Source organism: Neoarius graeffei, chromosome 13 (assembly GCF_027579695.1).
Source record: "Neoarius graeffei isolate fNeoGra1 chromosome 13, fNeoGra1.pri, whole genome shotgun sequence".
NCBI classification, from domain to species: domain Eukaryota; kingdom Metazoa; phylum Chordata; class Actinopteri; order Siluriformes; family Ariidae; genus Neoarius; species Neoarius graeffei.
Window position 1 is genome coordinate 77635146 of NC_083581.1, and position 72089 is coordinate 77707234.

At 43.5% G+C, this 72089-nt stretch overlaps 1 pseudogene; it reads right to left on the reverse strand.

The window, feature by feature from the left end:
* Positions 1 to 1740: 1740 nt before the first annotated feature.
* On the reverse strand, positions 1741 to 46982 carry LOC132895968 (uncharacterized; annotated as a pseudogene).
* Between the last annotated feature and the right edge of the window lie 25107 nt (positions 46983 to 72089).

Consider the following 72089-nt stretch of genomic DNA (forward strand, 5'->3'; position numbering starts at 1 on the left):
TCTGAGGACAAAGTACATTGCACCAATTTTGTGTACACCACCTTTGGAACCAAGTGGATTAGCAGTCTCAAAGTCATCGTAATAAAGTTGAATTTGCAAAGAAGTCTGTTGTTTTGAAAACAATGGATGAGACTTAAAAGTAACTTCCATCATAGAAGTCTTCATATCTGTCTTCTTTTGATACACATGGTTTAGCAAGCAGCTCGCAAATTTCAGAATTGCGACATATAAATTTGATTGTTTCCAAAATTGGAATGTACACAAAAGTGTCTTTCACTGGTACCTGGTCATAAGTGCCCATATTTTTATTTAACCTTGTATCATAACGAATTCCTAAAGTCTTTTCCACTGGCTCCACAATTCCCCATTTTTCACTGAAATAGGTCTTTTAGCTTCAGTTTCAAAGCTCTCAACTGGGTTGTCAAAAGTCTCAAGACATTTTTCCAATGTAGATCTAACAATATTATCTATTGGCACAACGAACAGAACTTTATGCTTAAACTGACAGTGCAGTCCATCAGCAAAATCTTCCAAATCATAAACAAGCAATGACACAAAAATCTCATCTCATCTCATCTCATTATCTCTAGCCGCTTTATCCTTCTACAGGGTCGCAGGCAAGCTGGAGCCTATCCCAGCTGACTACGGGCGAAAGGCGGGGTACACCCTGGACAAGTCGCCAGGTCATCACAGGGCTGACACATAGACACAGACAACCATTCACACTCACATTCACACCTACGCTCAATTTAGAGTCACCAGTTAACCTAACCTGCATGTCTTTGGACTGTGGGGGAAACCGGAGCACCCGGAGGAAACCCACGCGGACACGGGGAGAACATGCAAACTCCACACAGAAAGGCCCTCGCCGGACCCGGGGTTCGAACCCAGGACCTTCTTGCTGTGGGGCGACAGCGCTAACCACTACACCACCGTGCCGCCCTTGACACAAAAATATTTGTCAAATCACTACCATTGAGGCGGCACGGTGGTGTAGTGGTTAGCGCTGTCGCCTCACAGCAAGAAGGTCCTGGGTTCGAGCCCCGGGGCCGGCGAGGGCCTTTCTGTGCGGAGTTTGCATGTTCTCCCCGTGTCCGCGTGGGTTTCCTCCGGGTGCTCCGGTTTCCCCCACAGTCCAAAGACATGCAGGTTAGGTTAACTGGTGACTCTAAATTGACCGTAGGTGTGAATGTGAGTGTGAATGGTTGTCTGTGTCTATGTGTCAGCCTTGTGATGACCTGGCGACTTGTCCAGGGTGTACCCCGCCTTTCGCCCGTAGTCAGCTGGGATAGGCTCCAGCTTGCCTGCGACCCTGTAGAAGGATGGAGCGGCTACAGATAATGAGATGAGATGAGACTACCATTGAGTTTACCAACAATTGTAGTACAAATGGCTTTAGTTTTTTCTTCCATTCTTTGACCTGATCCATTGTTTTCAGAACACCCAGCCTCAAGGCTCTGTATGACACTTGTTTCCGCAACTTCAAAATCTGTATCTTGTAAACTGTCAAAATCATCCTGAAATGACTCTGAGGTTTCTGCATCACCACTTTGACAACGATCTTCATCATGAACACTATTTAAATGTTTTTTTAAACCAGAATATGTAGTGAACTGACGTCCACAACTATCTTGTGAACAAGCCAACTTAAATTTGGTGCTTGGATAAAAACTGTGGCCTAGTCACAAATGACTTATCAAAGCCTGACTGGTGCTATGCAGAGTTTGACAGATAAAACATTTAAACATTGTTCTCATTCAAAATTTTGGCACGCAACTCACGAACACGTGGTGACTCGTCTGTTGATTTAGCATCAATGTTGAATATGGTAGTCTGCACAAAACTGTAGAGATGAACCAGTGACTCGTCGTAAGATAAGTTGAACACGTAGTGGGATTTGAAAAGTTCGTCAAAAGCACCCAGTGAGCTGGTGGCTTGGCAGGGGATGAGCTGTTTGTCCACTGCGATGTAGAAGGTGTCAATCCTGCTCTGGGTTCGGCCAACAGCTAGGATATATGGTTGTTTACCATCTCTTTCTTGCAGGTGTTCATCGATGCTGCAGCATGACTAAAAACAAATGAGATAAAAAAAAACCCAAACACATACACTTTTCAGTAATGCTGAGCATAAACCACCCCTTTAGGTTGAGATCATGTGCCTTACTACTAACTAACTACTACGTACTAAATCTTGTCAAAAACATACTTCACATGGAGAGGAAAAACTAGAAAGTGCAGAGCTGAAAGTGTCTTGTAGGATTTTAAAAAGTGAGGCAACATATTTACCTTGTGAAAGTGCACCATTTTGTCTGCTGCATCACTTGGACTTATTTTGGTCCTCCTCTTCCATCCAGCTGTGGGTGGCAAAAGATGAAGCAGCAGCAGCAGAGAAGCCATGTCACTGTCCCAGTCTGTTTGGGGTGGAATTTATAAAACAATTTATAAAATGAAAATGTAAAAATAAATATTAGTAATATCAAACAAGCATGCTGTGAAGCGTACCATTTTCATCATCCTCTGAGAGTTTCTCAGCAGCTTTTAGCAGATGACACAGGTCAGTTGACTGAATCAGGTGTTTGGCCTGTTTGATAACCTTTGGGTTGAATGAGGTGTCCCACTTCTCAAGCAACTTGGTGGCTGTTTCAGCACCAAACAGCAGCAGGAAGTCTTGATTGACCTGTTGATCATACACAAGCATATATATATATATATATATATATATATATATATATATATATATAAAACCAGGGCTCAGCACTGTTAATGTTACATTTCGTGATTTTGAACAATATGGGATATACCAGGAGACCGGGATGACCAATGATCACATCTTTTACTGCTACAATCCAAGTGAGCAAAACAGTGATAAAGACTAGAGTTGAAAATGTCAAATGTATGACTTACTAGTCCTTTGACATCCAAAAAGTGTGGAAATGTTTTGAAGACATCTGCAGTTCTTTGTGGGTCATGCACCAGGTCCTGGTGATGCTGGAATGTCATTTTCATCTTCTGAAATACACTTGCTTCATCAGGAGACTGAACAAGAAATGAAATGGACTCCTTGCAGGCATCTCCGTCAAGTTGCTGAGGCAGTGTGGTTGTTGATCTTTGGCGCTTTGGCCCTTGTTCTTGAGGCACTGAGACTTCCTTCACTGGCTGTTTGGTTGTAGACCTGGACATGGTCTTGAGGCGCTACGCTAAATATCCAGTGCCTTTCACCCCATCATAGAAATGCTCCTGTTACATTTAAACAAAGAAAATGAACATCAAATATGATCTTACAGCACGTGCAGATGCAGCAAAAGGAAACAGAAGAACTATTATTATATAACAGGTTTTCTATTTTCAAGTTAATGTGCACTATACCCTGAGTCACTTCCAATCAGGGCCCTATCATTGATTGTGATTTCACATCTTAAACAACATGGACTTAAAATACTCCACAATTTCAAATGCAGTTATATGACAATATATTAGTAGTCACTCATCTCATCTCATTATCTCTAGCCGCTTTATCCTTCTACAGGGTCGCAGGCAAGCTGGAGCCTATCCCAGCTGACTACGGGTGAAAGGCGGGGTACACCCTGGACAAGTCGCCAGGTCATCACAGGGCTGACACATAGACACAACCATTCACACTCACATTCACACCTACGCTCAATTTAGAGTCACCAGTTAACCTAACCTGCATGTCTTTGGACTGTGGGGGAAACCGGAGCACCTGGAGGAAACCCACGCGGACACGGGGAGAACATGCAAACTCCACACAGAAAGGCCCTCGCCGGCCCCGGGGTTCGAACCCAGGACCTTCTTGCTGTGAGGCGACAGCGCTAACCACTACACCACCGTGCCGCCCATTAGTAGTCACTATCAAAGAGAAATTAAGACCAACCACAGAATTTCACAAAAGAATCATTTCACTTTTTTAGCTACTGTAGTTATTCCAGGATGAAAACTTAAACTAAATCTGTGCTGCTTTACCATCACTGCATGACTTGCATAGCGCTTTGGAGAAAAGGGATCCTTCAGTGAAGGAAAGAGTGTACTAATTCCAAGGGCATACTTCTCCCTTTGCTGACAGGAGGGAATCCTGAATCCTTCTATAGAGAAAAGACAAGGTTGAGTCAGTTTTACTTATTGAAGTTACAGTATACATTACAAGAATACAGTATATGGCCCTTCATTACATTTCTATTAATATTACTCTTACCGTCTCTCGGTCATATCACTTGCCAATATGTTAACAAGCTGTCTCCAGGTGCGGAGGCTCAGTGAATTTTCTGCCCTGTATTCTTCCAGAATATCCTCTCCGCCAGGCTTCCTATTCAAGGTGTTTTCAACCATCTGCTCATATAAAAGGGAAAAAAACAAAAACAAATTGGTGTTCAATTCTCTCTATTATGTAAAATCAGAGAGAAAACACATACCACATCATGTTTGTAGGTAAAGGTTAAAGTTTAGAGGAATGTCAAAAAAACAAGTGAAAGACAAACATCTGGCAAGAAGCAAATCAATAACATTTACTTTCATAACGGGCAAGTTGGGAACCACATGTTTTGAATTTCAATTCAGTATGGCAATTTATAAATGGTGTCAACTCAAAAATACATAAGACTTTTTCTACTCTCAGTTACCTCTTTTGCAGCGTCTGACACAGAAACCTTTACTGCAGAACTGCCCGTGTCTTCTTTGCTGGATCTACTGCGGCCTGCGGGAATGCCCTGTTCCCTTAGGTCACTGTCACTTGAAAGTGACATGGTATCCGTGAGGGAAGATACTGTATCCGAGGAAGATGGTGTAGAATGAGAAAAATCTTTCCAAGAGATCATTTGGTTAACTTTCATTATTCTTTCACAGTTCCATTAATAATTACGCAATTGCCATGTTCATGTTCAGACAGCATTCTACACAAATATGACCTAACCCTGTCCATCGCCATGTACATTGCATAAAGAAAGGTCAATATCATCTGCATCAAGGAGCAAAAACTCGGCTGTACATTGACTGGGCTATACACTGACAACGTACGTTTTTATGATAACATCTACCTTCATCTGAAATCCTTTGACGTACTGTCAGGCGTAGGTCTGGATGGGCCTCCAATAACTCAAGAAAAATGTCTTCATCAACTGCTGTGTCAGTTTCATCGAAAATGTCAAGATGAGCAGCATCCGGAAGTCCAAACTTGGTTTTGGCTGTAGAAAGAGAGAATGTAACCATAAAGTCACCTGAAACAGACTGAATCAACATGCTTTTATCTTTTTTAATTTTAGGCTAGTATTTATTAAGAGCAGTATTATGGTATGGTGGTGTAGTGGTTAACGCTGTCACCTCACAACAAGAAGGTCCGGGTTCGAGCCCCGGGGCCGGCGAGGGCCTTCCTGTGCGGAGTTTGCATGTTCTCCCCGTGTCCGCGTGGGTTTCCTCTGGGTGCTCCGGTTTCCCCCACAGTCCAAAGACATGCAGGTTAGGTTAACTGGTGACTCTAAATTGACCGTAGGTGTGAATGTGAGTGTGAATGGTTGTCTGTGTCTATGTGTCAGTGTGGCGAGACGCACTGAGTTAAGTGCTTCTTGGCAATTGGGGCAGCCTTAACCAATGGCGTGCGTCGCCAGCCTATTTATGGTAGAGTGATTTTGAACTCTGGAGGCGTGACGACCCCCCTCGCTGTTTCCTGTCACACCCTTTCCCGTTTACCTGTGGCCGTGTATCCACTGTTTGGCTTTCCTCCGGTCTTGTCCAGCTGTGCATTTTGTGTGCAGTGATTTCCGAACGTTCTCTTGGCGTCTGTATTAAGTGCAGATGACCCATGGAATTCTGTGAGCCTCGCTGAGACTAGGCGAGAAGTTTTGGATCGTGTGGTATGTGCCCCTTCCCTTGAATTCCTACTACTCTGAGTTTATTAAGCGTGGTGTTAATTGAGTAGTTTGTGTGTTCTTTAGGTGTTGCCGGTTTTGGTCCGGGTTTGCTGCTGTTCTTGCCAGCGCGTTTCTACCGAGTGCTGCTTTCTCTGATTGGTGCGCGTTTCTATCGAGTGCTGCTTTCTCTGATTGGTGCAGCTGCCTGCATGAGGAGGGCTGCGAAACCACCAACCACTACAGCATTTTAATCTCATCTCATCTCATTATCTCTAGCCGCTTTATCCTTCTACAGGGTCGCAGGCAAGCTGGATCCTATCCCAGCTGACTACGGGTGAAAGGCGGGGTACACCCTGGACAAGTCGCCAGGTCATCACAGGGCTGACACATAGACACAGACAACCATTCACACTCACATTCACACCTACGCTCAATTTAGAGTCACCAGTTAACCTAACCTGCATGTCTTTGGACTGTGGGGGAAACCGGAGCACCCGGAGGAAACCCACATGGGCACGGGGAGAACATGCAAACTCTGCACAGAAAGGCCCTCGCCGGCCACGGGGCTCGAACCCAGGACCTTCTTGCTGTGAGGCGACAGCGCTAACCACTACACCACCGTGACGCCTAGCATTTTAATATTAGTTTTAATTTTTGGTGTATGTGTGTGTGTTTTCTTGCTTGTGTGTCTGATTATCATTCATCTATAATCAGTGTGCGTGTATGTGTGCTTGGAGTGTGGTATGAGGGATATTTTCTTTTTCTGTTAAGTTGGGTATTTTTGTTTATTTGCTTTAGTCCTGCTCAGGTTTCACCTGCTGGCAGGAGGCGCTTTTTCTATAGCTGCGGATAGCCAGTGGGCTATCTTATTGGGCCTGATTTATGTTAATGTCTTTTTAAATTTTTTTTATTTGTTTATTTGGTTTAATGCTCGTGAGAGCTTATTTTATGTGAATTTGTGTGTGGCTAGCAACCACGTCTGCCAACCTTTTCTGCCGTGGCAAGCAGCCTTTGGTTGCCAGCTGTATGCCAGTACTGGTGGGAGGCCATTGCAAGCTGTGGATCATCAGTGGTCCACGTAGTTCCCCTCCCTTAGTTTACATTGTGTGTGGTTGTCCATTTTAATTGGTTAGTTTGTTGTGATTAAGTTGTGTTATTTCTTTGTTTGATTTTCTCTCTTCATACCTCCTTTCTATTTATTTACTTTTCAGGTACTGTGTGCCCAAGGCGGGGTGGCAGCTGATCCCTTAGGTGGTGGTGTTTTCCTATTGTCCGTGTGTGTGTGTTCACGTGTGCCTGTGTGGAATTCTCCTTTTGCCGTGTTTTTGATTTATTTGATTTATTTTGATTTGGTTTGTAGTGAGCGTGACACGTGGGCTTGCATGGTGTAGCCTGGGCCCACCCATCCTAAGCGTGACGTAACACGAGGGCCTGTTGCGAGCTTAGTCTGGCCAGGCAAGCTATCTACAGCTCTTCCAAGCTCCCGAAAAATCGGGAACCAATCAGCTTTGAGCATCTCCAACGGCCCTGGGTAGAGGCGTGTTCAAGGCACTGACGTAGTAGAACTGCGACCGGAAGCCATAGATTGTTTACAGAATCTATGCTGGAAGCGTTTCGTTCACTAGAAACATTACGAACATGGAGCAAGTTCTCATTGAAAACGGAGCAAAGAGCAGCCCTGGAGGTATTTATTGAAAGGAAGGACGTTTTCGCCTTGCTCCCGACCGGCTTCGGTAAGAGTTTAATCTACCAGTTAGCCCCGTCGCGTCACATACGTCAGAGGAAAGAGTGATGTGATTGGTTTAAGCTTCGTCACAGCCTTTTCTGGCTTTGACCAGTAGCAAACTAAGGCATTTCAGGGAGGCAGGTCAACCACAGGCTCTGGGAAACGGTTGGGCTTAATATCTTGGCCAGACCAAATGCTCGTAGAGCTTTGCAGTCGCGTTAGCCAGACTATGCATGGTGTGCCTCCTTGGATCCCTTCTCCGTCTTCTGGTATCTTGCCCCTGCTGGTAGGCCTCAGCCCTGTTAATATTGATTTTTCCCTTGCCCCACATACATGTCAGTCAAATCTTTGAATTGTGAGTGCGAATGAAAGTGATTATTTGTGAAGTAAAGGAAAGAATTTATTTTTGTAAACATCATAACAAAATAAAATAACCTTTTTGTATCTTCATAACTTTGGTCTCTGGTGTCTTTAGTCAAACGAACCTTGCGTGTCAACATAGTGAAGTGTTTTCTGGTTAATATTCCTGGGGTGAAAGTCCCCTGGTGGCATAGTCAGTAATCGCTCTTCTGCTTAAGGTCCGATTTAGTCAACGCTCGCTTTTCTGCCCAAGGCCACATCAGCCCTGTGATGACCTGGCGACTTGTCCAGGGTGTACCCCGCCTTTCGCCCGTAGTCAGCTGGGATAGGCTCCAGCTTGCCTGCGACCCTGTAGAACAGGATAAAGCGGCTACAGATAATGAGATGAGTATTATGGTACTGCATCTTGGGTCAGTAACTCTGCACTTCCCTGTCTTTAAAATGGTCGACTAAATTAAACAAGTCTGCAGCAACAATTATACTGCCCTGTACTAACCAAGGTTGACGTTTCCAATATGAACTGTCATTAATAAAAGTTTTTTAATACGTGACACATTACAATAAACTGTGTTAACAGTTAAATAGTTTTTAAATAGAGTCGGCAAGAAACCCGGAAGCTTGTAGTTTTTCGTGTTAGCATTTAACGCCCCCAGGTTCCCAAGGTGACAATCCCTATGGGAAAATGAATGGTCCTTTTGCATAACTGGCGCAAATAAGGTGTGAGCGAAAGCACGTGAGTCGATGACCTCCGCATTCGGTCTGCCAAGTTAAAATACATCTCTCGTTTGCTTTTTGAACAAAATGTTAAGTTTGTTTCATCAAAATCACGATGTTGCTACCAAAAAGCTAAAGCAGGAAATCTAGCGAACTACAGAGTGTCGGTTGGCGCGAGTGGCAAGCCTCGGACTCGAGATTGGTATCCATGGTTACTGAATAACTCTTTACTTACCTTGTTTTCATGTATCTTATTGTTACATCCATAGTCCCTTAAACAGCCTGTTCACACTAATCTACAGACTATAGCGATCAAACTCTTCTATAAATCAGTATGTTAACCTAAGTTAACTCCATGATTGTTGTGAGAAAACGTACGATCAATCGTAAAGCTAACTACAGCTGCTTTGGTGACGCACTAGCAAAGCGACCTGGGACGAGGGATTCCTGTAGTCCAGTCTGGCTTCCTGATAGCAAAGGTGTAGCAACAGTCAGATATCTGAGATATAACAGGTCTGAAGACCACACACACATGCGAAACATGTAGTTTTTATTGACGTGCAATGAATGCGGAGGCACTCAGCCTGTTAATTAACCATCCGCTGTGCTATTTTGTTGATCTCCCGTAACGTCATTAATTTTCTCATTGGAATTTTTCATTGGGAGCCGGAACGTTCAAAATGCTAATTCGCTGCATACAAAATGACAGTGGTGGCTTGCCAACTCTGTAGATGAGCTACATAGAGTCTTGTGATTTGATGAGCTGATACATGGGTAACATATTTTGTTCAGCCTCTAAGGATATCTTACCTTCACTGATTAATTCTAAATAAGTGAAGCCTGCGTGCAATTTGATGTACTTCTTTACACTGAGGTATTTCACTTTCAGCAACATGTCCTAAAACTGCACCTGGTGGAGAAAGTAGGGGGAGAGGGAGGGGTGGAATGGAACTATATTACCATATATTTAACCCATGGTTTAAGTGGCAATGAGGTTTGCTAAATAACAAACCCAGACAACTTTCACAAAAGATTCTGTATTGTGTGATGCCCTGTTGAGCGGTGACAATTTTAGACCATTTTCAGCCCTATTTAAGAACATTTCAATTTGACCTGCCCCTCTGTGCATGCAGGTGTGGACGGTAAAATAGCTGAACTTGGATACCGACACAGAAATTATCTTTTTCTCTCCCTCTCTCATGCCCCTTTTCCACCAAAGCAGTTCCAGGGCTGGTTCGGGGCCAGTGCTTAGTTTGGAACCGGGTTTTCTGTTTCCACTGACAAAGAACGGGCTCTGGGGCCAGAAAAACCGGTTCCAGGCTAGCACCAACTCTCTGCTGGGCCAGAGGAAAGAACCGCTTATGTCAGCGGGGGGGCGGAGTTGTTAAGACCAACAACAATAACAAGACCGCGAAAGATCGCCATTTTTAAGCGACAAGAAGCAGCAGCTGTACAAACGCAAAGTCATCCATTATTATTGTTGTTGCTGCTGCTGCTTCTTCTGTGCTGTTTTTGCTTTGATATTCACGCCAAGGTTTATGTAAACGTAGCACTGTAACTGACGTATACAGCGACGTAACTGACGTATACAGCGACGTAATGACGTATACAGTGACGTAATGACGTGGCTCTGCTTAGCACCGCGAGCTATAGAAAAGCAAACTGGTTCTCAGCTGGCTCGCAAGTTGAACGAATTGTGAACCAGCATCAGCACTGGCCCCGAACCAGCCCTGGAACTGATTTGGTGGAAAAGGGGTATCAATCACATGGCTAATCCTCTAAACTATCCATCCATCCACATGTTTAAAAGATGACAATGACGATCTCCTCATCACATACATTTACTTAGTATAGAATACAGTGTGTCTAAAATAATGGTGTAGTGTTAACGTGTATGTTGCGCTAAAATATGCTAAACGTTTTCGCTGTACTTCGTGGAAAAGGGTCTATGCTTAAAGTGCATATCACGGGTAAATTCAGGAGCAAGATCAATGTAATTCTCCTATTTTATATTAAACTTTGGTCAAATATCTGTTGCATTTTGTGCAATTTTTTTACCTTGCGCAATACCAGAAAAATTCAGTTGAAATCAAGCCATTTGAGGCGAATTCGTTCTTGGCATTTGGATTTCCCAGGAAACATTGATTTTCGGGGCGGCACGGTGGTGTAGTGGTTAGCGCTGTCGCCTCACAGCAAGAAGGTCCTGGGTTCGAGCCCCGGGGCCGGCGAGGGCCTTTCTGTGCGGAGTTTGCATGTTCTCCCCGTGTCCGCGTGGGTTTCCTCCGGGTGCTCCGGTTTCCCCCACAGTCCAAAGACATGCAGGTTAGGTTAACTGGTGACTCTAAATTGAGCGTAGGTGTGAATGTGAGTGTGAATGGTTGTCTGTGTCTATGTGTCAGCCCTGTGATGACCTGGCGACTTGTCCAGGGTGTACCCCGCCTTTCGCCCGTAGTCAGCTGGGATAGGCTCCAGCTTGCCTGCGACCCTGTAGAAGGATAAAGCGGCTAGAGATAATGTGATGTGTGTGTGACATTGATTTTCGTGACGTCGCGTGCGGGACGCCTCCTTCTGAATCCTACGTCAGCGCTGGTTTGTTTATGAGAAAACGACCTGGTGGTTTTCTGCAAATTTCTTCAACGTTATCACGTAATTATTAAAATGGTTAACAGATGTATCGTAGGAGGGTGCAGCAACATTACATTCTTCATCCAACATTGCGCTCAGGTGACAATTCCATATTTCAATGCAAAATCGCTAGCTGCTAAACTTGGTCTACACAGGCTGTGCACTGAAACCGTGCAAGTTCTCTCAGCCTGCTGGCGGGTCCGCATATGACGTCACGAATCTGGCTCCAGACTCCCTTGGGATTTTTCGAGATGCGTTTTGTTATTTTATTTTTTTTCTGCTGTAGACAGGTGGCCTTGTGCAAAATTACCCTTCTGGATGAGTGTGTAAAGGGCATACTTTCATATAAAAAAACAAATTTGGTCCAGGATATGCACTTTAAGCTATAGCCAGCTATCATGTCAGCATGATAATCCACCATCCAGTAATGCGCCTTTATCACACTTCCTAGTTTAGATAACAAAACACCCTTTGTAAATTGATAAGTGCATTTTTTACATTTGAAACCGGGAGTTTCTGACACATGCACAGCTCTGTCCATGTATTGCTAGCTTACTTGGTGGTAGTTGTTTTTTCATATGACATGCTAGGCTAAATGCTGCATAATATCAAATATCGGCGGTGTCGACGACCCTCCCTCTACTCATATATTTCGTTTAGTGTAAAACACTGAATAGTAGCCTATTTCACTAAAACCAAAGTGAAGGGAAAAGTGTTCCCTTTGTTCAGGCTAACTACAGCTTACTACCCTTACCATTAGCAAGCAATCAATCCCTGCATTAAAGTGCATATCCTGGACCAATTTAGTGTTTTTTTATATGAAAGTATGTCCCTTTACACACTCATCCAGAAGGGTAATTTTGCACAAGGCCATCTGTCTACGGCAGAAAAAAATAAAATAAAATGGGTTTGGAAAAATCCCAAGGGAGTCTGGAGCCAGATTTGTGACATCATATGCGGACCCGCCAGCAGGCTGAGAGAGCTTGCATGGATTCAGTGCACAGTCTGTGTAGACCAAGTTTAGCAGCGAGCGATTTTGCTTTGAAATATGGAATTGTCGCCTGAGCTTCTAAACCCATGGATTCGTGCATCAATGCTCATCTATCTATTGTTACATAAATCATCTCATCTCATTATCTCTAGCCGCTTTATCCTTCTACAGGGTCGCAGGCAAGCTGGAGCCTATCCCAGCTGACTACGGGCGAAAGGCGGGGTACACCCTGGACAAGTCGCCAGGTCATCACAGGGCTGACACATAGACACAGACAAGCATTCACACTCACATTCACACCTACGCTCAATTTAGAGTCACCAGTTAACCTAACCTGCATGTCTTTGGACTGTGGGGGAAACCGGAGCACCCGGAGGAAACCCACGCGGACAAGGGGAGAACATGCAAACTCCACACAGAAAGGCCCTCACCGGCCACGGGGCTCAAACCCAGACCTTCTTGCTGTGAGGCGACAGCGCTAACCACTACACCACCGTGCCACACAAACACAGGAAAACCTAATTTAGAGTATAGTATCTTTCATTTCTTACCCTGGCAACAGTCGACTTGTGAATCACCGATTTTCTTGGTCTTTTTCTCAGCTCTGCTTTGGTCCTTGGCTTTTTCTGGGTGCCTCGCACGAAGCGCTCCCATTTCTCTCTCATTGTCCGGTCTTTTGGAAAACGATGAGTACTAACCCCATCATGATTGGTGTTGCTACACCCTCCTATGATACATCTGTTAACCATTTTAATAATTGCGTGATAACATTGAAGAAATTTGCAGAAAACCACCAGGTCGTTTTCTCATAAACAAACCAATGCTGACATGGGATTCAGAAGGAGGCGTCCCGCACGTAACGTCACGAAAATCAATGTTTGCCGGGAAATCCAAATGCCGAGTTTGTTCAGAGGCGGACCAATTCGCCTCAAATGGCTTGATTGCAACTGAATTTTTCTGGTATTGCGCAAGGTAAAAAAATTGCACAAAATGCAAAATGTGACAGATATTTGACCAAAGTTTAATATAAAATAAGAGAATTACATTGATCTTGCTCCTAAATATACCCAAGATGTGCACTTTAACGTTACATGCATTGCTTGATCAAGCTACAGAATTCCATAGCCCCGCTAACCCTAGCTACTTCCGACAATTATTACTAGAAGTTCAGCATGCTTTGCAGTGCACCTGGCCCCGCTTACCAAAACTTGGCTTGAACAACAGTCTTCATATGCGATTCTTACCTTTTTAACAGAATATTCCTGACAAGAGAGTGTTCTCTCCCCCTTAACAGCTACATTAATGGGCTAGATGCATTTTTCTCAGGAGCTCACCTTACCACTAGCTGCCAGCTACTACCACAAATTCAAATTCTAACCTCTGCATTTTTCAAAGAGGACACCCCCTCCCTCTTTTCATTTAATAGGCATAAAACACTGGCTAGCATTTCTTTTATAACATTAGCACTGTTAAGCACTTATTATATGTACACATTTATTTTTGCTGTACAATATTAACTTGTGTGGCACGGTGGTGTAGTGGTTAGCGCTGTCGCCTCACAGCAAGAAGGTCCTGGTTCGAGCCCCGTGGCCGGCGAGGGCCTTTCTGTGCGGAGTTTGCATGTTCTCCCCGTGTCCGCGTGGGTTTCCTCCGGGTGCTCCGGTTTCCCCCACAGTCCAGAGACATGCAGGTTATGTTAACTGGTGACTCTAAATTGAGCGTAGGTGTGAATGTGAGTGTGAATGGTTGTCTGTGTCTATGTGTCAGGCCTGTGATGACCTGGCGACTTGTCCAGGGTGTACCCCGCCTTTCGCCCGTAGTCAGCTGGGATAGGCTCCAGCTTGCCTGCGACCCTGTAGAACAGGATAAAGCAGCTACAGATAATGAGATGAGATGGGAATATTAACTTGTGGAAGATGGTCAGCTTTACTTAGGCTAACAAATCCTGGCCTTTACCACACAGTTTAGTATGCATTCCACATTGGCAAAATGTTGCATGCTTTAGATAAATAACGTTATTAAAAATGATTTAAAATATTTAATAATGATTAAAATAATAACAGCCTTAAATTATGTATGGTTCTTACCTTAACAATCTCATCGATCTCGACACCAAACTTCTGGCGGCCTCTTCATACCCAAGAGCGCGTAAAAACCAGATGTAGAAATCAACCCCAAATGAGTATTGACTCCTTGACATAACCCCAGCTACAGAGCGTTTTCAGCACTGTAAGTGTTGCAATAACTCTCAAATCAACACTTGTTAACTCTGAATAGTTAACACTGGAAATTTTAACCCAAACTAACACTACCGATTTTGCTGTGTGCGTTTAAAACTTTGTACAACCTCCTTCTGTCAGTAAACCAGCACTGAGTCTCTCCTAGAACATTTTATAAGGTTGGAGATTCAGAGCAGGGCATCTGAGCCCATTCCTCTTTACACAATCTCTCCAGATCATCCAGGGTCCTCGACCCTCTCTTGTGCTCTCTCCTCTTCAGCTCAGCCCACAGGTTTTCACTGGGGTTCAGCTCAGGGGACTGAGATGGTCCTGCTGGAAGATCCAATGATGATCCAGTTTTAGTTTCCTGGCAGAGGAGCCAGATGATTCTGATTTAAAATGTCCTGGTGTTAAATGGAGTCCATGATGCTGTGGACCCTAACAAGGTTTCCAGGACCTTTGGAGGAAAAACAGCCCCAAAACATCACAGAACCTCCACCATATTTTACACTTGGGATCGGGTTCTTTTCATTATAGTCATCCTTCTTTTTACACCAAACCCACCATGAGTGTCTATTGCTGAAAAGCTTAATTTTTGTTCCATCAGACCAGAGAACACAGTTCCAGTCAAAGTTGTCGTAGCGTTTCGCAAATTTCAGGAACTTACCTGGCACACCTTCCAAATAATCTGTTGGCATGGAAGTGGCATCTGATGGTGGTTTTGGAGACTTGGAAACCTCAAGAAGTAGAAATGGATATTTTCAAGCGAGTAGTTTTTTTTTTTTACCCATTCCCTGACTTATGAAGGTCAACACACTTCTCCCTCATTTGGTTTGTGTGTTCTATTGTCTTTCCCATGTTGATGGATGACTAAGTGAATTTGGCCTCTGTCTCACCTCATATTTGTTCCCCAGTTAATCAGGAAGTCATGGATTACAGCTTGAAAGTTCCTACACACTCCAGTCAACTCAAAAATGTGTGATTTAAATGGGAAACATGCTTCAGATACATTGTGTTCACTATCATTTCCAGGGGTGCCAGTAATGGTGGCACATGTTTTTGTTGAAAATAATTATTTCTTGATGAGGGATTTGTTTTTCTCTGAATAAATTTATTTCAATTAAAGGTTGGATTTTTCTCATTTTTTTCAGTGTGAGATGAAGCGACTTCATCAAAAGGTGGATTTTTTTTCGAACCCTTTTTGACAGATATGTCACTGTTCCATGGATTTGCCCATTGATTTGTTTCACAATTACAGTGGAAAAGCATTCACTGCCCCACTTAACTGCCAAAGAGTTATTATTGCCCCTTGTGTTAAAAAAATGGGAACCATAACAAGTGCTAATTGAGGCCCGCTGGGGCATGGATCATACTGCCCCATGCACAGCAGAGGATCAGCAGACAGGGCAGTTATTAACAGGGTTTCACGGTTCACTTTTTTTTTTAAATGCCAAGTTGGGCTTATTTAAAAATACTCCATAGTTGCCAAGATCTTGATCTCAGAATTAAATCTATGGGACAGGGAAAGGAGAATTATGAAGTGGATACAGTCTGTAAATCAGAAATGCACTTGCACCATGGGGACATTATTTCTCACGCAAAGGCTGAGAAAAAGAAGAAAAATGCATCTCCCTTTTCCAATGCCTGAAATTTTTGGGTGAGTTTCAAGTCTTTTGTCTGTTTTCGAAATGTATTTGGATTGGAATCTTTGCTGATCCTGTCAACCCTGGTTAATGATATTAGCTCTTTAGGAAGTACACCTGCTATATCAAAGAAAGTTCAACATAGGTACATCTACAATCATTCAAAACAACCTGGTAGACTAGAGCAGGGGTTCCCAAACTTTTCCATGCCAAGGCCCCCCAAACAGCATTAGCTTCTGGCCGGGGACCCCCTTTGCAAACCCACAGACAATGCTACAAAATATGTAAAGAAACATCAACTTTTAGAATGTTTTCTCTTACTTTTATTCAATAGTCAATAATTGTTACATTTGTTTAGTATAAGAATATTATTAACTAACATGTTTTCAACACAAATATTTTCGCACTAAACAATAAACCGTATAACCTCCTGTAGTACCTGATTCAACTCGTTATCCATCCTTTTTGCGACCAGTGCCTCGCGATGGAGCATGCAGTGTGTGGCCACTACATGCGGGGCCTTCTGCTTAATGAGCGCGGTCACTCCACTGATCTTCCCGGTCATTGCCGCGGCTCTGTCCGAACACACCCCCACACAACGGGTCCAGTCCAATCCGTTAGACTCGATGTAATTGTCCAAAACTTGAAAAATGTCTTTCCCAGTAGTTCTTCTTTCAAGTGCTTTACAAAATAGTATTTCCTCCACAAATCTTTCCTGCGAAATAAATCTGATGTACACAAGCAGTTGGGCCTCACTGGATAAATCTGTGCTCTCATCCAGCTGAAGTGCGAAGTATTCGCTGGCTCTCACCTGCTCCAACAGCTGAGCAGATACGTCTTGAGCCATGTCACCAATCCGTCGGCTCACGGTGTTATCAGAGAGTGGGACAGCATCGATTTTTTTGGCAGCATCCTCACCAAGCAATTCTCGGACAATGTCTTTGGTGGCTGGTAAAATCAAATCTTCTCCAACTGAGTGAGGTTTTTTAGCATGAGCAATGTGGTACGAGGCTAAAAATGATGCCTTCAGGGCCGCTCGGGGACAGTAGCTTGCTGGGTGAATGCAGCAGATTGCCTGACCAAATGCTCTTCTTTACGTCTGAAGAAATCTACTGTTTTTTCGGCATCTGTCGGATGTTTTTGTACCAAGTGACGCTGAAGTTTCGAAGGTTTTAAGCACTCGTTTGACAGGGTCTCCAGACAGAGGATGCATTTTGGGCAATCATGGCCATTTTTCTGTATGGCTGTAAAGCCATACTTAATGTATGCTGCCTCATATTTTCGGATTTTAGTTGGCCAGGACTTCTTAGTTTTTTTCGCAGCAGTGTCCTCCACAGCAGGGCTGTTGGTTTGTTCCTTCGGTCTCTTCTTCAAAAACCTGTCCATTTTACGCTAGCAATACGCTAGCTTGAGGAGCAAAGCAGCTTGATAAATGGCGCAAACCGCAACGTCACAGGCAATCGGAGAGATGAGCATGGCAAACAACGTTTCGATATGATGTATTATTATTAATAATTATATTTTATAATAATGATTAAAAACTAATTACAATATATTTAATAATAATTCTTTTTAAAAAGTATATTTTTTCGCAATTTTTTTGTTATCGTCCCTCCAACTTTCTGAGGCCCCCCTAGTGCCCCCTGGCAGCCCCCCAGGGGGCCGCGGCCCCCACTTTGAAAACCACTGGACGAGAGTTTGTCTAAAAATTTTCCTCAATAGTAGCTTATACCATAAGTCAAGTGTAATAGCCTCTTGACTTCAGCTTGTTTAAAGCTCATTCATCACTTTAACTTTCTATGAGTCTATCCAGCTCCATCTGTAAGCAATTTGCTTATCTCTTTACCATATTCTACATGCTCCATGTATCCAACATGTCCAAGATGTCATGATGTTTAATCAATTCTGGACCAGTCAGTACCAGCAGCTTCAATTTTGGTCCAAATTAGGCATGGTTTTAAAGTCAGGAGGCTCTAGTGGAGTTGGGATTGAGTCCAATTTGTGTGTATGATATTTCCTGAGGTTTGGTTGTGGTGATTGATGCTGGCATGAAATTTTGTAAAGCTGCTTTGCGACAACGTTTATTGTTAAAAGCGCTATAAAAATAAACTTGACTTGACTTGACATGCCAGGGGGATCAGCAGTTCAAGCAGGTGTGCTGAGGTGAGGAGGATTTTCAAACAAACTTGAACACAAAATATTGAGGAGAAGCCTTCATGTTACCTGAAATGACAGTGTTTAGATACAACCCTGTTTCAATAAAAGTTTGGAAGCTGTGTAAAATGTAAATAAAAACAGAATGTGATGATTTGCAAATAATGGAAATGTTATGTTTTTTGAAAATAGTACACAGACAACAAATCAAATGTTGAAACTGAGAAATTTTATTGTTTACTGAAAAATATATGCTCATTTTGAGTTTAATGCCAGCAAGATGTTTAAAAAAAATTGGGACCAGGGCAAAGAAAGACTGGAAAAGTTGTGTAATGCTTAACCACCCCCCACCACCTAATTATATTATCTGGCAACAGGTCAGTAACATGATTGGGTACAAAAAGAGCATCCCAGAGAGGCGGAGTCTCTCAGAAATAAAGATGGGGTGGGGTTCACCGCTCTGTGAAAGAGTGTATGGACAAACAGTGCAACGATTTAAGAATAACGTTCCTCAATGTAAAACTGCAAATAATTTGGGGATCACATCATCTGTGGTCCATAATATCATTAAAAGATTCCGAGAATCTGGAGAAATCTCTATGCAAGAGACAAGGCTGAAAACTGACATTGTATGCCTGTGATCTTCAGGCCCTCAGGAGACACTGGATTAAAAGCAGACATGTGTCTGTAGTGGAAATCACTGTATGGGCTCAGGAACACTTCAGAAAACCATCGTCTGTGAAAACACTTCATTACTGCATCCACAAACGCAAGTTAAAACCAGATATAAACAATATCCAGAAACACCGCCACCTTCTCTGGGCCCGAGCTCTTTTACGATGGACTGAGACAAAATGGAAAACTGTCCTGAGGTCTCATCTCATCTCATTATCTCTAGCCGCTTTATCCTTCTACAGGGTCACAGGCAAGCTGGAGCCTATCCCAGCTGACTACGGGCGAAAGGCGGGGTACACCCTGGACAAGTCGCCAGGTCATCACAGGGCTGACACATAGACACAGACAACCATTCACACTCACATTCACACCTACGCTCAATTTAGAGTCACCAGTTAACCTAACCTGCATGTCTTTGGACTGTGGGGGAAACCGGAGCACCCGGAGGAAACCCACACGGACAACATGCAAACTCCGCACAGAAAGGCCCTCACCGGCCACGGGGCTCGAACCCGGACCTTCTTGCTGTGAGGTGACAGTGCTAACCACTACACCACTGTGCCACCCTGTCCTGAGGTCTGACGAATCAAAAATAGAAATTCTTTTTAGAAATCATTGACCCCACATCCTCCAGGCTAAAGAGGAGAGGGACCATCCGGCTTGTTATCAGTGCACAGCCCAAAACCCAGCATCTGTGATGGTATGAGGGGGCATTAGTGCACATGACATGGGTAGCTTGTACATCTGGGAAGGCATCATTAATGCTGAATGATATAAACACGTTTCAGAGCAATGTGCTGCCATCCAGACCAAATCTTTTTCAGGGAAGGCCTTCCTTCTTTCAGCAAGACAATACCAAACCACTTTCTGCACATATTACAACTGCATGGCTCAGTTTTAAAGAGTCCAGGTGCTAAATTGGCCTGCCTGCAGTCCAGACCTGTCTCAGATTATTCGTTAAGTTTTTCATTCATCTTCATTAACCACTTTATCTTGGTCATGGTCAAGGAGAATCATGGAAGTATGTTAAAATTGACAAAATACACATTTTAACACAATGTAAGTTGTTCGGGTGATGTGGGTTTCTTGGGTTCAGGAATAGAACGTTGCCATTGTTCTTAGAAATAAATCTTGTGGTATCCCACTGGGCAGGCATGCATTTTGATAGATTCAGCCAAAAATAAAATAAAATACTGCTGCACATTCATGAGTGGATAAAATCTACCAATCATGTAGCAGCACTGCAATCTACACTCACCGGCCACTTTAATAGGAACTTCTTGTTGATTCTAAGATCCCTGTTCTTGGCTGCAGGAGTGGAACCCAATGTGTTCTTCTGCTGTTGCATGCTGAGATGTTTTTCTGCTCACCACGGTTGTAAAGAGTGATTTATATGAGTTACTATATCCTTCCTGGCAAAAAGCTCGAACCAATCTGTCCATGTTCCTCTGAGCCTCTCTTATCAACAAGGCGTTTGTTTACTTTCCTCCCACAGAACTGTCGCTCACTCACTCAATGGTGGTTTTTTGTTTCTGCACCATTCTGTGTAAACTCTAGAGACTGTTGTGTGTGAAAACCCCAGGAGATCAGCAGCTTCTGAAATACTCAAACCAGTCCATCTGGATCAAACCAACACCCATACCACAGTGAAAGAAAGTCACACTTTGAGATCACAAATTTTTCCATTCTGATGTTTGAACATCGTGAACATTAACTGAAGCTCTTGATTTGTATCTGCGTGATTTGATGCATCGTGCTGCTGTCGAGTGATCGGCTGATTACAGAACTGCAGAGAACAGCAGGTGGATGGGTGGGTGTTCCTAATAAAGTCATTACTATGAATGAGTAAATTTGTCCAAACTTTTACCTGGTACTGCAGTTGTAAAAAATCATGAAGAATACAGTTCAAGAGTGTCAGTTAAAGTCTGCCTCAAACATTAGAATGAGAATGAAATGTGACTTTGCATGACTGTGAGCTGGTTTGAGTATTTCAGAAACTGAAGAGCTGATCCCTGTGGTTTTTCCACACACAACAGTCTGTAGAGTTTACACAGAATGCTGCGAAAACCCAAAAACATCCAGCGAGCAGCAGTTCTGTTGGCGGAAACACCTTAGTGATGACAGAGGAGAATAGCCAGACTGGTTGGAATGCTATGGTAGCTCAAATAGCCACTCTTTCCAACCATGGCAGTGTTTTAGTTGAGTCACTAAACCTCAAGTCCGAGTCCAGTCTCGAGTCCCCAGTGTTGAATTCCGAGTCAAGTCCAAGTCATTAAAGAAAATTTCAAGTCAAGTTCGAGTCGAGTCCATTACTGATCCGCATTGAGTCCACCACTAATCCGTGTCGAGTTCACTACTAATCCGAGTTGTGTCTGACACAAGCGCCGCTATCAACACTGCAAATAACGTGAGCGAGGGTTAACACTAGCGAGTTCATCACTCAGCAAGCCCCACTATCAATAGAGCAATGAACACAGCATGTCACTTCCTTCTCTGGGTGGAGTCTTGCCAAATAACGATTGAAGTTCGAGGTTGTCCCTGTTGTCTCCTCGATAGTTCTTCTACATATGGAACACATAGCAGTGCATTTTTTCCCACTGCACAAGAAGTCTGTATAAGCAAAGCAGACAATCCTAGGGGCGTCTCTCCAGGCATTTTAGCGCCATTAACATTAGTTTGTTCCTGAACATGACGTATGAACAGGTGAATGTGCATTCTCTTGCACAAAATTAGTATAAAAATGAATGTAGATATAAATACACTATATTGGCAAAAGTATTTGCTCACCCATCCAAATTATCGGAATCAGGTGTTCCAATTGCTTCCATGGCCACAGGTGTATAAAATCAAGCACCTAGGCATGCAGACTGTTTTTACAGTTTGGAGCTGGCCCCTTCCTCTTCCAACATGACTGTGCACCAGTGCACAAAGCAAGGTCCATGAAGACATGGATGACAGAGTCTGGTATGGATGAACTTGACTGGTCTGCACAGAGTCCTGACCTCAACCCGATAGAACACCTTTGGGATGAATTAGAGCGGAGACTGAGAGCCAGGCCTTCTCGTCCAACATCAGTGTGTGACCTCACAAATGCGCTTCTGGAAGAATGGTCAAAAATTCCCATAAACACACTCCTAAACCTTGTGGACAGCCTTCCCAGAAGAGTTGAAGCTGTTCTAGCTGCAAAGGGTGGACCGACGTCATATTGAACCCTATGGATTAGGAATGGGATGTCACTTAAGCTCATATCTGAGTCAAGGCAGGTGAGCAAATACTTTTGGCAATATAGTGTATCTTATGTTAAATTATTACGGCATTTTACAAAAAATAAGGAAAAAATCCGAGTCCTCATCTCCAGTTTACGAGTCAGAATGCAGTTAATGCACGAGTCCGAGTCCAAGTCAAGTCACGAGTCCTTAAAATTAGGGTACGAGTCGGACTTGAGTACTACAAGCCTGAACCATGGTGAGCAGAAAAGTATCTCAGAACACACAACACCTCGAACCTTGACGTACAGTAGATGGGCTACAACAGCAGAAGACCACATCGGGTTCTACTCCTGTCAGCCAAAAACAAGAATCTGAGGCTACAGTGTGAGTGGGGACAGTCTCACTAAAACTGGACAGCTGAAGACTGGAAAATATTTTTCTGTCCAGTGCTCTTGAGCAGGTGTAGATGTATTCCTAATAAAGTGGCCAGTGAGTGTGTATGCACTTAATATGTAAATAGTTGCATAACAAATATGTCACAATGGAAAGTGTCCCAGACTACAAAAAGTTTGACAGTCCCTGTCATAGTGTATATATGAGACATAACCACATTAATAAACAGAATTTAGCAAACAAAACACACAGTCTCTCTTTCTTTCTCTCTCTGTCTCTCAGTAATTCGCAGGCTTCCCAGCTCTCTGCAGCTGCACATCGGTTAGTCTGTTTTGAAAGCTTCAGACTGGAGCTCATCCATCATCTGCAAACCGTCCTCCTCACAAACTCCTGGCAGCTACTCACGCTAAAGATCTTATAAAAACAACCCAACAGTCTGTCTCTGCCTTCTTCCTCACTCCACCTCCCAAAGGGATTTATGTGGTCGGGATTTGATTCACACAGCTACGTCTAATTACAACAGTTAAACTGCTGGTGAACGTATACACATCATTATACTCTGGCCTATGTGGTACATGTTCTTTCCAGCATCCTGCTGGTATAGAGACCACTGGGGCCTGACAGGCTTGTAACACTAACTGAAATTAAAATATAAATGTGATAATGAGTTCATGCTGTTGTGTTCAGTGTTAACGGGTTGCCATTAAACAGAGCACTCAAATGCACAAATGTCCTGTGTGTTCGAGCAACCGAGAAATCCTTGCAGACTATGCAGCCATGTATAAAAATATTTACAGAAACTGGACAAACAGGGAAATCTGAGACAAATCTGGAACTAAGTACACACTTGTATAATTTTTCTCTTTTTCTCTGGCTCTCTTTCATAAATGCTTTTACATCAGGAAGTCACCCAGAGTGCCTCGCCAATTCCTCCATCTGCAGTATCCTATGCACAGAGAATTTTTTGCATCGAAGTTCCAAATTATTCAGAATCTCTTTCCATGTGTGTTCCAGCTAACATGCTTTACTGTAAGTGCATATAGTTATCGATCCTCTGCAGGGCCAAAGAGAGTAGAAGCTGCTCAGGAACAACCGGCTCTCTGACTTCCCAGCAGCTCAGGCCGTGTCTGCATTCACTGAGACACTCAGCAAGGAGCAGAGTGTACTAATCTGATCCCAGGGGAGTAACCAGAGATGCCAGCCACACACACACACACACACACACACACACACACACTGGATAAGCGAGAAGACTTCCATTAGTGATTCTTCGAAAGCCAAATACACTGATTGTACTGCCAGACACCCTCTAGTTCAGCTCTCAAGGTCTGTGAGGTCACTAAGGAGGAAGATGACGTGAATATATATAAATAAGTAACTGGAGCAGGGTTATATAAGTTATCTCAAAACTTTCATGAGAAGTGTATCACTGTCTCAGTCTCAGCCAGTACCTCACACCATGACGTAACACAGCTTTATTAGGAATTGCTGCACAGCTTCAGGTTTATTGGAATGTAAAGAATATCATTTAAAGGAAATGCAATCACCTGTCAGAACTTTTCCCACTCTCTAAAACTGACGGCACTAAACATAAATGCTGATATCATATCATATATCATATCATATCATATCATATCATATCATATCATATCATATCATATCATATCATATCATATCATATGAGTCAGGTCATTATCAGGCACCTATCCAGAACCTTTTGAGTAAGTAAACAGGTCCTGAACTCCCCTGTGGAGAAACAAATAGTTCCCAAAAGGATGAAAAAGCAGCTCTTGGTTTTTCGTTTCCACTAAACTACAGGGACTGTAAAATAGCATTATGTAAAATAACAGAAGCAGCACAAACTGTGCAACGGATACAACATTTTATTCATTCATTAAAGCTAGGGTAGGAAACCTTGTAGAAACCAGCAAGAGTAAGCAAGATCTTGAAGTTATCCAACTGAAAAATCCCACCCCCCTCCCTTCAGACTTCTAAATCTAAGATAAATTGCCTAACTTTTTTCTTTCTTTCAGCAAGACAAGGCCAAACCATTTTCTGCATATATTAAAACTGCATGGCTCCGTAGTAAGAGAGTCTGGGTGCTAAATTGGCCTGCTGCAGTCCAGAGCTGTCTCCCATTTCAAACATTTGGCACATTATGAAGTGCAAAATACAACAAAGGAGACCCCAAACTGTTGAGCAACTGACATTGTATATCAGGCAAAAATGGGGCAACATTTCTCTTTCAAAACTACAGCAACTGGTCTCCTCAGTTCCCAAACATTTACAGTGTGTTGTTAAAAGTAGAGGTGATGCAGCACAGTGGTAAACACGCCCCTGTCCCAATTTTTCTGAAACGTGTTGCTGACATCAAATACAAAATAAGCATATATTTTCCAAAAAAACAATAAAATTTCTCAGTTTCAAAATTTGATATGTTGTCTTTGTACTACTTTCAGTGAAATATAGAGTTTCCAGGTGGCACAGTGGTGTAGTGGTTAGCACTGTTGCCTCACAGCAAGAAGGTCCTGGGTTCGAGCCCAGTGGCTGATGAGGGCTAGTCTGGCTAACGCGACTTCAAAGCTCTGCGAGCATTTGGTCTGGCAAAGATATTAAGCCCAACCATTTCCCAAAGGCGTGGTTGACCCGCCTCCCTGAAATGCCTCAGTTTGCTACTGGTCGAAGCCAGAAAAGGCTGTGATGAAGCTTAAACCAATCACATCACTCTTTCCTCTGACGTGTGACGCGACGGAAACTGCTTGAGTAACAGGAAGAAGATAAATACCTCCAGGGCTGCTCTTTGCTCCGTTTTCAATGAGAACTTCCTGTTGAATGCTTTCAATACAGCATCTACCGCTGTGTCAAAGGCTTGCCGCTGCTCCATGTTCGTAATGTTTCTAGTGAATGAAGCGCTTCCGGCATAGATTCTGTAAACAATCTATGGCTTCCGGTCGCAGTTCTACTATGTCACTGCCTTGAACATGCCTCTACTCAGGGCCGTTGGAGATGCTCAAAGTTGATTGGCTCCCGATTTTTCGGGAGCTTGGAAGAGCTGGAGATAGCTTGCCTTGCCAGACTAAGCTCGCAACAGGCCCTCGTGTTGCGTCACACTTAGGATGGGCGGGCCCAGGCTAGATGAGGGCCTTTCTGTGTGGAGTTTGCATGTTCTCCCCGTGTCCGCGTGGGTTTCCTCCGGGTGCTCCGGTTTCCCCCACAGTCCAAAGACATGCAGGTTAGGTTAACTGGTGACTCTAAATTGAGCGTAGGTGTGAATGTGAGTGTGAATGGTTGTCTGTGTCTATGTGTCAGCCCTGCGACTATCTGGCGACTTGTCCAGGGTGTACCCCGTCTCTCACCCATAGTCAACTGGGATAGGCTCCAGCCCACCTGTGACCCTGCACAGGATAAGTGGTTACAGATAATCATCACATTCTGTTTTTTATTTACGTTTTACACAGTGTCACAATTTTATGGAATTGGGATTGTAAGTAAGTGCTTTATCCTGGTCAGTGTTGACGTAGATCTGGAGCCAATCCTGGGAACACTGGATGTGAGGAGGAAATACACTCTGGATGATGCACGCACGCACACACACACACAAATCTAGGGGCAATTTAGATGAGTCAGTTCAGGGAGTGTTTGGGAGGTGGAAGGAACCCAGTATGAACACGAGGAGAACATGTGAAACTCCATGCAGATGTTAACCCAAGCTCAGGATCGAACCAAAGAACCCTGGAGCTATGAGGTGACAGTGCTACCTGCTGTGTCACTGTGCCAAGATTTTGTTTTCTTTTAAAGGTCCCATGGCATGGTGGTTTGTTGATGCTTTAAACGGGCTCGTGGAGGCTTCCGGATGTTATATCCGCAGTCTTTTCTCGAAATGAACCCTCGGCACGTAAATATAGCCTCCTGGGAGAAAGCCCCATTTCAGCGCTTTTCCCAGTGCGTCGTTTTGCTAATGAGAAGCAGGAGGCGGGGAAGGGTAGAGGGTGGGGGCGGGCCATGGGGGGAGGGGGAGGGGCTTGACCAAGCTGCGCACACACATACTCGCTGCTATCAGCGCCTGTAGCCACGCTGCTAAGACAAAACCCCGTTCTCCCTCGGACTCCTTTCGTAAACTCAACGTGACACAGAGAACAGAGAGTAAGAGTGTTCGGAGTGGTAGTTTACGAACGTATAATACCCTAGGCTTGAACACGCACTCCATAACCAAAGAGGATAGAAGCAGCAACTACAGCAACATAGCGCTTATCCAACAGAAGACATGCATTGCGGAGCCATAGTCAAACATAAGCTCATAAGTTACAGTCAATTTCCAGACTAAACTCAGTTTAACAGAGCATGCTGCATGCTCTTTAGTTTTGTAGCGCAGATTACCTGGCTAACTGCAGGAAGTGGTTAGCTGCACAGCTAATGTAGCCATTGCTAGGCTAACGCACCGATTTTAAAACACGGCAAAACGACCAGTTATACACTTACTTGTTCGGTGTTTGTGGCTGATGCGGCAGGGATGCTTGGTACGGACCCAGGCTTCAGTGACAGTTGATGTGCAAAACCTGCCCTGTACTGTCCCAAGTTGTGGAAACATTCCTCAGGAAAATGCTTCCGACAAACATACACCGTCTTAGGTAGACTCAACGGCGTATTATTGAAGTAAATAAAATTAAGCCACTGCGTCTTCAGGGGCTCTCCCGTCGGCAGTAAAAACAGACTCTTTTCTGTGTTGTCACATCCATGTACAGCGCAATTTCCATGTTTCACTCGCTTAGGTGATGCCATGTTGTTGTGTCCTCTATGGTCTCCTCACTACAACTGGGCGGGGCAATCCATACAGTGGGTGGGAATCCAGAGGGGGGGCGTGGGGATCATCTCCCTTGCTGACGTAGTAAAGGGAAGAGCTTATCAACGTGCCGTTTTGACGCGCCATTCTCAAATGTTGGGCATAGTTTGGTTTACACATTATGAAATTTCTAGCCACTGGGGTGACTTAAGAAGGTCAGAGGAACTCATTTTAACGTTAAAAAACCTCAGAAAGTGAAAATTTCATGCCATGGGACCTTTAACATACAGTGGTGCTTGAAAGTTTGTGAACCCTTTAGAATTTTCTATATTTCTGCATAAATATGACCTAAAACATCATCAGATTTTCACACAAGTCCTAAAAGTAGATAAAGAGTTAAACAAATGAGACAAAAATATTATACTTGGTCATTTATTTATTTATTGAGGAAAATGATCCAATATTACATATCTGTGAGTGGCAAAAGTATGTGAACCTCTAGGATTAGCAGTTAATTTGCAGGTGAAATTAGAGTCAGGTGTTTTCAATTAATGGGATGACAATCAGGTGTGAGTGGGCACCCTGTTTTATTTAAAGAACAGGGATCTATCAAAGTCTGATCTTCACAACACATGTTTGTGGAAGTGTATCATGGCACGAACAAAGGAGATTTCTGAGGACCTCAGAAAAAGTGTTGTTGATGCTCATCAGGCTGGAAAAGGTTACAAAACCATCTCTAAAGAGTTTGGACTCCACCAATCCACAGTCAGACAGATTGTGTACAAATGGAGGAAATTCAAGACCATTGTTACCCTCCCCAGGAGTGGTCGACCAACAAAGATCACTCCAAGAGCAAGGCATGTAATAGTCGGTGAGGTCACAAAGGACCCCAGGGTAACTTCTAAGCAACTGAAGGCCTCTCTCACATTGGCTAATGTTAATGTTAATGAGTCCACCATCAGGAGAACACTGAACAACAATGGTGTGCATGGCAGGGTTGCAAGGAGAAAGCCACTGCTCTCCAAAAAGAACATTGCTGCTTGTCTGCAGTTTGCTAAAGATCACGTGGACAAGCTAGAAGGCTATTGGAAAAATGTTTTGTGAATGGATGAGACCAAAATAGAACTTCATGGTTTAAATGAGAAGCGTTATGTTTGGAGAAAGGAAAACACTGCATTCCAGCATAAGAACCTTATCCCATCTGTGAAACATGGTGGTGGTAGTATCATGGTTTGGACCTGTTTCGCTGCATCTGGGCCAGGACAGCTTGCCATCATTGATGGAACAATGAATTCTGAATTATAACAGTGAATTCTAAAGGAAAATGTCAGGACATCTGTCCATGAACTGAATCTCAAGAGAAGGTGGGTCATGCAGCAAGACAACAACCCTAAGCACACAAGTCGTTCTACCAAAGAATGGTTAAAGAAGAATAAAGTGAATGTTTTGGAATGGCCAAGTCAAAGTCCTGACCTTAATCCAATGGAAATGTTGTGGAAGGACCTGAAGCGAGCAGTTAATGCGAGGAAACCCACCAACATCCCAGAGTTGAAGCTGTTCTGTACGGAGGAACGGGCTAAAATTCCTCCAAGCCGGTGTGCAGGACTGATCAACAGTTACCGCAAACATTTATTTGCAGTTATTGCTGCACAAGGGGGTCACACCAGATACTGAAAGCAAAGGTTCACATACTTTTGCCACTCACAGATATGTAATATTGGATCATTTTCCTCAATAAATAAATGACCAAGTATAATATTTTTGTCTCATTTGTTTAACTGGGTTCTCTTTATCTACTTTTAGGACTTGTGTGAAAATCTGATGATGTTTTAGGTCATATTTATGCAGAAATATAGAAAATTCTAAAGGGTTCACAAACTTTCAAGCACCACTGTATTTCTCAGCAATGAATAAAATGCTTTCTATATCTTTGAGTAACATTTTTTGAATCCACACCAGAGTGAATCGGACCAAACAAACAAGCAAAACAATGAATTTGAACTCTGACTAATACATGAGAAAGCACTCAGAAATTCACAGCAGCAAGCAGGTGACCCTTTAACTCTGAAGCTATCAACTGATCAAACTCATTTTCCTAAAGTTCTGATTACATCAGTGCCATTACTCACTGTGCATCGAACCCTGAGCCCTGAAGCACATCAACCTCAGGAGAAGAGTCATGCAGAGGAATTATATTCCCCTATTCTCTGTTTTATCATGCTGACTCACTTACATGGAAAATCTACACCACAATGTTAGAGACTTCATCAGAGTAGTGCTTCAGTGCAGAAAATCCCCTTTGGGACTTCCATATCATGTGGATTCTAAACAGTACTAAGGTTTCACCTTGTCATTGGGTGATCATGTGATTATAGCTATGATGATGCTATAGCTATACATTAAATAGAGCATTGGCCCTGCTCTAATTACCAGTGGCTCTGAAGTCATGCATATTGATGAGAGCAATTGAAGCTGTCCTTCAACTGTTCAGAGCTGTTCTGTTATGGAGCTTGGAAGATAGCAAGCTGAATATATGAATATTAATTTCTTATACTTGTACCATATAACATTAAATCGAATTGTTTTTTTCTCATAGTGTATTTAATAAATGTACATTTTTTTCCAATGATTTGATCTTACTTGGGATAAGAGTCACCTTTAAAACATTTACTGTGTACTGTAAACATACATACGTTAACCACATATGTAGTTTTGAGATTAAAAAATACAAATGTCAAAATTTAAAATATCCAGAAATACAGATTTTATGTAAATTAGGCCAAAAGTGAAAGAGCCTGGATTCCCAGGGAAACACAGACACTTTCAGAGTGGTCAGACTTTAACTGGAAGCTGTGGCCTAATGGTTAGAGAAGCAGTTTTGGGGCCAAAAGGTTGCTGGTTTGAGCCCCTGGACCAGCAGGAATGGCTGAAGTGCCCTTGAGCAAGGTACTGAACCCCCAAATGCTCCTTAGGTGTGTTGTACATTGTTCTGGATAAGAGCATCTGCTAAATCCCAGTAATGTAATGGTCACTGGGTAAAGTTTGACAGTTGTATGCCATGCTCACATCCATGACGTGAAGTCAAGAGACATAGAATATCTTCCAAAATGGAAGATATGTACTGTAATGAGGTGAATGCATCTAAAATTTTTACGTTCTACTGAAATAGCTATATTCCTGTTAAGCAGCTAGCTTTGGCAGTTAGCTGCTAACGATTGCCAACTAGCTGGAATGTTAACTATACAGTTACCCATATCCAGAGAATATACTAAGGTGGGGTTTACATTAGACCGTATCAGCGGATCATCAGATTAACGTTTTTAAAACGATTAGTGTGCACACAGCAACACCAATACACGATTCGCGTGCACACAGCAACACCAATACACGGATACGCTCGGCTCCGCAGGCATCCTGCGCTCCAAATCACTCCGCCCTGAACAGCGAGTGCCCTCTGGAGGGTGCGCACTCCGGCCCTGCGCAGCTCACAGAGCGCGCGAGTGAAGTGCACAAGCCACAATTCGGGACTGAGCCGCTGTGTGTGTGATCCCAGCGCATATCACTTACTACTTGCAAGTGGAAGGATGGCAAGCCTAAAGACAATCATAACTACACAATGGGGAGTATTTGCATCAGTATTTGCAGTATTTTCATACTTTTATACTCTTTAATGAAAGGTGATACAAGGCAGAAGTCCGCGCCGTTTTTCAGCAGTCGCGTCACATGACCAACGCCAGTGAATCAGGAAGGTGGATGTCACAGTGACGTTGTCCAATGACGACGCCAGCTAGAGCTCAGCTCAGTGTATCTGCGTATTCTCAATGTTTACACAGCACCGGACCAGACACGATCTGGATTGAATACGTGGACCCTGGCGGATTCCCATTTCCCGGCATTTCCAGGCATTTTAATGTAAACGGACAGTGCATCCGCGAAGAAAACGAGACAGATACAGTCTAATGTAAACTTGGCCTAAGCATCAGAGCCATTTCTGATCATTTGCCACCTCTTAAGGGTACGCTGACACTTGCACGATTCCATGGCACGCATTGGCACGACTCAAGTCGTGCCAGTGCGCAAACTAGTCGTAAACTGGCGTGAAGTGTGCGTAAACCCATCGTGACTGCGTGCCATGTCGGGACGAGAATTTTGAAATGTTCAAAATTTTGGTCACGACAAAATTTCGCGACCGGGTCGTGAACTATGCGCAAACTGTTTGTGAGCTCGTCATGAACTCGTCGTGACGATGCGGGAGGATGCGTGCCAGTACGTGGAAGTGCGCGCCATGCCATGACTGTCACGAACTGCCACGAATAGTTCACGAACAGCTCACGTCGAGTTCACGAGTAGTTCACGACATGTTCATGAATTGGTGCGCGTCGCAGCGTGGCCGTGCCTTCCCACTGACACGGTCACGCATTGATGGCACGAGCAGTTCATGACTAGTTTACGCACTTCACGAACAGTTTGTGCATGGCACGAGCAGTTCACGACGAGTTCACGAGCAGTTCACGACTACTGAGCGACAGTGGCGCTCGCGTCGGTGCGGGGGTATATATAGGGCTTCCCGGACACTTCTCGCCATTCGCAATTTTTTTTCTTGCTTTTTTTCTTTAATGTCTTTTATTTTCTATTCCTTCATGACTTTTTTTGGGGGGGGGAGTTTCGTTTCTTTCTCATCTCATTATCTGTAGCCGCTTTATCCTTCTACAGGGTCGCAGGCAAGCTGGAGCCTATCCCAGCTGACTACGGGCAAAAGGCGGGGTACACCCTGGACAAGTTGCCAGGTCATCACAGGGCTAACACATAGACACAGACAACCATTCACACTCACATTCACACCTACGCTCAATTTAGAGTCACCAGTTAACCTAACCTGCATGTCTTTGGACTGTGGGGGAAACCGGAGCACCCGGAGGAAACCCATGCGGACACGGGGAGAACATGCAAACTCCACACAGAAAGGCCCTCGCCGGCCCCGGGGCTCGAACCCAGGACCTTCTTGCTGTGAGGCGACAGCGCTAACCACTACACCACCGTGCCGCCCAGTTTCGTTTCTTTTATTTCAAAAATGGAACAACTGTGGATGCAGCTCATGAAGCTACTACCATTCTTTCTTGCCAAGGGACAGCACCAGCAGGGGACATGTAGTAATGTGACAGGTAGTCTCGCTGATCCTTTGCATCCTTCTGGGTATGATGGCTGGTTAGAGGCAGCAGCCCCTGCAGGTGTCGGTCAGTCCTCCATCCACCAGGGATCAGATCATGTGTGTCCGGATCTTCGCGGTCCACTTCTGAAATTGCGTGTGGGTATCTGATGAGGATGAGGTTGTGCATGACACAGGCGTGCCCAAGTCGGCACGACACCGTCCGAATTGCGCAAACTCGTCGTGCCAATGCGGGAAGTGCGTAAACTATGCGCAAACTATGCGTGAACTCGTCGTGCCAGTTCGTGAATGTGGACGGGCACGCATTCGTGAACTCGTCGTGAACTATGCGTGAACTAGTCGTGAACAGTGCGGGAGCCTCCCAGTTCGTGCCCCAAAATGGCACGACTTGCCACGACAAAATCATGGCCAAAAGTCGTGCAAGTGTCAGCCTAGGGTAAGCAACACCTTACTCAGAGGCCCACCCTCACCCCAGTAATATTATTTAATTTGCAAGAACAAACAGAATTAATATTTCATTGTCTTGGATCAATCACCAGGCTACTGTTGTCATAACTGGTAATAATGAGCTAGAAATATGACGTGTGTTAGCCTAAAATTTCTTACTCTAGATACAAGGATACTTGCCAACTCTACCGATTCACATGGTAGTCTACCACTTTTAGGTCTAAAAACTACCGCATTACAAAATAAAGCAGTAAACGCTGTTGAATTCACTCTTCTGACCTCACTTCAGCTGTTTTCAGCACAGGGGATACAAGTAGGCTATATAGCGTCAAATAGTCATATTAAGTGAAGCTGAAAGCCGATGGAACGGCACGATAATGATGTTGAATCTAAATCGTATCACTCTATCCTATTGCGCCATTCCATTGGTTCTCGTTATGGTTCTAGCCAATCAGCAATGAGGTTACATTATAATAAATCATACCAGTGTTTGTAAAAACCAGACATGCTCTGGTGATCGCGAACAATGAAAACTGTGAAGGAAAAAAAAGAATTGCTATGACAACAAGTTCAAGGTGACTTGGTCGTCGAATCATCCAGCATCAAAGCATCGAGGCAAGATGAGAAGCAATATTTTGTGAACTACATCAGTCAGACTTCTCAATCAATTTTCTTCAAATATGGCACTCAGAATGCAGGAGAATGCACCATTTTACACTGTTTTTTCGCCCAAACTTTAGAAGGGCACAACTGCACCAGGCAACCATGGCCTGAAGGTTAGACCCAGATAGCACACCTATGTTGGTCCACTCCATCAGAGGCATGACCAGCAGGCCTTCGTCGGGCCGACGTCGGCAAGCTGATAAAGGGGGAAAAAAAAGGATGCAGATATTCACTTTAACTGTTCTCATATTTTTTTTATTCTAAAGATTATTCAATTATAAAAAAGAAAAGAAAGAAAGCACAACTTTATTCATCAGACACTTGTGAAATTTCCTCTCTGCATTTAACCCATCTGAAGCAGTGAACACACACATGAGCAATGAGCACACACACATAGCAGTGGGCAGCCATGCTAACAGCGCCCGGGGAGCAGTTGGGAGTTAGGTGCCTCGCTCAAGGGCACCTCAGCCCAAGGCTGTCCCATATTAACCTAACCATGTCTTTAAACTGTGGGGGAAACCAGAGCACCCCCATGCAAACACGGGGAGAACATGCAAACTCCACACAGAAGGGCCCTCACCAGCCACTGGGTTCGAACCCAGAACCTTCTTGCTGTGAGGCAACCATGCTAACCACTACACCACCATGCTGCCCAACAGCAGGGTAGTATTGCAACTTTTTTATTTTCAGAATCTGCAGAATGTTTTCAGAATCCAGTGGCCTGCTAGCGATAGTGAGCGGCAAACACATCTGGTGGTCCGTTATCAGACCACCAGTGGCTCGTGGGTGACAGGACATGCAAGAGTAACGAGATCTCATTTTTTCCCCTTTATCGGCTTGTCGATGTCGGCCCGACGAAGTCCCGCTGGTCATACCTCTGATGTACTGTCAGTGCAGCCAACGGTGGGCCAACGTTGGGCTGATGTAGGTGTACTATCTGGGGAGAAGCAGCCTTGAGCCCAAAGGGTCACTGGTTCAATTCCTGGAACCGGCAGGAAAAGTGTGAGGGGAGTTGAGTGAATGAACAGTACTTTCTCCTCCCTCTGTATCATGGCTGAAGTGCCCTTGAATGACGCACCTAACCCCCAACTGCTTCCCAGGTAGCTATGTTCCTCTAGCTGCCCACTGCTCTGGTGTGTGTGTGTGTGTGTGTGTGTGTGTGTGTGTGTGTTCACTACTTCAGATGGGTTAAATGCAGAGGAGAAATTTCACTGTGCTTGAGTATATGTGACAAATAATGTACAAGTTACCTAGGTAGTTATTCACTAACATCCCATGTCAAATACATCAACAAGCTGAAGCAAGAAAGTGGACAAATTGGCTAAATCTAATTCATCAGCATTCATTTCTTACCAGTGTTTTGGGTCCGTTTCTCATCTTCTGCTTTTTTTTCTGAATGTGTTTTTTTCACCCCAGATTAATATGAACACTTAATAATCACCACTTCTTCTTTATCTTCTGAGGCTGGTTGTGTTAGCTTCTTAACTTCGTTGCATAAATTGCAGTTTCTATTCTTTTTTGCACCACAAGGGGCTACCCTGTGATACAAACCTTTTCTGAAAATGATAGTAAAATGTTTTTTCCCCCTTTTTTTTGTATATCTATTTTAAAAGGTCTGTGGGCCCTAAATGATTGTGTATACACTTTTAGCAAGAAACGGCCCTGCTTAGCATTGAGTGTTTAGCATCCCTGTAGAAAAATAGCTATTTGAGTGGAACATAAACACTGTTTTAAAATGTCATCTCATCTCATTATCTGTAGCCGCTTTATCCTGTTCTACAGGGTCACAGGCGAGCTGGAGCCTATCCCAGCTGACTACGGGTGAAAGGCGGGGTTCACCCTGGACAAGTCGCCAGGTCATCACAGGGCTGACACATAGACACAGACAACCATTCACACTCACATTCACACCTACGCTCAATTTAGAGTCACCAGTTAACCTAACCTGCATGTCTTTGGACTGTGGGGGAAACCGGAGCACCCGGAGGAAACCCACGCGGACACGGGGAGAACATGCAAACTCCGCACAGAAAGGCCCTCGCCGGCCACGGGGCTCGAACCCGGACCTTCTTGCTGTGAGGCGACAGCACTAACCACTACACCACCGTGCCGCCCTGTTTTAAAATGTCTTCATCTAAAATGTCTGGATTTTCCCAGGACTCCTGGATGCTTGACCTTTAGCCTAATTTACATATTTGTATCTTTGATATTTGTATTTAAGGTTCTGAACAATTAAGGTTCTGCTTTTAAAGGGAAATCTTACCTGAAGGAAGTTCAAAAGAAAGAAAAAAACATTGGTGAAAAGTATTTTTTTTATGTTTCAAATACATTACAGGGAAAAATAATTTAACGTGATGTGTGTAATTAAAATATAAGAACTTCATATTCATATTCTAAGGTTCATGTCCTGTGTTGTTGCATGAGAAGCAATTGGAGAAGATACAACTGACTTCATGTGTCTTACAGAAAGAATCTGTTGACTGTCATTTCCTTGATGGAGACCACAGAGCTCTTCTGTAAGTTGCTCTGGATAAGGACATCTGCCAAGTTTTGTAAACGTACATGTTATACTCCCAGGTTTGGTAGCTGCCGTGCGAAAGGGAAGAACTAGCTAGTAGATAGGAATTAGCAATAAATAAACAGTTAGAAATTTGGGCAAAATGAGAAACCGGAGCCCTAATGAGAACCAGTGGTGGCCTCACATCTGCACCAAATCCACATCTCTATAACCAAGTGGAACTAAGTCGTGACAGTGCTGAAAGAACTTTTATCTTGCTTGAGAGATGGAACAAAAATGTAGCAGAAAAATAAAGCATTCCAAGAATTACGACCCCCCAGTTCCTCATCTGTATTGTTTCTTCAGATTAAAGATGTAGAAGATTGCAAGGTTCTTTATTGTCAACCAAGTGTCACTCGGCTGCAGAATCACAGGAGAAGCAAAAGTTTGTGAACCCTTTGAAGTTATCTGCAAGCCTGCATCGATGACTCCTAATAGGATTCGATCGTTATCTAATCCACTTCCTCTTCATCGCCATCTCCTTACAGCAGGTTAAGTATGCAGGTCAAAAAAACATGCCTGATGAAGCCTGAGTGATCTGACTCCAATATTAGATTAGATTTTAGAGACTCATAGACATTTTTTCATCTGTGACCTTGGATGTTTGAAACCATCAGTTTGATATGAAAGAGAAAATTGTGTGTATGGTTTATTAAATAAGCCTCTTTCATTAATAAATGAGATGGCTGAAGTTCAGAAATCTGGATTATTTCAAAGAGTTCATCAAGATTTGTTTGCAGCTATAAATATAATCCAGTGGGAAGCTATTGAGTAAAGTGTCCTGTAACTCAAAGTGGATGGTCCATTGAGGGTTCTCTGAAGGACCTGTGTGCCATATCTGATGATTTGATCACTAATACAGCTAATCCCTCTCTCATGTCAGACCCTCATCATCCCTTTATCATGCTCACAGTGATGAGTGAATGAGAATTCCTTGCTTGAGGCCTGAGTGTTGTCTGATAGATGATGTGTATGAACAATGTGTGAGATGAATGTATTGGAGGTCTGGGATGAGGGGTTTTCCTCCCAGTGTCACATCACATACAGTACTGTGCAGTGGTGAACCGTTACTATTAGAGCTGGGACTTGAGCTCAGCCAAACCTTAGCCAGACACCAAAAAAGCAACAGGGTAAAGGATTTTGTAAGGGATTAGCGGCAGGCTGCCAGGTCGCTCCGTTGTGTGGAGCTGTCGATGTTGATTTTAAAAGTAACTCAGTAAATTACACAGGGAAATGAATATTTAAGTCTGAGTGAAAAATACTGTAGTGAGCATGCAGCATGGAAGAAGAGTCTGGAGACAGAAATCTTAGTTTCTCGGTCGTTAGCCTGTAGCTCTCAAATCAAATCAAGTTTATTTGTACAGCGCTTTTAACAATAAACATTGTCGCAAAGCAGCTTTACAGAATTTGAACGACTTAAAACATGAGCTAATTTTATCCCTAATCTATCCCCAATGAGCCCACTACATCGAGACTGTGTCTGTTCCCCGAGCTCAACAAAAAGGTAGAAATATTCAGAGAGTTTGTTCCAGTAACCTAATCAATATAAAATTAGATCATACTGACTGTACAGCTGCTGCCAGCACCTTTGATCTAAAGGTGGGGCTATTAAATATTAGATCTCTTACATCTAAAGCGCTAATGGTTAATGAACTCATTACTGATCAGGAGTTTAATGTACTGTGTTTAACAGAAACATGGATTAAGCCAAATGAATATATAGCATTAAATGAAGCGAGTCCTCCTGGATACAGTTATATACACCAGCCTCGTCTAACTGGCAGAGGAGGAGGCGTCGCGGTTATTTATAACGATTATCTAGGTGTAACACACAAACCTGGTTATAAATTTAATACATTTGAAGTTCTTCATACTCATATAATGTATGTAGCCTCGAAAAATAAGTCTACCCAGTTAATTCCATTGCTTATTATTTACAGGCCCCCGGGGCCATATTCTGAGTTTCTTTCTGAATTTGCAGATTTTATCTCAGATTTGGTTATTTCCTTAGACAAAGCTTTAGTTGTCGGAGATTTTAATATTCACTTCGATAACCCAGAAGACCCTTTAAAAACAGTGTTTGTGTCCATCTTAGATTCAGTCGGGATTAAGCAGAATGTCATAGGACCGACCCATAATGGTGGTCACACCCTTGATCTAATACTAACATTCAGATTAAACGTAGACAATATAGTCATACTTCCACAGTCTGAAGTTATCTCAGATCATTGTCTCATCTCATTCAAACTATGTCTGAGTAATAATATATGCACGTCACCACGCTACTGTATTAAACGTACTTTCACGTCAACTACTGCACAGAGCTTTATAAATGATCTCCCAGAGCTGTCAACTTTGATTGGGTCACTGTCAGCCCCTGCAGAACTTGATCAGGCAACTGAATGCTTAGAGTCAACATTCCGCCATACTTTAGATAATGTAGCTCCTCTAAAAAGGAAAATGGTCAGAGACAAAAAATTAGCACCCTGGTATAATGATGACACTCGCACATTAAAACAGACCACTCGAAAATTGGAACGTAAATGGCGTCAAACAAAATTGGTAGTGTTCAAATTAGCTTGGAAGGAGAGCTTCCTGAAGTATAGAAAAGCTCTTAGTGCTGCGAGATCAACATATTTCTCCTCCCTAATAGAAGATAACAAAAATAATCCTAGATTCCTATTTAATACTGTAGCAAAATTAACCAGGAATAAGTCCACTATCAACACATGCACACCTGCAGTATGTAGTAGCAACGACTTCATGAATTTTTTTAATGACAAAATTGAGAATATCCGACAAAAAATTCAAACTACTAATTTAAGGTTAGACAATGAAAGTGACCTTGTAGTTAACAATATAACTGTATCAGATCATCAGTTAGAATGTTTTACTCCCCTAAAAGAAACTGAATTACTTTCATTAATCTCTACATCAAAAGCCTCAACTTGCGTACTAGATCCCTTACCGACACATCTATTCAAACATATAATGCCTGGAGTAATTGAACCGCTTCTAAAAATAATAAATTCTTCTCTTATGATTGGCTATGTACCCAAATCCTTTAAACTAGCAGTTATCAAACCCCTGATTAAAAAACCTGACCTTGATCCCTGTCAGCTGTCCAATTATCGGCCAATATCAAACCTCCCCTTTATCTCCAAGATCCTTGAAAAAGCTGTGGCACAGCAGTTATGCTCATATTTACATAGGAATAACATCCATGAAATGTATCAGTCAGGATTTAGACCTCATCATAGCACAGAGACAGCACTGGTTAAAGTAGTAAACGACCTACTGTTGGCATCTGATCAGAGCTGTGTCTCACTACTTGTGTTGCTTGACCTTAGTGCAGCATTTGATACCATTGATCATTCCATTCTTCTGGACAGACTAGAAAATGTTGTGGGAGTTAAGGGAATGGCCCTCTCCTGGCTCAGGTCTTATCTGACTGATCGTTATCAGTATGTTGATATAAATGGTGATATTTCTAGACGTACCGAGGTAAAGTTTGGTGTTCCACAAGGTTCTGTCTTGGGTCCACTGCTTTTTTCTCTATATATGTTACCTCTGGGCGATATTATTCGTAAACATTGTATTAGTTTCCACTGTTATGCTGATGACACACAGTTGTATGTCTCTGCAAAACCTGATGAGAGACACCAGCTTAATAGAATTGAGGAATGTGTTAAGGACATTAGACACTGGATGCTTATAAATTTCCTTCTGCTTAACTTAGCTCTCGATAGCACTGGCTTGACTGCTTTATTAGTATTCACTAACACTATTGATGAACGCTACACCGGCTGGAAGGTGACTTCACTGCTGTGCTGATGGCGCCGACTTGCGGTTAAGCTCACATTGGCCTTCAAGAAGGCTGAGGGCGATAAATTTTTGGTCCCTCCCACTATAAATCAAAATCTGATTGGTTAATTCATCTGTCACTTCCTCCATAAACATACACTGCCATGGCCTTCTGTCCCAGCAATGAAGTCCTAACCAATGAGTGAGCAGCTCTAAACTCTTCTCAGCCTAGAGACAACAAACAAACAATCTCATTGGAGAACTCGATTTTAATGTTTTCAGGACAGTAACCCTTTCATTTCTGAAGCATATTTGATAGAAAATGAGGCCAAATTATAATTAGAAGAGAATAATTATGATGAAATTATGAAAGAAATTAAATATAACATTTGAAATGCTGATATGTTTGGGCTTCTCTGAAGGACTAGAAGGCCCTGACGCGTCCCCGCTGGTACTGTGCACCCAAACAGCCACGCAGTAATGATTTACGCAGGTCTATACGCAGGTCTGAAGTTCATAATAACATTACAAATAAAATATCTATAGATTTTCATACTGTTCTGTGCTTAGAATGCCACACTGAAAAACAACAACAATATGTAAGGAATAAAACATAACAGGAGGAAGTTACTGTTACCATCCCAAAGCTGATTATTTTCCAGTACCAACATGCTGTCAGATAGTGATGAAAATTGTGACGAACCCTGCCCTTTACTGCCAACCTACCTTGTTTACCTCCTTTTGGACAGAGGATCTTATGCCTTGGTGTGTTCTCTCTCTCTCTCTCTCTCTCTCTGGGAGTATTTTTCCTTAGGTCTATTCCAGATTTAGTCCCTCCCTTTCAGTCTGGAAATTGGCTTCACCTGTTTGGCTGGCTATAAAAACCTGCATGTCTCAAAGATGGGGGATCTCCCCTTGCTTGCTCCTCTCTGATGGTGCTTTTTGTTTAGAAGGCTGTTGCTTTCTGGATATTTGTTTTGTTATGCTGTTTCTTTGGTTAAATTTGAGTTGTTTAATAAATTACTTTATTTAATGCTACAAAATGGTGTGTCTCCTGTCTTTGTCATGGCTTTACGAGCCAGGTTGTGATAAAATGGAAGCAAGTTTTTTATTTTTTAATTTAATTTTTTTAAAATTAAGGTTGCAGGCTTGTTAAGCAAAACTAACAAAGTCAAAGCAAGATTCAGAAAACAGAGACCAAAACAAGAACTTGGAAAATACAGCATAGATCATCAAAACACACAACAGAGGCTTAGCAATGAAACAAAGAAATGACAGGATAGGACTTAAATAAATTGGGACACCAGGGCTGTGCTAAGACTGGGATATTGGGTTGAAGCACTGGAATTTTTTTTCTATAGTTCCGTAGGTTACACTCCCTTTTGAATGGGGGAAAAATATATAGTTAACAAAAACTAAAATAATTTACCCCTTGTAAAATTTAAAAGTATAGAAAATGCTTAGGCGGCACGGTGGTGTAGTGGTTAGCGCTGTCGCCTCACAGCAAGAAGGTCCGGGTTCGAGCCCCGTGGCCGGCGAGGGCCTTTCTGTGCGGAGTTTGCATGTTCTCCCCGTGTCCGCGTGGGTTTCCTCCGGGTGCTCCGGTTTCCCCCACAGTCCAAAGACATGCAGGTTAGGTTAACTGGTGACTCTAAATTGAGCGTAGGTGTGAATGTGAGTGTGAATGGTTGTCTGTGTCTATGTGTCAGCCCTGTGATGACCTGGCGACTTGTCCAGGGTGTACCCCGCCTTTCGCCCGTAGTCAGCTGGGATAGGCTCCAGCTTGCCTGCGACCCTGTAGAACAGGATAAAATGGCTACAGATAATGAGATGAATGAATGAGGTGCAGAAAACATTGAGTGAGTGAGTGACAGTTCTGTGGGTGGAAACAAACGCCTTGTTGATAAGAGAAGGTCAGAGGGAAATGGGCAGATTGGTTTGAGCTTTTTTTGCCAGGAAGGATATAGTAACTCATTACAACCGTGGTGAGCAGAAAAGCATCTCAGCATGCAACAGCAGAAGAACACGTTGGGTTCCACTCCTGCAGCTAAGAACAGGGATCTTAGAATCAAGAACAAGTTCCTATTAAAGTGGCCGATGAGTGTATATAAATAATTAAACAATACAAAATAATTGATGAGGTTTTTTTAAGTTTGGTGAAAATAGGTATTTGATGATCTACTGTGAAGTTCATCATATCCCCAGAATAATAACTGAAACTAGGCTGCACCGGCACAAGGACAAAGGAAAATATTTTACTGATGTGTAATTAGCAGTGAAAAATGAAACAGAAGCTCAGGAAATGGAATAAACACTAAATGTAAGGAGTAGATTAATAATGCATTTGGACACAAATGAAAAATGCATGTCTGTTCAGCAGAAAACGGTTTCCTCTAACCCACAGAGTGGTCTGTACATTGCAGATGAGTACACAGCATGAATTACCAAGGAAATTTTTCCACATTTGAGCAGGTCTGATCTGAGGAGGAGTATAATCTCTGTATTTCTGATAGATCAGCTTTCAGCTATAATGTTCATGTCAGACTATAAAATCTCATCAAAAGAAGCATGTAGCGTTTTCATGATACACCACGCTACATTATGAGCTTAAATATGATTCTTTTCCCTTTTTTTCAAGGAGAATTTGCAGCTTGTGGTCAATGCAAAACAGCTAAACTATTACAAAGGTTATAAGGCTCATTAGTCAAATTTAAGCATTTCCAGTAATGAAGCTTTACTTTTGAATACTGTGTTATAGTGAGTGACATTTTGATAATTAACAATTATTCCACGAAATCGAGTCGTACATGAGCCATGTACGATGAGTGGAATAACTGTTTTATTCTATCCACATTCACTGGATTTTGAGAAACAGAGCATTTTTATTTTTTGCAAAATTTGATAAATAAAAACTTTATACAAAACGTCTGACAAAATCATTTCCGCTTAGAATGTAAACAAACCGGCGAAATGACAGGAGCAATTTGTGAAAAATGCAATAATAATTCTTGAAAAACCATCTCACCATCAAATACTTTCATGCTATATTTTGTTGCTTTTTTAAATATTTTTTGTGGTTTTGTTTTCGAGTCGAGTTTTTATTTCGTCCTCGGTTGGTTCAGCAACACGCTTCACCATTTGTTTTTCTCTACTCACGGTATATGAGCTGATAGCCTGGTAGTAGAGTAGCCAATCAGAGCACGCGATTGCTCATATCCAGTGAATGTGGATAGAATAATATTTCTTTTTTTGTTATATGACTTGGAGTAGTGAATATCAGTTTAAATAAATGATGGGATTTTGAGTTCTTTTCAGTGAATCAGATCATTTGATTCAGTTCACTAATAGGAGTCAACTCCAGAGGTGATTTGAGAAAACATTTTTTCCTCTTTATTGCCATTATATTATGCAGATTCATTCATAAAGGCTAAATACAATGAGTCAGCTATAGAATAATTGTCTGAAAGTGTTAGCATTATATTGTGCATGCTTGGAGTAGTGCTAGTTCAAGCTACGCAATTAGACCAACCACCATTAGATCATGTAGGCTACAGCAGGACACCTTTGGTAAAGTGTTGGCTTCTATAATATGCATATACACTCTACAGCCAAAAGTTTATGGACACTTGACCTTTACACCAATATGTATCATTCTACAAACCATTACCACCAAAGTGGAAACATACTAGAATGTCTGCAATGTCTTTGTATGCTATAGCATTAAGATTTCCCTTCATGCAGCTAAGTTGGTAATCATAAGCGATTAAAAAAAAAACTTTGTACTGCATAAAAAGCAGTAAAGTATTTAAAAAAAATATCACTTATGCTTACTAATGCTCTTGTGGCTGAATGGACACAAATCCCCACAGCCACGCAACAAAATCTAGTGGAAAGCCTTCCCAGAAGAGTGGAGCTTATTATAACAGCAAAAGGGGACTAAGGGCCCGGTCCCACAACACCGATAACTATAACTATACTTATAACTATCCCTCTGCCTGAATTTAGTTCCAGACTGGAGCAGTCACACCACAACTACTATAATCCCCACTATAATATCACTTGGTCCTGCCACTCAGGGAAATAAACGCATGCAACTTAGGAATAGTCATGGGAGTTTTTTCCAAGTAGTAGCACATTATTCCGGTTCATACTGTACAGCTTGGACTTCAAAACAACCCATGCACACACTCTGGTGGTTGATATAATATGGATAGGTCACAGATTACGGAAATATAATAAAGGATACAAAATACAGAGTGGTTACCAATTTTAATACGGATGCATCATGGATGCTAATAATTTATGGATTGGTCACTTACGTTTCAGTGTATTACAGATTGGTTACTGATTTCATACGGATGATGCATCATGGACAAAACATTAAGAAGTCTAAAACAATTAAATGTTTGGACTGCTGAAGTTCATAATTAAAATATCTTACCTGCATTTATATGTTTATTAATTCACTGTTGATATTTCACAGAAAATATCACATAACCGTGAATAAAAGATCCATGCTTTGTATTATATTTGTTTATTTTCTGTGAATCCATATTCTGGGACTTCATGCTGCAACAAGGATATACAAAGATACCCGGGGGAAAAATAGCACGTGCTCAGACAACATCACATGTAAACAATGACCTGATTGGTCAGATGTTTTATCGGATCAGGTCCAAACCTGGAAAAATCATTCCAGAAGCAAGCTCACCGATAAGGATAAACCCAGGCCTGGGCTATAGGTATCGTTATCAATCTGGTGTGAGCACCGACCGCATAAAATGCAGGGGACCCATTTATTTATAGTTATCATTGTTGCTACTGTGGGACTGGGCCTTAACTCTGGAATGGGATGTTCAACAAGCACATATGGGTGTGACGGTCAGGTGTGTCCGTACTTTCAGCAATATAGTGTACTTTAGCTATCAAGACAATTTGAGCAAAATAATGAATTCTACCAAGAATAACAAATAACACCTGAAATGTTTCATCACTTGGCATCTTCAGACCCTAAACAACTTTTAAGTGTTGTGAGAAGGAATGGCAACATTATAAAGTGGTAAATGCCATGACACAAGCTTATAAAATCGAGGCTTATGTGAAATGACCTTGGGTGACTTAGTGTAACAGGTCACTTCAGGCTTGACAAGTTCCATGAACAAAACTCAGGCGTGTTTCATTTCTGCTAATTCAAGACAGGTTTTGAAAGGCGAGATTCATGTGCATCCACATGATATATAAGGCAGCCCTGATAATCAATTCCAGATATGGAAGAATGAATTGAAAGAACGTGCCACATTTTAATGCAGTCTGAGCAGGAATTATTAATTAAAATCTATGAAGACTACAAAGATATTATAACTAAAAAAGGGAACACTATAGCCATCAACAAGGCTTGTAAGGCTGCTTGGCAGAAAATAGCTGACAGGCTAAATGAGTAAGAAAATAAAAAAAAGTTATTTATTTAACAACTAAATATTTATTATAACAGTTTTAAGTATTTAAAAGGTATAGTGACAATAATAAACATTTTCATTGTCAAAATCGTAAGATGCTTTTAAGGCTACTTTTTATCTCATTTGTAAAACAGTTAAGGACAGTATGCAAATTATTTTGGTCCACAGGAGACAAAAAAGATAAATATATTATTGTAGTTATCATATTAATATTATAATGATTGGTTTAGGAGCAATATGAGTGGGCTTAAAAGGTCGTGGCATCAAGTGAAGGTTAAATAGAAAACCCCCAGAATGACATGCAGTGAGACATCACTGGCTTGTCCAATCGTATTCATCAAGCTACACTTAGCTTCACACACAGCTGGACACAGAGCAGGTTTGTTCAAAGGCATATTGTCAGGGCACAGGCACTTACTGATGTAATTGCAGAGGAGAGCGGGGAACAAACAGTAACGAAGCCAAATCATGAAACAAGAATCGTGGTCATGGACTAGGCGAGGGTCAGTCGATTGGTGAACAGGACAAAGTAGACTAGGCAGGAAGAATAGACAAGGAAAAGTAGTGAGAGTCAGAATAACGGTAAACAGTCAGGAAGATAAGGCTCGGTATGAACTGGAGAACTCGGGACGATACTTCGCAATGAGTGCTTGAGTGTGAGGTGTTTAAGTAGTGTTGTGCTGATTACAGATGCACTTCAGCTGTGTTCAATACTCTGGTGACTTGGGGTACTGTGGTTCAGGGGCATTGTAGTCTTGAGTGGCCATGTTTGTAGTTTGTTCAGTGCTGCCGTTCTCAACACTCATACTGACAGAGCACCCCCCCCCCCCCCATTCTTCCTGGGGCGTCCTCTTCCCCTAGGTGCTGGCTTGTCTGGGTGTTGAGCATGGAACTCCTGCTTTAACAGAACCAGTCCTCTACAGCTTGAACTTGGACTGGAGAGTCATCCCAGGGGAACAGCGGAGGTTAGCAGCTGAGTATGCACTGAAAGGGTGGTAGCTGAGTTGCTGAGTGCTTAAACGAGCTGTGTACACTCAGCCCATGGAATAAAGCAGGACCAGTCCCCCGGTTTCTCATGCAAAAGACCTGTAAAAAGCATCCGATTTCCTGATTGGTTTATTCCATCTAGCCATTAGATTGGGGATGGTAGCCTGACATGAGACTTACAGAAACACCAAGTCATTCCATGAAGCAAGTCTATAAGGGAGAGATAAACTGGGTACCTCTGTTGCTGACTATGTCCTCAGGGATACCATAGTGTCTGAAAACCTGTTGGAACAAAAGTTCCACTGTCTGGAGTGCTGTGGGAATGCCTGGCAGAGGGAAGAGTTTCAGTGACTTGGAGAACCTGTCTACTAACACTATGATGGTGGTGTTGCCTTGTGATGGTGGTAGGTCAGTGATGTAGTCAATAGCTAAGTGTGACCAAGGTCTCTGAGGTACTGGGAGCGGGCAAAGTTTACCCGCTGAAGGATTTTGTGGAACCTTTGCTTGTGCACACTTGGAACATGATGTGATGAACTGGTTGATCTCCGTGAGCATGTTTTCCCACCAGTACTTGTTCTTAAGCATTTGATGAGTTTGATGGCTTCCAGGGTGTCCTGTAGTGGGAGATGTATGTGCCCAAGTGATGAGTCACCCACAGAGATGCTTGGGTACATAAAGAAGACCTGATGAAAGACTGACTGGAAGAGTCTTGGGTTGCGTTCTCCTGATCTAAGTCCCATGTAATGGACTGCAGAAAGCACTTGGAGGGGAGAATTGGGTTGGTGGTGGGATCCTGATAGTCTGAAGCAAAGGTGCAGGACAGGGCATCTGCCTTTGAGTTCTTGGAGCCTGGACAAAATGAGATGGTGAAGTTGAACCGTGTGAAAAAGAGTGCCCATCTGGCCTGGTGCGGATTAAGTCTTTTAGTCTTCTTAAGATACTCCAGATTCTTGTGGTCAGTGAGGATTATGAAGGGGTGAGTGGCCCCCTCTAGCCAGTGTCTCCACTCCTCAAGAGCAAGCCTGATGGCTAGTAGTTCACGGTGCCCAACGTCATAGTTTCTCTCTGCAGCAATGAGTTTCTTAGAAAAGAACACCACAGGATGAAGCTTTTGTCTCTCGCCACTATGTTGGGATAAGACTCCTCCCACTCCTGTGTCACATGCGTCAACCTCCACTGTGATGGGCTTGGTTGGGTCAGGATATTGTAGAACCGGAGCCAATGTGAATTTGTTCTGAGGATGATCGAAGGCCTCTTCTGCAGATGGGTTCCATTGAAGCTTCTTAGGTCCCTTCTTGAGCAGGGCTGTTAGGGGGGCCACGATAGTGATGAAGCCTCTGATGAAGCAATAATAGAACTTAGCAAAGCCCAGACACCTTTGAAGTTCCTTTATAAATGTGGGAACTGGCCAAGACATGACTGCACTAACCTTGGAGGAGTCCATGCTAACTCCCTCAGAACTTATTATATATCCCAGGAAGGAAATCTGTTTACAGTGAAATTCACACTTCTCTGCCTTGACATAAAGGTGGTTCACTAGGAGGCATTGGAGAACTGCTCCGATGTTCAATGTGGAGCTTCTTGTCAGGAGAGTAGATTAGGATATCATCGATGTATGCAATAACATATCTTCCTAGCATATCCCTTAATAAGTCATTGATCAGGCACTGGAATACACTGGGTGCTGAAGCAAGGCCATATGGCATTACCCGGTACTCAAAATGGCCGGTAGTTGTGCTGAATGCCGTCTTCCATTCGTCGCCCTTCTTAATTCTGACTAGATTATAGGCACTGCGTAGGTCGAGCCTGGAAAATATCCTGGTGCAATGAAGCTGTTCTAGGGCAGACGGAACAAGAGAAAGAGGATGGGGTACTTGACAGTGACTTGATTGAGACCTCTGTAATCTATGCAGGGTCGGAGCCCACCACCTTGTCTCTCCACAAAGAAGAAGCCTGCTGAAGCCGGAGACTTGGATGGACGAATATAACCCTGGTTAAGGGCCTCTTGGATGTATTCCTCCATGGCGACTTGCTCCTTCAGAGAGAGAGAGGGTAGATTTGGCCGCGGGGTGTGTGTGTGTGACATATCTGGTAGGAGGTCTATGGCACAATCATATGGTTGGTGGGGCGGTAGCCCACAAGCCTTCCCCTTGCTGAAGACTTCCTGTAGGTCTTGGTAACATTCTGGGATTTGAACCATGGAACTGGGTTGAGGACTCTTTACCGATGTAGATGAAATGCACAGGCATGGACGTGACAGACAGTTCTGAAAACATGTGGGAGACCATTGAATAATTTCCTTATCATGTCATGAAATCGGGCGGCATGGTGGTGTAGTGGTTAGCGCTGTCGCCTCACAGCAAGAAGGTCCTGGGTTCGAGCCCCGGGGACGGCGAGGGCCTTTCTGTGAGGAGTTTGCATGTTCTCCCCATGTCCGCGTGGGTTTCCTCCGGGTGCTCCGGTTTCCCCCACAGTCCAAAGACATGCAGGTTAGGTTAACTGGTGACTCTAAATTGACCGTAGGTGTGAATGTGAGTGTGAATGGTTGTCTGTGTCTATGTGTCAGCCCTGTGATGACCTGGCGACTTGTCCAGGGTGTACCCCGCCTTTCGCCCGTAGTCAGCTGGGATAGGCTCCAGCTTGCCTGCGACCCTGTAGAAGGTTAAAGCGGCTAGAGATAATGTGATGTGTGTGTGATGTGATGTCATGAAATCAGTGGGTCATGCAGTTGCAGCCAGGAAAAGCCAATAATGATGTCATGAAGTACGGTATTACTTACATAGAGGGATATGTGTTTGGAATGGGGTACCCCCACCTGGATGTGAATGGGAGTGGTTCGGGTGGTAACAAACCCTTCCCCATGGGTCCTCTGTTGACTACTCGGATGCTGAGTGGACTCTGCAGAGGGATTGTAGGCAAGTCGTATTTCTTGATGACTGTGCTGCTGCTGAAATTCCCCTCTGCCTGAGTCAATAAAGGCAGATATAATGTGTGTGGCTGACTGCAACTATAACAACAATGGTACTTTAAACGAATGAGCATTAAACTTTCTTTTGGGACTCACCGCTCGTGTTGGGACCTCTACTGGGTTGGAGTGAGGTGGGCGAAGTGGGCACTGGCGAATTTGATGTTCTGAACTCCCACAGTAAAAGCAGAGACCTTCCCTTCGCTGCTTTTCACGTTCTGAGTGCTTTAAATGCATGTTCGAAACCTCCATTGGTGTAGCTTCCTCAGATGGCTGAACAGGCATGGAGGTCTCCTTCAGAAAGGGTCGACAGGTCAATAGGTGGTCCAGTCAGATCACTAGATCAATGAGAGAGTCTAAGGTTAGCTTTTCATCCTTACATGCCAACTCACTCAGTACCTCAGGATGGAGACCTTGGCAAAACATGGCCTTGAGCACTGGTTCATTCCACCCACTTGCCACTGCCACTGTTCTGAAGTCCAAAGCATACTCAGCGACACTCTATGAGCCCTGCTTCATGTTAAGAAGGATCTCTCCTACCTCGATTCCTTCTGGTTCATGGTCAAAGACCTGCTTGAATAACTCGAGGAACCACTCATAGGAAGTCGTGTGATCTTCTCCACTGATCCATATGGCGCTTGTCCACTGTAGTGCTTTACCAGTGAGAAAGGAGAGAAAGGTTGCAATTTTATGCTAATCATCGAGATTAGGTAAAGAGGAGAAATACATAGAGCATTGAAACAGAAAACCTCTACAGGTGCGGGCATCACCGGTGAATCTTTCTGGGACAGGGAGCAGAGCTGTAGCACTGGGAGATGTCTCAGAGTGTGGTAGGAGGGCCTGCGACATAACAGCTGCATACTGTGCCATCCGTGTGTTGAAGTCTGTAAGCATCTGTTGATGTTCTCCCAACAAACATCCCTGAGCGTTAAGTGCGGTTTGTTTTGCCTCCTCGGTGACATCCATTTTAGGCAAAGTATCCTGTCAGGGCGCAGGCACTTACTAATGTAATTGCAGAGGAGAGTGGGGAACAAACAGTAACAAAGCCAAATCGTGAAACAAGAATCGTGGTCGTGGACAGGCAAGGGTTGGTCGATTGGTGAACAGGACAACGTAGACTAGGCAAGAAGAATAGATGAGGAAGAGTAGCAAGAGTCAGAATAATGGTAAGCAGTCAGGAAGATAAGGCTCAGTATAAACTGGAGAACTCAGGACGATACTTCGCAATGAGTGCTTGAGTGTGAGGTGTTTAAGTAGTGTTGTGCTGATTACAGATGCACTTCAGCTGTGTTCAATACTCTGGTGACTGGGGGTGCTGTGGTTCATGGGCATTGTAGTCTTGAGTGGCCATGTTTGTAGTTTGTTCAGCGCTGCCATTCTCAACACTCATACTGACACATACTTTGCCCTATTAACTAAGACCCCGTCCACACGTAGCCGGGTATCTGCTAAATCGAAGATATTTTTCTACGTTTTGGCCTGTCATCCACATGAAAACACATCAAAAACGAATATTTAAAAAAACTCCGGGCAAAGTGAAGATTTTTGAAAACTCCGTGTATGCCTTTTCGTGTGGACAGAGATAACCGGAGGTTTGCGTTTTAGAATGTCACAATCTGCGCCAAAAAAATGACAACAAATCTGCCCTGACGTCAAACGTGCGACCTTTGTTTACTGCAGAAGCCAGATTAAGCATGGACTTAAGCTAGCCGCACACTACGGCGATCCACGCGGTACCGAACCGACCCATTTCAGAGCCGACTCCCGACTGTTGACGAGTGCAGTCGCGATTGAAGCGACACGTGACAACTTAATAGCTTTGTGATTGGCTATTGGATATAGTTACTGTTAAATCCAACACTTGAAGATGCTACAGGCTGAATTACAAATGACACAACATGGAATATGTAGCACACTATCTAGGCTGCATGAGCTATTATTTCCAACCTTAAATAGTGCACTTATATAGGGGAGTTAAAGCGATTTGGAATTCAGCCACACAACTTGAGCAGAGTGGCTTTCCAGCCCACTGTGTCTATGGATAAAGCTTCAGTCTATGGAATTACAGTATATACCTGCATTAGGTGCTACCAACACGTATTTCTCGCGCTAGAAATTGTGTTTAATGATGTCACGTGTTATATGCGAAAGATATGATTGGCTATTGCTAGCGACTCTCGCCGATCAGTCTGGCTCCCGATTAGTTTTTCAAATCGGCTGTGAGATGAGTCGGTACCATCGAAAACTAGTCTTTACGCCTGACTCGCAACTTCAGTTGGCTCGGTACGCTGAAAATCGGCGTAGTGTGCGGCTAGCTAAAGAGTAATGGATCGGAGTAGTGCCTTGAAAGCGTTAATTATTGTGCAGGTGCTATTTACATGTTTAATTTTAGAAGCCCAACTACTGCTCCAAGAGCACAGGCGAGGATTTGGGGAAATAGCCATCTACAGGTTTGGAATGCTTATGAATGTGATTGAAAACGCAGATGTTCGGTTATGTGTGGAAGGGATTTTTTTCGAAGACGAGGTGGTGTGGATAAAACATTTTTATAAATGGAGGGGGGTAAAATGTTCGGTTTTAAAAATACCCGGCTACGTGTGTACATGGCATAAGTGAAACTTCAGATTAGCTTTGTTTGTGGAACTGAATATGGGTAAAGCTATCCGGGCTTGTTGAAAAAAGCCTGGCTGATGAGGTTAGCTCACATCATGGAATATTCCCCTGTTCTTTACCAAGCCTTTGCCCTATGTGTTTACTTCCTGGTTCTGACTTGATTCTGTTTCTGGAGTCTATTGTTTGTTTTGCCTAGTCTATGCTTGTTGCCCATCACCCAACTCTGCATGTCCTAGTTGATGTTTATGCATGTCGGTCAGTTAGGACTTGTTTACATGTATGCCTCAACGTAAAAATAAAACCCACTGACTGCACATGTGTCCCATTCACACCTGGCTAATGTAACAGAATACTTTGCCCCTAATATGGATGCAGCAGGAGAACAGGGACAACACAAAGCCAAGGTCACCATGCCTATGCCCGGCTCTATATGGTTCATCCAGCATACATGGATAGACACCCCAGCACCCTATGATGGCATTGACTCCTCCCCCAATAGAATCCTACTAGAGTGCATGCTCTTTAATGTCAGCCTGCTGGAGCCCAAGCTTCCAGAAAACGTCTGGATGGGGCACATGAGCTACTGGCTAACTGGGCCTGCATGCTGTTGGGCTGAGTACCTGATAGCAGTCAAACACCCATGCCTCAAGTAGTCTGCTTCATCGGGGCGCAGATAGGATTTTTGAACTGGGGGGGACTGAGCTGTCAGCAAATGATTCCATTTTGTGTGTATATATGTGTGTATATATATATATATATATATATATATATATATATATATATATATATATATATATACACACACTACCGTTCAAAAGTTTGGGGTCACTTTGAAATGTCCTTATTTTTGAAAGAAAAGCACTGTTCGTTTCAATGAAGATCACTTTAAACTAATCAGAAATCCACTCTATACATTGCTAATGTGCTAAATGACTATTCTAGCTGCAAATGTCTGGTTTTTGGTGCAATATCTCCATAGGTGTATAGAGGCCCATTTCCAGCAACTCTCACTCCAGTGTTCTAATAGTACAATGTGTTTGCTCATTGCCTCAGAAGGCTAATGGATGATTAGAAAACCCTTGTACAATCATGTTAGCACAGCTGAAAACAGTTTAGCTCTTTAGAGAAGCTATAAAACTGACCTTCCTTTGAGCAGATTGAGTTTCTGGAGCTTCACATTTGTGGGGTCGATTAAATGCTCAAAATGGCCAGAAAAATGTCTTGACTATATTTTCTATTCATTTTACAACTTATGGTGGTAAATAAAAGTGTGACTTTTCATGGAAAACACAAAATTGTCTGGGTGACCCCAAACTTTTGAACGGTAGTGTATATACATGTTATTTCACCTCCCTCACTGCCATCACCAGGAACTACCTGCAGGCCAGGACAATGATAACATTTTAACATAGCCTATAAATCCAAAGTTTACACATTATCATCATGCACAGAAATTGCAAAACTGCAAAACTAGTTTTAAAACCGCTAAGTTCCAACTGTTAAACATAGCAAGAGGCTGGGCTACGTGTGTGTGTGTAAAGTGTAAACCAGTGCATCCTGACTTTCTAACTATGCCTGTGTGTTGCGTGAGCGGCAGTCAGTCAACAACTCTTCGCAAAGTTTCCTTATGAAACAATATGCTCGCTGAAATTATGGCAGGGAACACCAGATTAAACATTAAAACTGCCTTCTGAGCACTGTATCTACAGGCTAGTCTGGCTGACGCGACAAAGCTCTCCGAGCTATTGGTCTGGCCAAGATATTAAGCCCAACCGTTTCCCAGAGCCCGTGGTTGACCCGCCTCCCTGAAATGCCTCAGTTTGCTACTGGTCGAAGCCAGAAAAGGCTGTGACGAAGCTTAAACCAATCACATCACTCTTTCCTCTGACGTATGCGACGCGACGGGGCTAACTGGTAGATTAAACTCTTACCGAAGCCGGTCGGGAGCAAGGCGAAAATGTCCTTCCTTTCAATAAATACCTCCAGGGCTGCTCTTTGCTCCGTTTTCAATGAGAACTTCCTGTTGAATGCTTTCAATACAGCATCTATGCGTAATAGATGCGGAAGCATGAATGAAGTGCTTCCGGCATAGATTCTGTAAACAATCTATGGCTTCCGGTCGCAGTTCTACTACGTCAGTGCCTTGAACACGCCTCTACCCAGGGCCGTTGGAGATGCTCAAAGTTGATTGGTTCCCGATTTTTCGGGAGCTTGGAAGAGCTGTAGATAGCTTGCCTGGCCAGACTAAGCTCGCAACAGGCCCTCGTGTTGCGTCACGCTTAGAATGGGCGGGCCCAGGCTATCTACAGGCTACCACCGAAAGAAGGAGGCTACCAGAAAGGCATCTCTACTCCATACGATTTTACTTTCACTACAACATTACTTTGAACAGACTATCAAAAAATTGCAAGGTGATATGATAAAGTAAGGCACAGTTTACTTACAGTCGTTTTTTTTTTAAAAAGCGATGCAATCGTTTTCTGCCTTTTGGCACCCTTCATCATGCCGTGTTGGGGTCCTGAACTAGGAGGAGCTGTCCCCGATATGCCTGTCAAACATGTTGTGGGTAACCATAGCAACCAAGCTCGAGCTCGCAACCTGTGCAGTCTGCGCAGTTGCAACTATGTATGTACTGCTGTGCACCTCAATAAACCGAATGGTAATTAGTCTTTTGATTTTTCCGTGAGGTTTGCCTTATGCAAAGAAAGACAGCATAGACGTTTTTTCCTCCCTATAAGTGGGGGGGAGACCAAATGAGGTGAATTTAAATCTGGGTGGGACGAATCCCCCCCGTCCCCCCCTCTATCTGCGCCCGTGTGCTTCATTCAGTAACATGCTCAAGCAGCTCTTCCAACTCTGGAGAAGGAGAAACCCCAAGGGGGGCTGAAGCCTGCATGGACTCTCCAGCAGCTGACAGGTCAACCAATCGGGAGACCTTTGCAACAGAATACCCTCCAGATTAACAGGACAGCCTCCATTCCAGAGCTGTCTGCTCTGGAGCCCCCTCTTGTGGTCATCAAGGTGACCAATCAGGAAGGTTCTGCTCCAGAGTTCCCTCCAGAGGCTGACAGTGCACCCTTCACTTCAGAGCATTTTCCAGTGGTTGACAGGACGACACAAAGGAAGCCTCCCCTCCAGAGCTCCCTCTAGTGGTTGACAGAGCAGCCAATAGGGAGGCCTTTGCTCCAGAGCGCCCTTCAGAAGTCAACTGGTTGGCCAACAGGGAGGCCTTTATTCCAAATCTCTCTTCAGAAGTCGCCTGGGTGGCTGACAAGGAGGCCTTCACTCCAGAGTTCTCTCCAGAGACTGACCAAAAGGGAGGCCTTCACTTCAGAGTTCCTTCCAGAACTGGGCAACTTACACTCTTGTGCTCTCTGCCGCATGGCTTCAAGAATGACGTCATTCTGCTTTCTGTAGGGAAGAGATCTTCACTGCACCTCCAGGTTTTGAGGATGATGTCACTCTGCTTTATGATTGTGGTGAGGAGATCTTCACTCCACCTCCAGGCTTCAAAGATGGCATCACCCCACTTCCTGACTGCAGGGAAAAGATCCTCACTATGCATCCAGGCTTTGACGATGACATCACTGCCCTGCCTCCTGACTTTGGGAGGATATTACTACCTCACCTCCTGATTTCACAAAGCCATGCCTGAATCCAAGCCTACACCTCAGCCCACACTCTTACCCAAGCAGAATCCCAATGAGACAATGTTCAGCACCAGACCCTTGCCCAAAGGCCCAGGTCTTTTACAGCCCACAGGGCGAGATGTGCACATCAGCAAGACTTTGTTTATTGACTATACCATGTGCGTTTGTTTATGTTTCATCTCTGCCCTCATCTTATCATTGGTTGTATTCCCTCTGTCATTCATTATCTGTGTCCCCTGTTTCTGTTTCTCCCCTGTTTAGTTTGTGTATTTATACTGTGTTCTCATGTGTTTGTTGCAAAGCACTAGCTCAGTATTTACTGCCTATTTGTTTACCTGTATGCCTCAACATAAAAATAAAACCCACTGACTGCACATGCATCCTATCCGCACCTGCCTTACATGACAACACACACGTGGAATTACTTTATAGTTTAGCCTATGGTTGCATTAAACATTTGTTGTTGCAATTACTTTCAGAAATGTTACAAGTAGAACCCTGGGAGAAAGCTGGAACCCATAACCACCCAAAGAACCCTTTTAGAACCCCATTGTACACACTCTTAAATAAAATTTCCTCTAGCACCTTCTTCAGTTTGTCTTTAAGAGGAAACTCTTCAAGTTTATGGACAACAATCTGTTTGCTTTTCAGAAATGGCATGCAGTAGGACATGTATAAAATCCTAGACCCTTGAATGAAACACTTTAAGAGTGGAAACTGAGAGGTTTTTTTTTTGAGTGAGACACAGGCAGTAAATTCTGCATACACTCTTGTAGAAGGGTTCTGAAGCATTTTGTTTTATTCAGGAATGGTGCTCAGTACTGATCTGAGACATTCCTCAACTCTACAATGAAAAAAAAAAAGAGGTTCAAAATGGTCCTTTGGTTTATTCCTCTGGGGAAACCCTTAAAAGTTCTCTCTAAAATCCTACAAATACTGTGTTTTCAGAGGAGTCCAAGAATAATCTTTTGAGAACCCAAAAGAAACCATTTTGAAACTATTGTAAGGTTTAATTTTCAGGAAAGGGTCAGAAATTGAACCATTTTAGAAAGATAGAACCATCCAAAGAACCCTTGAGAGAAACATTTTATACAATCATATACAATAGTTTTTCTCTAGTTCCTTTAACAGGTCCTTTAAGATCCATAATACAACCCTGATTCCAAAAAAGTTGGGACAAAGTACAAATTGTAAATAAAAATGGAATGCAATAATTTACAAATCTCAAAAACTGATATTGTATTCACAATAGAACATAGACAACATATCAAATGTCGAAAGTGAGACATTTTGAAATTTCATGCCAAATATTGGCTCATTTGAAATTTCATGACAGCAAAACATCTCAAAAAAGTTGGGACAGGGGCAATAAGAGGCTGGAAAAGTTAAAGGTACAAAAAAGGAACAGCTGGAGGACCAAATTGCAACTCATTAGGTCAATTGGCAATAGGTCATTAACATGACTGGGTATAAAAAGAGCATCTTGGAGTGGCAGCAGCTCTCAGAAGTAAAGATAGGAAGAGGATCACCAATCCCCCTAATTCTGCGCCGACAAATAGTGGAGCAATATCAGAAAGGAGTTCGACAGTGTAAAATTGCAAAGAGTTTGAACATATCATCATCTACAGTGCATAATATCATCAAAAGATTCAGAGAATCTGGAAGAATCTCTGTGCGTAAGGGTCAAGGTTGGAAAACCATACCGGTGCCCGTGATCTTCGGGCCCTTAGACGGCACTGCATCACATACAGGCATGCTTCTGTATTGGAAATCACAAAATGGGCTCAGAAATATTTCCAGAGAACATTATCTGTGAACACAATTCACCGTGCCATCCGCCGTTGCCAGCTAAAACTCTATCGTTCAAAGAAGAAGCCGTATGTAAACATGATCCAGAAGCGCAGATGTCTTCTCTGGGCCAAGGCTTATTTAAAATGGACTGTGGCAAAGTGGAAAACTGTTCTGTGGTCAGACGAATCAAAATTTGAAGTTCTTTATGGAAATCAGGGACGCCGTGTCATTCGGACTAAAGAGGAGAAGGACGACCCAAGTTATCATCAGCGCTCAGTTCAGAAGCCTGCATCTCTGATGGTATGGGGTTGCATTAGTGCATGTGGCATGGGCAGCTTACACATCTGGAAAGACACCATCAATGCTGAAAGGTATATCCAGGTTCTAGAGCAACATATGCTCCCATCCAGACGACGTCTCTTTCAGGGAAGACCTTGCATTTTCCAACATGACAATGCCAAACCACATACTGCATCAATTACAGCATCATGGCTGCGTAGAAGAAGGGTCCGGGTACTGAACTGGCCAGCCTGCAGTCCAGATCTTTCACCCATAGAAAACATTTGGCGCATCATAAAACGGAAGATACGACAAAAAAGACCTAAGACAGTTGAGCAACTAGAATCCTACATTAGACAAGAATGGGTTAACATTCCTATCCCTAAACTTGAGCAACTTGTCTCCTCAGTCCCCAGACGTTTACAGACTGTTGTAAAGAGAAAAGGGGATGTCTCACAGTGGTAAACATGGCCTTGTCCCAACTTTTTTGAGATGTGTTGTTGTCATGAAATTTAAAATCACCTAATTTTTCTCTTTAAATGATACATTTTCTCAGTTTAAACATTTGATATGTCATCTATGTTCTATTCTGAATAAAATATGGAATTTTGAAACTTCCACATCATTGCATTCTGTTATTATTTACAATTTGTACTTTGTCCCAATTTTTTTGGAATCGGGGTTGTACTGCAGCCTGCCTGGTCTGCAACCTCCCTCATTCCTCCCATGTTACCCCTCTGCTTGCCACCCTTCACTGGTGCTACCTTACCAGGCAGTCAAAGGGTCAGGCCCAGCATCCCCCCAGAGGCTGATCCAACCCTACACACCAGCCAGACCCCTACACTTTGCTATACTGGTCATCTGGACCCTCCTCTTCTCTGCTCCTGCCCAGCCTTCTCAAGACAGCTGTCTGTTCTGGCTCCCTGTTGGTGGAATGACCTTCCTATTGAGATCAGATCTGCCGACTCCCTGACCACCTTCAAGTGCAGACTGAAGACCCACCTCTTCAGACTGCACCACTCCCCTGCTTCTCTGTCCACTGTGTAATTGCATAATGGTCTTGTCCAACCCAGGCTGTGTACTGTCTAGTCTGGGGTGAGCCATTGGGGTTTTATTTTTCTCCATTTAGTTGTACTTTGTCAGCACATTTGTATGGTTGAATTGTTTTGTTTTCCTTGGCACTATATTGATCATTGGTACTTTAACAGAATATTACACAGTGTTATTCTGTCACTTGTTCAGTTGGCACTAGAACTTTCTTGTCTAGAAGTTCAGCACTGTGTGTACCTGACTTTTGCACTTGTTGTACATCGTTCTGGATAACAGCGTCTGCTAAATGCAATGTAATGTAATGTAATGTAATGTCTTTATCTTTAACAGGGAAACATTAAAGGTTATTTATGTAGAACCCGACAACAGTGTGGTTGTTTTCAGGAAAAAGTTCCAATCACCATGTTTTTAAGAAGCCAGAAAGAACCCCTGGGGAACTCTTACACAAGCAGATAAGAGTAATTTACTGTTGTTTTTTTTTCTTCGTGAATGGTTCTTGTGACTGATCGGAGTTTTTCCTCAATTTTAAAGTTCTATCTAACATCCTAGAGAGTTCTAGTTTGTTCTTCTGGGAGAAACCCTTATGTTCAATGTAGAAGAAGTCTATAAGGACTTTAACATCATATAAACAAGGTTGCCTTTAGTGTGTATCCTAGTGGGAACTCCAATTTGAACCCCATTAGGAACACAGCCATCCAAAGAAACCCTGAGGAATCAATCCCTTTCCCTCCAAAACTCTTAGAAATAAGGTTCCATCAAGATTCTCTACAGAACCCTATAACAGTTCTAAGTAGAAACCCTTTAGGAAGACAGAAGCCTTTAGGAACATATTTAAATAACCCTTGAGTATAAGCTGAAATACTGTTTCTTCTTGTAAATATAAGAGCTCTGACTGTGAAACTTACTGCCTGCTTTTCTTTCTAAATGCTTCTTTTGAAAAAAAAAAGAAAAAAAGAAAATCTTCCATGTCACCATAAAGCATCCTTCAGACTGTTCCTTTGGCGAAACACGTCAAAGTTCTACGTAGAAATTTCAAGCTAGAATCCCCTTCATAATCTCCTAAAGAACCCTCCATCCAAAGAAACCATCAAAAGAACCCCTGAAGAACTCATTATTTTCTGGGGAAAAAAAGGTTCAATCTTGTTGTAAAACCCTTAAGGGTTCTTTCCTAGAGTGTTTGCTTAAAAGTTTCTTCAACTCTTCAAAATAAGTTTACATCTAATGGGTTCTTTGGATTATAGAGTAAAATCAAGGAGAACGCTTTAAGGAACTTAAACCCCCTGACCATTTTGAACACCCATTTTTCTAAATTTGAGACAATTGAGAAGTTTCCATCTTCCACCATTATGGGTCTTTCAGTATGCTTCTCAGAAAGAAGTCTTTATTGGTGTATTTCCCTTTCAAAAAAGGTTCCATTTCGAACCCCTTGGCCATTCCAAGAACCTTTGAATGTAGGCTGAAAGAGTTTAGTTGAGCTAAGAGATCTGATTTGATCAACTTTTCATCTCAATCACCTGATGAGGATGAAGCAAACACACCCACCCTCCTTTAACCTTCACAACATTCATGCTAGATCCAAAACTGATTGCAGCTAATTCACATTAATAACATTACAACACACTTTCTCAGCTGGTGAGTCACTAGGCTGAAGAAAACACTGAATGAATGAATGTGATGATACTAATGAGTGACAGAACTGACCAGATCATAAAATGTTTAGAATAAGTAGCTAATAACTTACATCTGTTCCTTTATTCTAAACCTGTCATGATCTGGTCAGTTCTGTCACTCGTTACTATCATCACCCATTCTTCAGTGTCTGGCGAATACAAACACAGCACAGTGACTCATCAGCTGAGAAAGTGTGTGATAATGTTATTAATGTGTCTTAGCTGTGCTTGGTTTTGGATCTGGCATGAATGTTGTGATGAAGGTTAAAGGAGGTTGTGAGTGTTTGTTTTATCCTCACTGAGTAGCTGAGATGAAAAGCTGCGTCTCACTGTGAAGAGTGACATCACACCCAAAAGAGAAGCCCTGATAGAAGCTATGCATATCCACCTGCTTGTGTGTATGTGTATGTGTGTGTGTGGGGGGCAGCGAAAGAGTCAGCATGACAGTACGTTCTTTAATTTAAATATTGCTACGTGGTGGCGTGCACAGCACACGTATCAATGTCTGATTTGAACTTCCATAATGTCAGCAGAGGATGAGTCAGAAATAACACACACCAGAAAGCTATTAGCAAACACAAATCATAATCAGAAGCACTGCACAACTAAACAAGATGCTAAATTCCAGTTAAATTCCAAAAGCTAGTCTTTTGACGGCTGATATTTTTGTTTAAAAAAAGGAAAAAAAATAGTGTGTGCAGTTTTCGTGTTTGCTGCTAACAGACGGGGAACCAAACTGTCAATACACACAATAGTCTTTATATCATTATGGCATATTAGTTTTGTTTTGCACATCAATTTCATTTAACACCATTATGAGCAAAATAAATATATGAGAAATATATGTCACTTTATGCTGTCTACATAACAATATATCATATAAATTCTGGCATTTGAAGTGTTATCTTTAAGTGTTTGTATGATTCAATCCTTGTGCTCACATGATTTATGTCTTTTCATCCTCTGATGTGGGTTTTAGCTAGCATTCTAGCACTATCTAGTCTCGTGCCAAATATTTCGAACAGGCTGGAAACAAAATACACAGATTAGATCATGAAATACATGGAACACAGATCAGGATAAAGAGAAAAGAAAAGCACAGGATGCCACCAGATGCTTTTATTGTTTTGTTCTCTGCATTATGTTTAGAATGTCAGCTAAGTCTCACTAGCTAGCATTTAATTTTGGTTATTAGGAGCAAGTGTTTTGATTTTTATTTTACTATCTACATAAAACATATTATAACTGCTGGCATTTGCATTTGAAATGTTATATTTATGAGCCATTATAAAGTTTAGACACATGGAGGCATGTGAGAAATAAATAGAATTGTGTTCCTTGATATCACTAATAGTCCTTCCAAACTGAAATGATACACAGCTGCATGTTTCAGGGTAATATGCCATAAACTGATTTTTTTTTTTTTTTTTGGGGGGGGGGACAGCAAATGGGGAAAGCACAATTATTCATGGGGTAAATATTCTTGTGCAGTCAGAGGAAACTGGAAAACCCAAAGGAAACCTATGTGACCACATAGAGAACCTGCAAAGTGCATCACTGAAAGTAGCTAGCACTCAGGATTAAACCTTGTACCTGTGATTAGGCTTTCTTTTTATCATCATCATCATTATAATCTTAATTATAATCATATTTTCAGAATGATTGCTTCATTTTACACAGCCCCATTTTATACAACCTAATTTCCAGAAAAGTTGGGATATTTTCCAAAATGCAATAAAAACAAAATATGTTATATTAATTCATGTAAACTTTTATTTAACTGACAAAAGTACAAAGAAGAATTTCAATAGTTTTACTGACTAACTTAATTGTATTTTGTAAATATAAATGAAGTTAGAATGTGATGCCTGCAACACATTCAAAAAAGTTGGGACAGAGGCATTATTACCATTGTATTACATCACCTTTCCTTTAATAACACTTTTTAAGTATATGGGATCTGAGGAAACTAATTGTTGTGGTTTCGCTATTGGAATTTTTGTCCATTCTTTGCTTGATACAAGACTTCAGCTGGTCAACAGTCTGTGGTCACCATTGTCTGATTCTCCTCTTCATGATGCACCATACATTTTCAGTAGAAGACAGACCTGGACTGGCAGCAGGCCAGTCAAGCACACGCACTCTGCATCTGTGAAGCCACGCTGCTGTAGCCCATGCAGAATGAGGCCTGGCTGTTAGGACTTGGACTGTTTTGGCCTCTAGAGGCCGCTGTTATTTCCTTTTCGTGTCATGTTTATTTTGGCCTCTAGAGGCCGCCACTGTTCCTGTGTTTTGTGTTTTTGTTAATTGCCTGTTTGTCCTGATTATCTTCACCTGTGTCCTTAATTAGTTTGTGTATTTATACCCCTGAGTTCAGTCCTCTTGTCACGGAGTCTTTGTGCTGTTATGTTTATCTCCAGTTTCCTCTATACCGTGTTCTTTGTTTTGCACTTTGCTTTTCTTTTGGATTTAGTAGTGACTGTGTTTTGTGGATCTTCTGAGCTTTTGCATTTTTGCCTTTTTCTTTTTGAACTTTTGGATTATACTCTTTGTTTTTTTTTTGTTTTGCCCTGGATTGTATATAGTGTACATAGTATAAATAAACCTTTTGATACTTTTTCTACTTCCGCCTCACGCCTCTGCATTTGAGTCATCCCCCTGGTGGCCTAGTGGGGGTTTGCTGGATCATCACACCAACGAACCAGGTTCGAATCCCAGCAAAACCCTAACAGAAAGACTCCGTCATGACCGACTCAGCAGAGGCTGCTTCAACTGTCTACCCGGCCAACCTTCAGGGAATTATGGCAGCTTTGACACGCTTCGGAGCGACCATGGACGCTCATGGACGTACTCTCACCAGCCAATGTGAGGCCCTTGCTCGCCACGAGGAACTGCTTCAGCAAATTGGGAAAACCCTGGCACAGCTGACATCTCTGCCTGCATCTCCTCATCCTGATCCAGCTCCTGCTCCTGATCCAGCTCCTGCTCCAGTGCCTCCTGCCATGCTGCCTTCTTCACCTCGCGAACCCAGCCTTCCTGCACCACAGAGGTATGACGGCAAGCACAGTGAGTGCCGAGAGTTCCTTACCCAGTGTCAACTCACCTTTGAGCTTCAGCCTACCACCTACACTACGGATCGCCGCAAGATTGCCTTTGTGATAACCTTATTAGCTGGTAAGGCGCGAGCCTGGGCTACTGCTATCTGGCAGAGACAGGGACCTGAGTGCTTTGACTTCCAGCTGTTTTCTGAAGAGATGCTTCGGGTCTTTGATCAGACAGACATCAGTACCGACGCAGCCCGAAAGCTCATGTCCATCCGGCAAGGAGGAAGCGTCGCAGATTATGCCATCTCGTTCCGAACGCTCGCAGCAGTAAGTGGATGGAATGAGACTGCCCTGGTGTCAGCCTTCCACCATGGTCTGTCTGACCCCATCAAGGACGGTCTGGCTTCTATTGGATGCCCAAGTGACCTCGAAACCCTCATCTCACATGCTATTCGTCTGGACAACAGGATGAGAGAACACCACCAAGCCTTGAGCCCCCCCAGCCTCCCTACCTCTACCTGGAAACCATCTACCTCCTTCAGTGACTGTCCAGAACCCATGCAAGTGGGTCGTACTCGCCTCTCCGCATCTGAGAGGGAGCGCAGAAGGAGGGATAAGTGCTGCATCTACTGTGGCAAGCCTGGTCACTTCTGAGCATCATGTCCCGAACTCTTGGGAAAAGGACCGCCCCGTCCAGCCGAGGGAGGGTTGTGACGGGGCCTACCCTCTCTCCCGGACTCCCTGGCCAAGGAATCTACATCCCGGTCTCCATCTCCTGGGGTGAGTCTGTCCACTCTTGTCAAGCTTTGATAGACTCAGGGGCGGCTGGGAACTTTATGGATATTCACTTTGCCCAAAGCATCAATATACCTACTGCACCTCTTGAAGTCCCTCTGTCTGTGTCTGCCCTCGATGGCCAAGCGTTAGGTGATGGAAGAGTCACCCAAGTTACTTCTCCAGTCTTCCTCCAGTCTCAAGGTCACAAGGAAGAAATATCCCTGCACCTGATTCCTTCACCTGAGTTCCCAGTTATTCTAGGCCTTCCTTGGCTTACTCGCCACAACCCTCGCATAGACTGGGTAACAAGCCAGGTTGTGGAATGGGGCCCTGCATGCCATGCCTCTTGTCTGCTCTCTAGCTCTCCTGTGTCTCCTGCCGAGCCCCCTGATCTCACCGAGTTATCTCAAGTTCCCACAGAGTACTGGGATCTCAAGGAGGTATTCAGCAAAAGCAGGGCCGCCGTTCTTCCTCCGCACCGGGCCTACGACTGTGCCATCGACTTGCTCCCTGGGACTACCCCTCCTCGTGGCAGACTGTTTTCCCTCTCTCAGCCAGAACGCAAGGCCATGGAGGAATACCTCAAAGACGCCCTGGTCTCTGGGTTCATTCGACCCTCCACCTCACCTGCTGGTGCCGGCTTCTTCTTTGTCGGCAAGAAGGATGGGGGGCTCCGACCATGTATTGACTACAGGGGCCTGAACAAGATCACTGTGCGCAACCGATATCCCCTTCCGCTGATGTCCACTGCTTTCGACCTGCTCCAAGGCACCACCGTCTTCACCAAGTTGGACCTACGGAACGCATACCACCTCATCCGTATCCGACAGGGAGACGAGTGGAAGACTGCCTTTAACACCCCGTCTGGGCACTACGAATACCAGGTGATGCCCTTCGGACTCACCAACGCACCAGCTGTTTTTCAGGCCCTAATCAACGACGTCTTAAGGGACATGATTAACCTGTACGTTTTTGTCTACCTCGACGACATCCTTATCTTCTCCAAGACCGTGCAGGAGCACCGCCACCATGTCCGCCAGGTTCTCCAGAGGCTGCTACAGAACAATCTGTTCGCCAAGGCCCAGAAATGCGAATTTCATGTTCCCGAGGTCTCCTTTCTGGGATTTATTGTACGGACAGGCCAACTCCAAATGGACCCTGCCAAGACCCTGGCCGTCCGGGATTGGCCTACTCCCAAGTCCGTTAAGGAGGTTCAGCGGTTCTTAGGATTCGCTAACTTCTACCGCAAATTCATCAGGAACTTCAGTTCTGTGGCAGCACCCATGTCAGACCTCACCAAAAGGACAGGTGGATCTTATGTCTGGTCTCCTCAGGCAGAAAAGGCATTCAAAGACCTCAAGGACCACTTCTGCACGGCACCCATTCTGGTCCTCCCAGACACCTCCCAACCATTCATCGTGGAGGTGGATGCCTCGGACAGTGGTGTCGGCGCGGTGCTCTCTCAACGTTCGGAAGGAAAGCTGCACCCCTGCGCTTACTTCTCTCACCGCCTGAGTCCTGCAGAGTCCCGGTACGATGTGGGGGATCGAGAACTGCTAGCGGTCAAACTGGCCCTTGAGGAGTGGAGGCACTGGCTGGAGGGAGCGCAACATCCATTCCTGGTTTGGACTGACCACAAGAACCTGGAGTACCTCCAGCAAGCCAAGAGACTGAACCCTCGACAGGCTAGGTGGGCCCTGTTTTTCAGTCGGTTTGACTTCACCCTCTCGTACCGTCCCGGCTCCAAGAACACCAAACCTGACGCACTGTCCAGGCTGTTCTCTGCCACTAACAGGGAGAATGAAGTTGGGCCTATTATCCCGGTGTCCCGGATTGTGGCCCCTGTCCGCTGGGGTATTGAGGAGGCTGTTCGACGAGCCCAACGCCAGGACCCCGGTCCTGGGACGGGGCCACCGGGCCTCTTGTACGTCCCACATCAAGCCCGGGCCAAGGTTCTCCAGTGGGGTCACTCTTCCCCTCTCACCACCCACCCGGGAGCTCGGAGGACCCTGGACTTCCTGAAAAGACGCTTCTGGTGGCCTAACATGGAGAAGGAAGTAAGGTCATTTGTCCTGTCCTGTGAGGTTTGCACCAGAACCAAGAACCCACGACAGCGTCCCCAGGGTCTCCTGCATCCTCTGACCATTCCCCGGCGTCCCTGGTCCCACGTGGCAGTCAACTTCATCACAGGTCTCCCTGAGTCACAAGGTAACATGGTCATTTTGGTCATAGTTGACAGATTCTCCAAGGCCTGCCGCTTCATACCACTGTGCAAACTCCCCTCTGCTCTTGAAACAGCTAAACTTATGTTCAATCATGTCTTCCGAGTCTTTGGTCTTCCACAGGACATCGTCTCAGACCGAGGGCCCCAGTTCTCCTCCCGAGTGTGGCACGGGTTCTGCAAGGTCATCGGAGCCACTGCCAGCCTCTCCTCTGGGTTTCACCCACAGTCCAATGGTCAGACGGAGAGGCTCAACCAGGACCTGGAAACCACCCTGCGAGGCCTGGCTATGGATAACCCGACATCATGGAGCACCTGGCTGCCATGGGCAGAGTACGCCCACAACACCCTGCAGTCATCGGCCACCAAGCTGTCGCCATTCCAGTGCCAATTCGGGTTCCAGCCACCTCTGTTTCCGGACCAGGAGGAGGACGCGGGGGTGCCCTCGGTCAACCAATATGTGAGACGGTGTCGCAAGACCTGGAGCAAGGTCAGGAAGACCCTCATACAGACCTCCAGAACCAACCAGACTCAGGCTAACCGCCATAGAAGACCTGCACACGCTTTCCGCCCTGGGCAGCGGGTTTGGCTGTCCACTAAGGACCTTCCGCTGCGGGTGGAGAACCGCAAGCTTGCTCCTCGCTACATTGGCCCCTTCAAGGTGGTGCGCAGGGTGAACCCTGTCTCCTACCGGCTCCAGTTGCCCCGGACTCTGAGGATCAACCCCACTTTCCATGTTTCCCTGTTGCGGCCCGTACTGACGTCTACGTATGCCCCTGCCCCTAGGAACCCCCCACCCCCCCGCATCTTCCAGGGGCAGACTGTGTTCACTGTGCATCGCCTGCTTGACTCCCGCCGGGCCCGCGGCGGGTTGCAATACCTGGTGGACTGGGAGGGCTATGGTCCTGAGGAGCGCTGCTGGGTTCCTGCTCGGGATGTCCTAGATAAAGAACTGTGTCGGGACTTCCATTCGGCCCATCCGGATTGCCCTGGGAACGTCAGGAGACGCTCCTAGAGGGGGGGGTCCTGTTAGGACTTGGACTGTTTTGGCCTCTAGAGGCCGCTGTTATTTCCTTTTCGTGTCATGTTTATTTTTGGCCTCTAGAGGCCGCCACTGTTCCTGTGTTTTGTGTTTTTGTTAATTGCCTGTTTGTCCTGATTATCTTCACCTGTGTCCTTAATTAGTTTGTGTATTTATACCCCTGAGTTCAGTCCTCTTGTCACGGAGTCTTTGTGCTGTTATGTTTATCTCCAGTTTCCTCTATACCGTGTTCTTTGTTTTGCACTTTGCTTTTCTTTTGGATTTAGTAGTGACTGTGTTTTGTGGATCTTCTGAGCTTTTGCATTTTTGCCTTTTTCTTTTTGAACTTTTGGATTATACTCTTTGTTTTTTTTTGTTTTGCCCTGGATTGTATATAGTGTACATAGTATAAATAAACCTTTTGATACTTTTTCTACTTCCGCCTCACGCCTCTGCATTTGAGTCATCCCCCTGGTGGCCTAGTGGGGGTTTGCTGGATCATCACACCAACGAACCAGGTTCGAATCCCAGCAAAACCCTAACACTGGCATTGTCCTGCTCAAATAAGCATGGACTTTCAAGGAAGAGATGTCACCTTGATGGCAATATATGACTCTCTAAAATCCCAATATATACCCCAATATATCAATGGTACCTTCACACACAGGCAATTCCCCCATGCCGTGGGCACTGATGCCCCCATACCATCACAGATGCTGGCTTTTACACCTTTCTCTGATAACAAACTGGATGGTTGTGTTCACCTTTGGCACTGAGAACTTGATGTCTGATTTTCCCGAAAACAAGCTGAAATGTGACTCATCTGACCACAGCACACGTTTCCACTGTCTTTCGGTCCATCTGAGATGAGTTCAGGCCCAGAGAAATCAGCAGTGTTTCTGCATAGAATTGATGAATGGCTTCCTTCTTGTGTAATACAGTTACAGGTTGTGTTTCTGGATGCAGCGGTGGACTCTATTAAGTGATGATGGTTTTCCAAAGCACTCCTGAGCCCACGTGGCTATATTTGTCACATTAGCATGACGGTTTCTCAGGCAGTGCCGCCTGAGGGCTCGAAGGTTATGCCCATTCAACAGTGGTTTCTGACCTTGCCCTTTAAAGCAGATACGCAGAACCTTTATTTTTAAATACATTTCTGAGTGGATAGTATCTCCATCCTTGACTCTTGTATGCTGCATAAATGGGAATTTAAAAAAAAATATTTTTGAGAGTTAAAATCAACCGCAAAGTTGTGATTGGAGCTGCCCCACTGAGCCAGCCAGCCCTGAGTGCGTGACGTCACAGCGGGAACCAGTTTTAAGGCCGAGGCCTTTTACAGCTATAGATCAAAGTCATATAAATAAAAATTTATGGTGAAAGTAAGAAATAGCATTACCGACTTGCTCAACTAAGACTGATTTGACTTCACTGATTGTGGGTTGACTCTCATTAAAACAGGATGGGTGTTATAACTTATGCAACATACATGTACATGCATGCATTTTCACTGATAAAACATAAAAGGCTCATTAAATAATCAGATGAACTGAGACAATCACATTCTGAAGCAAATTAAATAATCTTATACCGCTAACTTAAACACACAATACAAGTTACATGGATTAATCTAAATGCAGGTAAACAATGAGTGTTGTTTTTGTTGTTTTATATCCAAATGAGAGTTGGAGCTTACCAGTCTGTGTTCTCGCTTCTTGAAAGCCGATATTGTGGCCAATTGTTTTGAAACAATCTGACTTTCAGTTGTTTGTTCAGTTCTCCATTCATTGGCTTCTTCCACGTAAGGGAGAGATGGCAACAATATCCAGTTTAGAAATCAGACAGCTGCTCCACTCTTTCTATATTTTGTCCATACGGAGTACTCCGCCATTACTGCTCAGCTCAGGCGATTACTAAAACCTGGGATGGAACGGGATGTCACTGGTTTTAGCAACAACCGCGGGTAGGTCACTGCCCGAGCAATATATCACGTCCCATTCCATCCCGGGTTTTAGTAACAACCCTCGGCTCACTCCGTGAAGACTAGTGCAACTGAACTTTCCTTTTTAAAATAAATAAATAAATAAATAAATAAATACTTTCCTTTTCTTGTAATTTTCTTTTCCTTTAATTGTTGGTACTGCACCCTCTTTCAATATGGGCTTATAGCCAATGCTCCTCAACAGATCAGAGGTCTCATACAAGTCTTCAGTAAAATGTGCAGAGCAGAGGAGAGACCACTTCGTAGGCGCCCAATGTGCCCACGAACTTCTCGCAAAACGCATCCAAATCTTTGCAGTTTGAACATTCTTGGGCCATGAATGCAACGTAAATCCAGCTCCTGTCGTGTTGCTGGCGGGTGCTGCAACACATCTATGTGGCATGGCGATAAATTAGCTCAAAATGGAGGATCGGAGTTGCAGTCAGCTCTGTGTTTTAGTATAGCGGAAATGGCGATGAGACCGATAGACTTCCTCCTGTGACGTTACGGACGTTGAGGCCATTCACTCAGACTGCTATCTATATAAATCACTTTAATCATAAACTTTGGATGAAATAAAAATTGGGTGCCTAAGACTTTTGCATGGTACTGTATACATTCTATATACAAGCGATAGCCATGGCCTAATGGTTAGAGAAGCAGCTTTGAGACCAAAAGTTCACTGGTTTGATTCCCTGGACCAGCAGGAATGGCTGAAGCATGACCGTAGCCAGCTATGAGACCACTGAGGTCCGGACCTTGGTCATTTTTAAGAGCTGAAAATACATTTGTACGCTAAATATTCAACTGGATAAAAAAAAATAAAGAATAACATTAAAACATCTCCGTAAAAAGTGCATTGTTAATTATGTTAAACGTTGATTCTGTCTTCAGTGTCTGTTTCATGTGTGCGTCTCTGAGACCAAGAACACAAAACCGAATGAGCGCGCGACTTGGGGGAGGAACGCAGTGCAGGAGACATGTTTTTTTTTCATGGTAACTATCAGTGCACTTTCATGAAGCTGTTAAATTTAGCCTACAGGTTTTCGAAGCAGTACAGATTTGTTTGTGAACTTTAATAAATCATTCGGTAAGTCAAAGCAATATTTGTAAGAGGGGTTCTGACTTGATTTTGCTGTGGTGTAAAGATAAAAGGGTGACAGTGACAAATGTAGAAATGATCTGGACATGGCTCGCATCTTACTTGGTGCCATCCTCCTTGAAAAAACTCACACAGGAAAGAGAGGATGAGCTGATTCAATGGTACCATGAAGACCTCCCTGACCCAGAGAGTGCCGGGCAGGAAATAGAATGGTGGAGACATAGATTTCAAGGTGCTGAAGATGGGCCCCTTCCTACAACCCCGATTCCAAAAAAGTTGGGACAAAGTACAAATTGTAAATAAAAATGGAATGCAATGATGTGGAAGTTTCAAAATTCCATATTTTATTCAGAATAGAACATAGATGACATATCAAATGTTTAAACTGAGAAAATGTATCATTTAAAGGATATGGGACATGAAACATAAATGCACGCTATATCAGTTTCTTTCCATTAAAAATATGAATTAATTGCATCAACAAATACAAAATCATCTATTAAATTCAGCAAAATCGTTATATTCGTGATGATTATATAGCATTTCTGCTCGACTTCCGATATGCATTTTCTACAACCGGAAGAGCCGCTGTCACGTGATCATACGTCACAAAAACTTTTGGGCACAGCACAAGCGGGTAGATGAATGGAGAAGTGGATGACAAGAAAATTGTTTTTATAGCCTTTAACGTACATTGAACATCATGGTGTATTGTGCTGCTTATGGTTGCAATAATTCCAATGGGAAATGCCCTGGAGTAAGTTTTTTTGCATTCCCCAAGGACCCGAAGCTGAGGAAAGTGTGGGCTCACCTGCGCATGTGCAGTAGTGATGTGTCGGTCGCAAACGATCCGGTTCAAAGAGCCGGCTCTTTGAAGTGAACGACGGGAGCCGGCTCTTCGGTGGGAGCCGAGTTGGGGAGCCGAATTAGTTTTTTGTCCTTAGGTGCCTCAGAGAGAGAGAGACTTTCACAAAAAAAGTTGCTGTCCGATTGCGTCTTTGTGTTGTCTATTACCATTCAAAGGAAAAAAAGTAGCATGGTGTACGCCTACTTTTTTTGGTTGGGGGGGTTGATGTCATTCACAGCTGCGAAAATACGAAAATTGGTGTAATGCTTAAAGCTGTGGAGCGCAGGGGAGAGGAGTCTAATATTTTATTTAATATTTTATTTAATAAAATATTTTGTTGCACATTGTTCTGTGTTTGTTAAAATAATTTCCAACTTTGCTTCATAGTTTCTTAGGCCTGATTTATACTTCATAATTTATTTTGTGGCATTTTGTTCAAGGTCGAGTGTGAAATAAAGCCATAAAGGATAAACAGTTGATGTCTTCTGTGTATTTTATATTGGTAATATAACACAGTTTTGCATTATGTTTGTGAGAAAATAATTTATTAATTGGTAAGTAAGTTTTATTTCTATAGCTAGAACATTGTTACACTGCTATACTTTACAAAGCTTTACAATGGCTACAAAAACTAAAAAATAAAATGGAAAACAT